This window comes from Triturus cristatus, chromosome 2_1, assembly GCF_964204655.1.
Source record: "Triturus cristatus chromosome 2_1, aTriCri1.1, whole genome shotgun sequence".
Lineage (NCBI taxonomy): Eukaryota > Metazoa > Chordata > Amphibia > Caudata > Salamandridae > Triturus > Triturus cristatus.
Window position 1 is genome coordinate 1,198,732,409 of NC_140581.1, and position 70,058 is coordinate 1,198,802,466.

Sequence of the window (70,058 nt, forward strand, 5' to 3'; positions counted from 1 at the left end):
AAGAGTCTAGGACCTTAAATATTAGGCCAGAGTAAGAGTTCAGACCTTAACCTGTAGGCCAGAGTAAGAGTTAAGACCTTAACCATTATGCCAGAGTACGAGTCTAAGACCTTAGCTATTAGGCCAGAGTAAGAGTTAAGACCTTAACCATTAGGCCAGATTATGAGTCTAAGACCTCAGCAATTAGGCCAGAGTAAGAGTTAAGACCTTAACCAGTAGGCCAGAGTAAGAGTTAAGACCTTAACCTGTAGGCCATAGTACAAGTCTAAGACCTTAGCTATTAGGCCAGAGTAAGAGTTAAGACCTTAACCAGTAGGCCAGAGCAAGAGTTAAGACCTTAACCAGTAGGCCAGAGGACGAGTCTAAGACTTTAGCTATTAGGCCAGAGTAAGAGTTAAGATCTTAGCTATTAGGCCAGAGTAAGAGTTAAGACCTTAATCATTAGGCCAGATTACGAGTCTAAGACCTCAGCAATTAGGCCAGAGTAAGAGTTAAGACCTTAACCTGTAGGCCAGAGTAGGAGTTAAGACCTTAACCATTAGGCCAGAGTATGCGTCTAAGACCTTAGCTATTAGGCCAGAGTAAGAGTTAAGATCTTAGCTATTAGGCCAGACTAAGAGTTAAGACCTTAATCAGTAGGCCAGAGTAAGAGTCTATGACCTTAAATATTAGGCCAGAGTAAGAGTTAAGGCTTTAACCTGTAGGCCAGAGTAAGAGTTAAGACCTTAACCATTAGGCCATAGTACGAGTCTAAGACCTTAGCTATTAGGCCAGAGTAAGAGTTAAGACCTTAACCATTAGGCCAGAGCACGAGTCTAAGACCTTAGCTATTAGGCCAGAGTAAGAGTTAAGACCTTAGCTATTAGGCCAGAGTAAGAGTTAAGACCTTAGCTATTAGGCCAGAGTAAGAGTTAAGACCTTAACCAGTAGGCCAGAGTAAGAGTTAAGACCTTAACCTGTAGGCCAGAGTAAGAGTCTAAGACCTTAGCTATTAGGCCATAGTAAGAGTTAAGATCTTAGCTATTAGGCCAGAGTAAGAGTTAAGACCTTAACCATTAGGCCAGAGTACGAGTCTAAGACCTTAGCAATTAGGCCAGGGTAAGAGTTAAGACCTTAACCAGTAGGCCAGAGCAAGAGTTAAGACCTTAACCAGTAGGCCAGAAGACGAGTCTAAGACCTTAGCTATTAGGCCAGAGTAAGAGTTAAGACCTTAGCTATTAGGCCAGAGAAAGAGTTAAGACCTTAGCTATTAGGCCAGAGTAGGAGTCTAAGACATTAACCAGTAGGCCAGAGTAAGAGTTAAGACCTTAGATATTAGGCCAGAGTAAGAGTTAAATCCTTAACCTGTAGGCCAGAGTAAGAGTCTAAGACCTTAGCTATTAGGCCAGAGTAAGAGTTAAGACCATAGCTATTAGGCCAGAGTAAGAGTTAAGACCTTAACCTGTAGGCCATAGTACAAGTCTAAGACCTTAGCTATTAGGCCAGAGTACGAGTTAAGACCTTAGCTTTTAGGCCAGAGTAAGAGTTAAAACCTTAGCTATTAGGCTAGAGTAAGAGTTAAGACCTTAACCAGTAGGCCAGAGTAAGAGTTAAGACCTTAACCTGTAGGCCAGAGTAAGTGTCTAAGACCTTAACCAGTAGGCCAGAGTAAGAGTTAAGACCTTAACCTGTAGGCCAGAGTAAGAGCCTAAGACCTTTACCAGTAGGCCAGAGTAAGAGTTAAGACCTTAACCATTAGGCCAGAGTAAGAGTTAAGACCTTAACCATTACGCCAGAGTAAGAGTCTAAGACCTTAGCTATTAGGCCAGAGTAAGAGTTAAGACCTTAGCTATTAGGCCAGAGAAAGAGTTAAGACCTTAGCTATTAGGCCAGAGTAGGAGTCTAAGACCTTAACCAGTAGGCCAGAGTAAGAGTTAAGACCTTAGCTATAAGGCTAGAGAAAGAGATAAGACCTTAACCAGTAGGCCAGAGTAAGGGTTAAGATCTTAACCAGTAGGCCAGAGTAAGGGTTAAGACCTTAACCTGTAGGCCATAGTACGAGTCTAAGACCTTAGCTATTAGGCCAGAGTAAGTGTTAAGACCTTAGCTATTAGGCCAGAGTAAGAGTTAAGACCTGAAACATTAGGCCAGAGTATGAGTCTAAGACCTTAGCTATTAGGCCAGAGTAAGAGTTAAGACCATAGCTATTTGGCCAGAGTAAGAGTTATGACCTTAGCTATTAGGCCAGAGTACGAGTCTAAGACCTTAGCTATTAGGCTAGAGTAAAAGTTAAGACCTTAACCAGTAGGCCAGAGTAAGAGTTAAGATCTTAGCTATTAGGCCAGAGTAAGAGTTAAGACCTTAACCATTAGGCCACAGTAAGATTTAAGACCTTAGCTATTAGGCCAGAGTAAGAGTTAAGACCTTAACCAGTAGGCCAGAGTAAGAGTTAAGACCTTAACCTGTAGGCCATAGTAAGAGTCTAAGACCTTAGCTATTAGGCCAGAGTAAGAGTTAAGACCTTAACCAGTAGGCCAGAGCAAGAGTTAAGACCTTAACCAGTAGGCCAGAGGACGAGTCTAAGACTTTAGCTATTAGGCCAGAGTAAGAGTTAAGATCTTAGCTATTAGGCCAGAGTAAGAGTTAAGACCTTAATCATTAGGCCAGATTATGAGTCTAAGACCTCAGCAATTAGGCCAGAGTAAGAGTTAAGACCTTAACCAGTAGGCCAGAGTAAGAGTTAAGACCTTAACCTGTAGGCCATAGTACAAGTCTTAGACCTTAGCTATTAGGCCAGAGTAAGAGTTAAGACCTTAACCAGTAGGCCAGAGCAAGAGTTAAGACCTTAACCAGTAGGCCAGAGGACGAGTCTAAGACTTTAGCTATTAGGCCAGAGTAAGAGTTAAGATCTTAGCTATTAGGCCAGAGTAAGAGTTAAGACCTTAATCATTAGGCCAGATTACGAGTCTAAGACCTCAGCAATTAGGCCAGAGTAAGAGTTAAGACCTTAACCTGTAGGCCAGAGTAGGAGTTAAGACCTTAACCATTAGGCCAGAGTATGAGTCTAAGACCTTAGCTATTAGGCCAGAGTAAGAGTTAAGATCTTAGCTATTAGGCCAGACTAAGAGTTAAGACCTTAATCAGTAGGCCAGAGTAAGAGTCTAGGACCTTAAATATTAGGCCAGAGTAAGAGTTAAGACCTTAACCTGTAGGCCAGAGTAAGAGTTAAGACCTTAACCATTAGGCCAGAGTACGAGTCTAAGACCTTAGCTATTAGGCCAGAGTAAGAGTTAAGACCTTAACCATTAGGCCAGAGCACGAGTCTAAGACCTTAGCTATTAGGCCAGAGTATGAGTCTAAGACCTTAGCTATTAGGCCAGACTAAGAGTTAAGACCTTAGCTATTAGGCCAGAGTAAGAGTTAAGACCTTAACCAGTAGGCCAGAGTAAGAGTTAAGACCTTAACCTGCAGGCCAGAGTAAGAGTCTAAGACCTTAGCTATTAGGCCAGAGTAAGTGTTAAGACCTTTTCCAGTAGGCCAGAGTAAGAGTTAAGACCTTAACCAGTAGGCCAGAGTACGAGTCTAAGACCTTAGCTATTAGGCCATAGTAAGAGTTAAGATCTTAGCTATTAGGCCAGAGTAAGAGTTAAGACCTTAACCATTAGGCCAGAGTACGAGTCTAAGACCTTAGCAATTAGGCCAGGATAAGAGTTAAGACCTTAACCAGTAGGCCAGAGAAAGAGTTAAGACCTTAGCTATTAGGCCAGAGTAGGAGTCTAAGACATTAACCAGTAGGCCAGAGTAAGAGTTAAGACCTTAGATATTAGGCCAGAGTAAGAGTTAAATCCTTAACCTGTAGGCCAGAGTAAGAGTCTAAGACCTTAGCTATTAGGCCAGAGTAAGAGTTAAGAACTTAGCTATTAAGCCAGAGTAAGAGTTAAGACCTTAACCATTAGGCCAGAGTAAGAGTTAAGACCTTAACCAGTAGGCCAGAGTACGAGTCTAAGACCTTAGCTATTAGGCCAGATTAAGAGTTAAGATCTTAGCTATTAGGCCAGAGTAAGAGTTAAGACCTTAATCATTAGGCCAGATTACGAGTCTAAGACCTTAGCTATTAGGCCAGAGTTAGAGTTAGGACCTTAACCAGTAGGCCAGAGCAAGAGTTAAGACCTTAACCAGTAGGCCAGAGTACGAGTCTAAGACTTTAGCTATTAGGCCAGAGTAAGAGCTAAGATCTTAGCTATTAGGCCAGAGTAAGAGTTAAGACCTTAATCATTAGGCCAGATTACGAGTCTAAGACCTCAGCAATTAGGCCAGATTAAGAGTTAAGACCTTAACCTGTAGGCCAGAGTAAGAGTTAAGACCTTAACCATTAGGCCAGAGTACGAGTCTAAGACCTTAGCAATTAGGCCAGAGTTAGAGTTAGGACCTTAACCAGTAGGCCAGAGCAAGAGTTAAGACCTTAACCAGTAGGCCAGAGTACGAGTCTAAGACTTTAGCTATTAGGCCAGAGTAAGAGCTAAGATCTTAGCTATTAGGCCAGAGTAAGAGTTAAGACCTTAATCATTAGGCCAGATTACGAGTCTAAGACCTCAGCAATTAGGCCAGATTAAGAGTTAAGACCTTAACCTGTAGGCCAGAGTAAGAGTTAAGACCTTAACCATTAGGCCAGAGTACGAGTCTAAGACCTTAACTATTAGGCCAGAGTAAGAGTTAAGATCTTAGCTATTAGAACAGACTAAGAGTTAAGACCTTAATCAGTAGGCCAGAGTAAGAGTCTATGACCTTAGCTATTAGGCCAGAGTAAGAGTTAAGACCTTAACCTGTAGGCCAGAGTAAGAGTTAAGACCTTAACCATTAGGCCAGAGTACAAGTCTAAGACCTTAGCTATTAAGGCCAGAGTAAGAGTTAAGACCTTAACCATTAGGCCAGAGCACGAGTCTAAGACCTTAGCTATTAGGCCAGAGTATGAGTCTAAGACCTTAGCTATTAGGCCAGAGTAAGAGTTAAAACCTTAGCTATTAGGCCAGAGTAAGAGTTAAGACCTTAGCTATTAGGCCAGAGTAAGAGTTAAGACCTTAACCAGTAGGCCAGAGTAAGAGTTAAGACCTTAACCTGTAGGCCAGAGTAAGAGTCTAAGACCTTAGCTATTAGGCCAGAGTAAGAGTTAAGACCTTAACCAGTAGGCCAGAGCAAGAGTTAAGACCTTAACCAGTAGGCCAGAGGACGAGTCTAAGACTTTAGCTATTAGGCCAGAGTAAGAGTTAAGATCTTAGCTATTAGGCCAGAGTAAGAGTTAAGACCTTAATCATTAGGCCAGATTATGAGTCTAAGACCTCAGCAATTAGGCCAGAGTAAGAGTTAAGACCTTAACCAGTAGGCCAGAGTAAGAGTTAAGACCTTAACCTGTAGGCCATAGTACAGGTCTAAGACCTTAGCTATTAGGCCAGAGTAAGAGTTAAGACCTTAACCAGTAGGCCAGAGCAAGAGTTAAGACCTTAACCAGTAGGCCAGAGGACGAGTCTAAGACTTTAGCTATTAGGCCAGAGTAAGAGTTAAGATCTTAGCTATTAGGCCAGAGTAAGAGTTAAGACCTTAATCATTAGGCCAGATTACGAGTCTAAGACCTCAGCAATTAGGCCAGAGTAAGAGTTAAGACCTTAACCTGTAGGCCAGAGTAGGAGTTAAGACCTTAACCATTAGGCCAGAGTATGAGTCTAAGACCTTAGCTATTAGGCCAGAGTAAGAGTTAAGATCTGAGCTATTTGGCCAGACTAAGAGTTAAGACCTTAATCAGTAGGCCAGAGTAAGAGTCTAGGACCTTAAATATTAGGCCAGAGTAAGAGTTCAGACCTTAACCTGTAGGCCAGAGTAAGAGTTAAGACCTTAACCATTATGCCAGAGTACGAGTCTAAGACCTTAGCTATTAGGCCAGAGTAAGAGTTAAGACCTTAACCATTAGGCCAGATTATGAGTCTAAGACCTCAGCAATTAGGCCAGAGTAAGAGTTAAGACCTTAACCAGTAGGCCAGAGTAAGAGTTAAGACCTTAACCTGTAGGCCATAGTACAAGTCTAAGACCTTAGCTATTAGGCCAGAGTAAGAGTTAAGACCTTAACCAGTAGGCCAGAGCAAGAGTTAAGACCTTAACCAGTAGGCCAGAGGACGAGTCTAAGACTTTAGCTATTAGGCCAGAGTAAGAGTTAAGATCTTAGCTATTAGGCCAGAGTAAGAGTTAAGACCTTAATCATTAGGCCAGATTACGAGTCTAAGACCTCAGCAATTAGGCCAGAGTAAGAGTTAAGACCTTAACCTGTAGGCCAGAGTAGGAGTTAAGACCTTAACCATTAGGCCAGAGTATGCGTCTAAGACCTTAGCTATTAGGCCAGAGTAAGAGTTAAGATCTTAGCTATTAGGCCAGACTAAGAGTTAAGACCTTAATCAGTAGGCCAGAGTAAGAGTCTATGACCTTAAATATTAGGCCAGAGTAAGAGTTAAGGCTTTAACCTGTAGGCCAGAGTAAGAGTTAAGACCTTAACCATTAGGCCATAGTACGAGTCTAAGACCTTAGCTATTAGGCCAGAGTAAGAGTTAAGACCTTAACCATTAGGCCAGAGCACGAGTCTAAGACCTTAGCTATTAGGCCAGAGTAAGAGTTAAGACCTTAGCTATTAGGCCAGAGTAAGAGTTAAGACCTTAGCTATTAGGCCAGAGTAAGAGTTAAGACCTTAACCAGTAGGCCAGAGTAAGAGTTAAGACCTTAACCTGTAGGCCAGAGTAAGAGTCTAAGACCTTAGCTATTAGGCCATAGTAAGAGTTAAGATCTTAGCTATTAGGCCAGAGTAAGAGTTAAGACCTTAACCATTAGGCCAGAGTACGAGTCTAAGACCTTAGCAATTAGGCCAGGGTAAGAGTTAAGACCTTAACCAGTAGGCCAGAGCAAGAGTTAAGACCTTAACCAGTAGGCCAGAAGACGAGTCTAAGACCTTAGCTATTAGGCCAGAGTAAGAGTTAAGACCTTAGCTATTAGGCCAGAGAAAGAGTTAAGACCTTAGCTATTAGGCCAGAGTAGGAGTCTAAGACATTAACCAGTAGGCCAGAGTAAGAGTTAAGACCTTAGATATTAGGCCAGAGTAAGAGTTAAATCCTTAACCTGTAGGCCAGAGTAAGAGTCTAAGACCTTAGCTATTAGGCCAGAGTAAGAGTTAAGAACTTAGCTATTAGGCCAGAGTAAGAGTTAAGACCTTAACCATTAAGCCAGAGTAAGAGTTAAGACCTTAACCAGTAGGCCAGAGTACGAGTCTAAGACCTTAGCTATTAGGCCAACGTAAGAGTTAAGACCTTAACCTGTAGGCCATAGTACGAGTCTAAGACCTTAGCTATTAGGACAGAGTAAGAGTTAAGACCTTAACCAGTAGGCCAGAGTACGAGTCTAAAACCTTAGCTATTAGGCCAGAGTAAGAGTTAAGACCTTAACCATTAGGCCAGAGTACGAGTCTAAGACCTTAGCTATTAGGCCAGAGTAGGAGTTAAGACCTTAGCTATTAGGCCAGAGTAAGAGTTAAGACCTTAGCTATAATGCCAGAGTAAGAGTTATGAACTTAGCTATTAGGCCAGAGTAAGAGTTAAGACCTTAGCTATTAGGCCAGAGTAAGAGTTAAGACCTTAGCTATTAGGCCAGAGTAAGAGTTAAGACCATAAGCAGTAGGCCAGAGTAAGAGTTAAGACCTTAACCAGTAGGCCAGAGTAAGAGTTAAGACCTTAACCAGTAGGCCAGAGTACGAGTCTAAGACCTTAGCTATTAGGCCAGAGTAAGAGTTAAGACCTTAGCTATTAGGCCAGAGTAAGAGTTAAGACCTTACTTAACCAGTAGGCCAGAGTACGAGTCTAAGACCTTAGCTATTAGGCCAGAGTAAGAGTTAAGACCTTAATCTGTAGGCCAGAGTAAGAGTTAAGACCTTAACAATTAGGCTAGAGTACGAGTCTAAGACCTTATCCATTAGGCCAGAGTACGAGTCTAAGAGCTTAGCTATTAGGCCAGAATAAGAGTTAAGACCATAGCTATTAGGCCAGAGTAAGAGTTAAGACCTTAACCTGTAGGCCATAGTACAAGTCTAAGACCTTAGCTATTAGGCCAGAGTACGAGTTAAGACCTTAGCTTTTAGGCCAGAGTAAGAGTTAAAACCTTAGCTATTAGGCTAGAGTAAGAGTTAAGACCTTAACCAGTAGGCCAGAGTAAGAGTTAAGACCTTAACCTGTAGGCCAGAGTAAGTGTCTAAGACCTTAACCAGTAGGCCAGAGTAAGAGTTAAGACCTTAACCTGTAGGCCAGAGTAAGAGTCTAAGACCTTTACCAGTAGGCCAGAGTAAGAGTTAAGACCTTAACCATTAGGCCAGAGTAAGAGTTAAGACCTTAACCATTAGGCCAGAGTAAGAGTCTAAGACCTTAGCTATTAGGCCAGAGTAAGAGTTAAGACCTTAGCTATTAGGCCAGAGAAAGAGTTAAGACCTTAGCTATTAGGCCAGAGTAGGAGTCTAAGACCTTAACCAGTAGGCCAGAGTAAGAGTTAAGACCTTAGCTATAAGGCTAGAGTAAGAGATAAGACCTTAACCAGTAGGCCAGAGTAAGGGTTAAGATCTTAACCAGTAGGCCAGAGTAAGGGTTAAGACCTTAACCTGTAGGCCATAGTACGAGTCTAAGACCTTAGCTATTAGGCCAGAGTAAGTGTTAAGACCTTAGCTATTAGGCCAGAGTAAGAGTTAAGACCTGAAACATTAGGCCAGAGTACGAGTCTAAGACCTTAGCTATTAGGCCAGAGTAAGAGTTAAGACCATAGCTATTTGGCCAGAGTAAGAGTTAAGACCTTAGCTATTAGGCCAGAGTACGAGTCTAAGACCTTAGCTATTAGGCTAGAGTAAAAGTTAAGACCTTAACCAGTAGGCCAGAGTAAGAGTTAAGATCTTAGCTATTAGGCCAGAGTAAGAGTTAAGACCTTAACCATTAGGCCACAGTAAGATTTAAGACCTTAGCTATTAGGCCAGAGTAAGAGTTAAGACCTTAACCATTAGGCCAGAGTACGAGTCTAAGACCTTAGCTATTAGGCCAGAGTAAGAGTTAAGACCTTAACCAGTAGGCCAGAGTAAGAGTTAAGACCTTAGCTATTAGGCCAGAGTAAGAGTTAAGACCTTAGCTATTAGGCCAGAGTAAGAGTTAAGACCTTAACCAGTAGGCCAGAGTAAGAGTTAAGACCTTAACCTGTAGGCCATAGTAAGAGTCTAAGACCTTAGCTATTAGGCCAGAGTAAGAGTTAAGACCTTAACCAGTAGGCCAGAGCAAGAGTTAAGACCTTAACCAGTAGGCCAGAGGACGAGTCTAAGACTTTAGCTATTAGGCCAGAGTAAGAGTTAAGATCTTAGCTATTAGGCCAGAGTAAGAGTTAAGACCTTAATCATTAGGCCAGATTATGAGTCTAAGACCTCAGCAATTAGGCCAGAGTAAGAGTTAAGACCTTAACCAGTAGGCCAGAGTAGGAGTTAAGACCTTAACCATTAGGCCAGAGTATGAGTCTAAGACCTTAGCTATTAGGCCAGAGTAAGAGTTAAGATCTTAGCTATTAGGCCAGACTAAGAGTTAAGACCTTAATCAGTAGGCCAGAGTAAGAGTCTAGGACCTTAAATATTAGGCCAGAGTAAGAGTTAAGACCTTAACCTGTAGGCCAGAGTAAGAGTTAAGACCTTAACCATTAGGCCAGAGTACGAGTCTAAGACCTTAGCTATTAGGCCAGAGTAAGAGTTAAGACCTTAACCATTAGGCCAGAGCACGAGTCTAAGACCTTAGCTATTAGGCCAGAGTATGAGTCTAAGACCTTAGCTATTAGGCCAGAGTAAGAGTTAAGACCTTAGCTATTAGGCCAGAGTAAGAGTTAAGACCTTACCTATTAGGCCAGAGTAAGAGTTAAGACCTTAACCAGTAGGCCAGAGTAAGAGTTAAGACCTTAACCTGTAGGCCAGAGTAAGAGTCTAAGACCTTAGCTATTAGGCCAGAGTAAGTGTTAAGACCTTTTCCAGTAGGCCAGAGTAAGAGTTAAGACCTTAACCAGTAGGCCAGAGTACGAGTCTAAGACCTTAGCTATTAGGCCATAGTAAGAGTTAAGATCTTAGCTATTAGGCCAGAGTAAGAGTTAAGACCTTAACCATTAGGCCAGAGTACGAGTCTAAGACCTTAGCAATTAGGCCAGGATAAGAGTTAAGACCTTAACCAGTAGGCCAGAGAAAGAGTTAAGACCTTAGCTATTAGGCCAGAGTAGGAGTCTAAGACATTAACCAGTAGGCCAGAGTAAGAGTTAAGACCTTAGATATTAGGCCAGAGTAAGAGTTAAATCCTTAACCTGTAGGCCAGAGTAAGAGTCTAAGACCTTAGCTATTAGGCCAGAGTAAGAGTTAAGAACTTAGCTATTAGGCCAGAGTAAGAGTTAAGACCTTAACCATTAGGCCAGAGTAAGAGTTAAGACCTTAACCAGTAGGCCAGAGTACGAGTCTAAGACCTTAGCTATTAGGCCAGATTAAGAGTTAAGATCTTAGCTATTAGGCCAGAGTAAGAGTTAAGACCTTAATCATTAGGCCAGATTACGAGTCTAAGACCTTAGCTATTAGGCCAGAGTAAGAGTTAAGACCTTAACCTGTAGGCCAGAGTAAGAGTTAAGACCTTAACCATTAGGCCAGAGTACGAGTCTAAGACCTTAGCAATTAGGCCAGAGTTAGAGTTAGGACCTTAACCAGTAGGCCAGAGCAAGAGTTAAGACCTTAACCAGTAGGCCAGAGTACGAGTCTAAGACTTTAGCTATTAGGCCAGAGTAAGAGCTAAGATCTTAGCTATTAGGCCAGAGTAAGAGTTAAGACCTTAATCATTAGGCCAGATTACGAGTCTAAGACCTCAGCAATTAGGCCAGATTAAGAGTTAAGACCTTAACCTGTAGGCCAGAGTAAGAGTTAAGACCTTAACCATTAGGCCAGAGTACGAGTCTAAGACCTTAACTATTAGGCCAGAGTAAGAGTTAAGATCTTAGCTATTAGGCCAGACTAAGAGTTAAGACCTTAATCAGTAGGCCAGAGTAAGAGTCTATGACCTTAGCTATTAGGCCAGAGTAAGAGTTAAGACCTTAACCTGTAGGCCAGAGTAAGAGTTAAGACCTTAACCATTAGGCCAGAGTACAAGTCTAAGACCTTAGCTATTAAGGCCAGAGTAAGAGTTAAGACCTTAACCATTAGGCCAGAGCACGAGTCTAAGACCTTAGCTATTAGGCCAGAGTATGAGTCTAAGACCTTAGCTATTAGGCCAGAGTAAGAGTTAAAACCTTAGCTATTAGGCCAGAGTAAGAGTTAAGACCTTAGCTATTAGGCCAGAGTAAGAGTTAAGACCTTAACCAGTAGGCCAGAGTAAGAGTTAAGACCTTAACCTGTAGGCCAGAGTAAGAGTCTAAGACCTTAGCTATTAGGCCAGAGTAAGAGTTAAGACCTTAACCAGTAGGACAGAGTAAGAGTTAAGACCTTAGCTATTAGGCCAGAGAACGAGTCTAAGACCTTAGCTATTAGGCCAGAGCAAGAGTTAAGACCTTAGCTATTAGGCCAGAGTAAGAGTTAAGACCTTAACCATTAGGCCAGAGTAAGAGTTAAGACCTTAACCAGTAGGCCAGAGTACGAGTCTAAGACCTTAGCTATTAGGCCAGAGTAAGAGTTAAGACCTTAACCTGTAGGCCATAGTACGAGTCTAAGACCTTAGCTATTAGGACAGAGTAAGAGTTAAGACCTTAACCAGTAGGCCAGAGTACGAGTCTAAGACCTTAGCTATTAGGCCAGAGTAAGAGTTAAGATCTTAGCTATTAGGCCAGAGTAAGAGTTAAGACCTTAACTATTAGGCCAGAGTACGAGTCTAAGACCTTAGCAATTAGGCCAGAGTAAGAGTTAAGACCTTAACCAGTAGGCCAGAGTACGAGTCTAAGACCTTAGCTATTAGGCCAGAGTAAGAGTTAAGATCTTAGCTATTAGGCCAGAGTAAGAGTTAAGACCTTAATCATTAGGCCAGATGACGAGTCTAAGACCTTAGCTATTAGGCCAGAGTAAGAGTTTAGACCTTAACCTGTAGGCCAGAGTAAGAGTTAAGACCTTAACCATTAGGCCAGAGTACGAGTTTGAGACCTTAGCTATTAGGCCAGAGTAAGAGTTAAGACCTAAACCATTAGGCTAGAGCACGAGTCTAAGACCTTAGCTATTAGGCCAGAGTATGAGTCTAAGACCTTAGCTATTAGGCCACAGTAAGAGTTAAGACCTTAGCTATTAGGCCAGAGTAAGAGTTAAGACCTTAACCATTAGGCCAGAGTTCGAGTCTAAGACCTTAGCTATTAGGCCAGAGTAAGTGTTAAGACCTTTTCCAGTAGGCCAGAGTAAGAGTTAAGACCTTAACCATTAGGCCAGAGTACGAGTCTAAGACCTTAGCTATTAGGCCAGAGTAAGAGTTAAGACCTTAACCATTAGGCAAGAGCACGAGTCTAAGACCCTAGCTATTAGGCCAGAGTATGAGTCTAAGACCTTAGCTATTAGGCCAGAGTAAGAGTTAAGACCTTAGCTATTAGGCCAGAGTAAGAGTTAAGACCTTAGCTATTAGGCCAGAGTAAGAGTTAAGACCGTAACCAGTAGGCCAGAGTAAGAGTTAAGACCTTAGCTATTAGGCCAGAGTAAGAGTTAAGACCTTAACCAGTAGGACAGAGTAAGAGTTAAGACCTTAGCTATTAGGCCAGAGAACGAGTCTAAGACCTTAGCTATTAGGCCAGAGTAAGTGTTAAGACCTTTTCCAGTAGGCCAGAGTAGGAGTTAAGACCTTAACCAGTAGGCCAGAGTACGGGTCTAAGACCTTAGCTATTAGGCCAGAGTAAGAGTTAAGATCTTAGCTATTAGGCCAGAGTAAGAGTTAAGACCTTAACCATTAGGCCAGAGTACGAGTTTAAGACCTTAGCAATTAGGCCAGAGTTAGAGTTAAGACCTTAACCAGTAGGCCAGAGCAAGAGTTAAGACCTTAACCAGTAGGCCAGAGGACGAGTCTAAGACCTTAGCTATTAGGCCAGAGTAAGAGTTAAGACCTCAACCATTAGGTCAGAGTACGAGTCTAAGACCTTACCTATTAGGCCAGAGTAAGAGTTAAGACCATAGCTATTAGGCCAGAGAAAGAGTTAAGACCTTAGCTATTAGGCCAGAGTAAGAGTTAAGACCTTAAACTTTAGGCCAGAGTTCGAGTCTAAGACCATAGCTATTAGGCCAGAGTAAGAGTTAAGACCTTAGCTATTTGGCAGGAGTAAGAGTTAAGACCTTAGCTATTCGGCCAGATTGTGAGTCTAAGACCTTAGCTATTAGGCCAGAGTAAGAGTTAAGATCTTAGCTATTAGGCTAGAGTAAGAGTTAAGACCTTAACCATTAGGCCAGAGTACGAATATAAGACCTTAGCAATTAGGCCAGTGTAAGAGTTAAGACCTTAACCAGTAGGCCAGAGCAAGAGTTAAGACCTTAACCAGTAGGCCAGAGTACGAGTTTAAGACCTTAGCTATTAGGCCAGAGTAAGAGTTAAGACCTTAACCATTAGGCCAGAGTATGAGTCTAAGACTTTAGCTATTAGGCCAGAGTAAGAGTTAAGACCTTAACCAGTAGGCCAGAGTAAGAGTTAAGACCTTAGCTATTAGGCCAGAGTACGAGTCTAAGACCTTAGCTATTAGGCCAGAGTAAAAGTTAAGACCTTAACCAGTAGGCCAGAGAAAGAGTTAAGACCTTAACCAGTAGGCCAGAGTAAGAGTTCAGACCTTAACCTGTAGGCCATAGTACGAGTCTAAGACCTCAGCTATTAGGCCAGAGTAAGAGTTAAGACCTAGGCCAGAGTAAGAGTTAAGACCTTATCTATAAGGCCAGAGTAAGGGTTAAGACCTTAGCTATTAGGCCAGATTAAGAGTTAAGACCTTAGCTATTAGGCCAGAGTAAGAGTTAAGACCTTAGCTATTAGGCCAGAGTAAGAGTTAAGACCTTAAGCAGTAGGCCAGAGTAAGAGTTAAGACCTTAACCAGTAGGCCAGAGTAAGAGTTAAGACCTTAACCAGTAGGCCAGAGTACAAGTCTAAGACCTTAGCTATTAGGCCTGAGTAAGAGTTAAGACCTTAGCTATTAGGTCAGAGTAAGAGTTAAGACCATTACTAGTAGGCCAGAGTAAGAGTTAAGACCTTAACCTGTAGGCCATAGTACGAGTCTAAGACCTTAGCTATTAGGACAGAGTAAGAGTTAAGACCTTAACCAGTAGGCCAGAGCAATAGTTAAGACCTTAACCAGTAGGCCAGAGGACGAGTCTAAGACTTTAGCTATTAGGCCAGAGTAAGAGTTAAGACCTTAACCAGTAGGCCAGAGTAAGAGTTAAGACCTTAGCTATTAGGCCAGAGTACGAGTCTAAGACCTTAGCTATTAGGCCAGAGTAAAAGTTAAGACCTTAACCAGTAGGCCAGAGAAAGAGTTAAGACCTTAACCAGTAGGCCAGAGTAAGAGTTCAGACCTTAACCTGTAGGCCATAGTACGAGTCTAAGACCTCAGCTATTAGGCCAGAGTAAGAGTTAAGACCTAGGCCAGAGTAAGAGTTAAGACCTTATCTATAAGGCCAGAGTAAGGGTTAAGACCTTAGCTATTAGGCCAGATTAAGAGTTAAGACCTTAGCTATTAGGCCAGAGTAAGAGTTAAGACCTTAGCTATTAGGCCAGAGTAAGAGTTAAGACCTTAAGCAGTAGGCCAGAGTAAGAGTTAAGACCTTAACCAGTAGGCCAGAGTAAGAGTTAAGACCTTAACCAGTAGGCCAGAGTACAAGTCTAAGACCTTAGCTATTAGGCCTGAGTAAGAGTTAAGACCTTAGCTATTAGGTCAGAGTAAGAGTTAAGACCATTACTAGTAGGCCAGAGTAAGAGTTAAGACCTTAACCTGTAGGCCATAGTACGAGTCTAAGACCTTAGCTATTAGGACAGAGTAAGAGTTAAGACCTTAACCAGTAGGCCAGAGCAATAGTTAAGACCTTAACCAGTAGGCCAGAGGACGAGTCTAAGACTTTAGCTATTAGGCCAGAGTAAGAGTTAAGATCTTAGCTATTAGGCCAGAGTAAGAGTTAAGACCTTAATCATTAGGCCAGATTACGAGTCTAAGACCTCAGCAATTAGGCCAGAGTAAGAGTTAAGACCTTAACCTGTAGGCCAGAGTAGGAGTTAAGACCGTAACCAGTAGGCCATAGTATGAGTCTAAGACCTTAGCTATTAGGCCAGAGTAAGAGTTAAGATCTTAGCTATTAGGCCAGACTAAGAGTTAAGACCTTAATCAGTAGGCCAGAGTAAGAGTCTAGGACCTTAAATATTAGGCCAGAGTAAGAGTTAAGACCTTAACCTGTAGGCCAGAGTAAGAGTTAAGACCTTAACCATTATGCCAGAGTACGAGTCTAAGACCTTAGCTATTAGGCCGGAGTAAGAGTTAAGACCTTAACCATTAGGCCAGATTATGAGTCTAAGACCTCAGCAATTAGGCCAGAGTAAGAGTTAAGACCTTAACCAGTAGGCCAGAGTAAGAGTTAAGACCTTAACCTGTAGGCCATAGTACAAGTCTAAGACCTTAGCTATTAGGCCAGAGTAAGAGTTAAGACCTTAACCAGTAGGCCAGAGCAAGAGTTAAGACCTTAACCAGTACGCCAGAGGACGAGTCTAAGACTTTAGCTATTAGGCCAGAGTAAGAGTTAAGATCTTAGCTATTAGGCCAGAGTAAGAGTTAAGACCTTAATCATTAGGCCAGATTACGAGTCTAAGACCTCAGCAATTAGGCCAGAGTAAGAGTTAAGACCTTAACCTGTAGGCCAGAGTAGGAGTTAAGACCTTAACCATTAGGCCAGAGTATGCGACCAAGACCTTAGCTATTAGGCCAGAGTAAGAGTTAAGATCTTAGCTATTAGGCCAGACTAAGAGTTAAGACCTTAATCAGTAGGCCAGATTAAGAGTCTATGACCTTAAATATTAGGCCAGAGTAAGAGTTAAGGCTTTAACCTGTAGGCCAGAGTAAGAGTTAAGACCTTAACCATTAGGCCAGAGTACGAGTCTAAGACCTTAGCTATTAGGCCAGAGTAAGAGTGAAGACCTTAACCATTAGGCCAGAGCACGAGTCTAAGACCTTAGCTATTAGGCCAGAGTATGAGTCTAAGACCTTAGCTATTAGGCCAGAGTAAGAGTTAAGACCTTAGCTATTAGGCCAGAGTAAGAGTTAAGACCTTAGCTATTAGGCCAGAGTAAGAGTTAAGACCTTAACCAGTAGGCCAGAGTAAGAGTTAAGACCTTAACCTGTAGGCCAGAGTAAGAGTCTAAGACCTTAGCTATTAGGCCATAGTAAGAGTTAAGATCTTAGCTATTAGGCCAGAGTAAGAGTTAAGACCTTAACCATTAGGCCAGAGTACGAGTCTAAGACCTTAGCAATTAGGCCAGGGTAAGAGTTAAGACCTTAACCAGTAGGCCAGAGCAAGAGTTAAGACCTTAACCAGTAGGCCAGAAGACGAGTCTAAGACCTTAGCTATTAGGCCAGAGTAAGAGTTAAGACATTAGCTATTAGGCCAGAGAAAGAGTTAAGACCTTAGCTATTAGGCCAGAGTAGGAGTCTAAGACATTAACCAGTAGGCCAGAGTAAGAGTTAAGACCTTAGATATTAGGCCAGAGTAAGAGTGAAATCCTTAACCTGTAGGCCAGAGTAAGAGTCTAAGACCTTAGCTATTAGGCCAGAGTAAGAGTTAAGAACTTAGCTATTAGGCCAGAGTAAGAGTTAAGACCTTAACCATTAGGCCAGAGTAAGAGTTAAGACCTTAACCAGTAGGCCAGAGTACGAGTCTAAGACCTTAGCTATTAGGCCAACGTAAGAGTTAAGACCTTAACCTGTAGGCCATAGTACGAGTCTAAGACCTTAGCTATTAGGACAGAGTAAGAGTTAAGACCTTAACCAGTAGGCCAGAGTACGAGTCTAAAACCTTAGCTATTAGGCCAGAGTAAGAGTTAAGACCTTAACCATTAGGCCAGAGTACGAGTCTAAGACCTTAGCTATTAGGCCAGAGTAGGAGTTAAGACCTTAGCTATTAGGCCAGAGTAAGAGTTAAGACCTTAGCTATTAGGCCAGAGTAAGAGTTAAGACCTTAAGCAGTAGGCCAGAGTAAGAGTTAAGACCTTAGCTATAATGCCAGAGTAAGAGTTATGAACTTAGCTATTAGGCCAGAGTAAGAGTTAAGACCTTAGCTATTAGGCCAGAGTAAGAGTTAAGACCTTAGCTATTAGGCCAGAGTAAGAGTTAAGACCGTAAGCAGTAGGCCAGAGTAAGAGTTAAGACCTTAACCAGTAGGCCAGAGTAAGAGTTAAGACCTTAACCAGTAGGCCAGAGTACGAGTCTAAGACCTTAGCTATTAGGCCAGAGTAAGAGTTAAGACCTTAGCTATTAGGCCAGAGTAAGAGTTAAGACCTTACTTAACCAGTAGGCCAGAGTACGAGTCTAAGACCTTAGCTATTAGGCCAGAGTAAGAGTTAAGACCTTAATCTGTAGGCCAGAGTAAGAGTTAAGACCTTAACAATTAGGCTAGAGTACGAGTCTAAGACCTTATCCATTAGGCCAGAGTACGAGTCTAAGACCTTAGCTATTAGGCCAGAGTAAGAGTTAAGACCTTACTTAACCAGTAGGCCAGAGTACGAGTCTAAGACCTTAGCTATTAGGCCAGAGTAAGAGTTAAGACCTTAACCTGTAGGCCATAGTACAAGTCTAAGACCTTAGCTATTAGGCCAGAGTACGAGTTAAGACCTTAGCTTTTAGGCCAGAGTAAGAGTTAAGACCTTAGCTATGAGGCTAGAGTAAGAGTTAAGACCTTAACCAGTAGGCCAGAGTAAGAGTTAAGACCTTAACCTGTAGGCCAGAGTAAGAGTTAAGACCTTAACCTGTAGGCCAGAGTAAGAGTCTAAGACCTTTACCAGTAGGCCAGAGTAAGAGTTAAGACCTTAACCATTAGGCCAGAGTAAGAGTTAAGACCTTAACCATTAGGCCAGAGTAAGAGTCTAAGACCTTAGCTATTAGGCCAGAGTAAGAGTTAAGACCTTAGCTATTAGGCCAGATAAAGAGTTAAGACCTTAGCTATTAGGCCAGAGTAGGAGTCTAAGACCTTAACCAGTAGGCCAGAGTAAGAGTTAAGACCTTAGCTATAAGGCTAGAGTAAGAGATAAGACCTTAACCAGTAGGCCAGAGTAAGGGTTAAGATCTTAACCAGTAGGCCAGAGTAAGGGTTAAGACCTTAACCTGTAGGCCATAGTACGAGTCTAAGACCTTAGCTATTAGGCCAGAGTAAGAGTTAAGACCTTAGCTATTAGGCCAGAGTAAGAGTTAAGACCTCAACCATTAGGTCAGAGTACGAGTCTAAGACCTTACCTATTAGGCCAGAGTAAGAGTTAAGACCATAGCTATTAGGCCAGAGTAAGAGTTAAGACCTTAATCATTAGGCCAGATTATGAGTCTAAGACCTCAGCAATTAGGCCAGAGTAAGAGTTAAGACCTTAACCAGTAGGCCAGAGTAAGAGTTAAGACCTTAACCTGTAGGCCATAGTACAAGTCTAAGACCTTAGCTATTAGGCCAGAGTAAGAGTTAAGACCTTAACCAGTAGGCCAGAGCAAGAGTTAAGACCTTAACCAGTAGGCCAGAGGACGAGTCTAAGACTTTAGCTATTAGGCCAGAGTAAGAGTTAAGATCTTAGCTATTAGGCCAGAGTAAGAGTTAAGACCTTAATCATTAGGCCAGATTATGAGTCTAAGACCTCAGCAATTAGGCCAGAGTAAGAGTTAAGACCTTAACCAGTAGGCCAGAGTAAGAGTTAAGACCTTAACCTGTAGGCCATAGTACAAGTCTAAGACCTCAGCAATTAGGCCAGAGTAAGAGTTAAGACCTTAACCTGTAGGCCAGAGTAGGAGTTAAGACCTTAACCATTAGGCCAGAGTATGAGTCTAAGACCTTAGCTATTAGGCCAGAGTAAGAGTTAAGATCTTAGCTATTAGGCCAGACTAAGAGTTAAGACCTTAATCAGTAGGCCAGAGTAAGAGTCTAGGACCTTAAATATTAGGCCAGAGTAAGAGTTAAGACCTTAACCTGTAGGCCAGAGTAAGAGTTAAGACCTTAACCATTAGGCCAGAGTACGAGTCTAAGACCTTAGCTATTAGGCCTGAGTAAGAGTTAAGACCTTAACCATTAGGCCAGAGCACGAGTCTAAGACCTTAGCTATTAGGCCAGAGTATGAGTCTAAGACCTTAGCTATTAGGCCAGAGTAAGAGTTAAGACCTTAGCTATTAGGCCAGAGTAAGAGTTAAGACCTTAGCTATTAGGCCAGAGTAAGAGTTAAGACCTTAACCAGTAGGCCAGAGTAAGAGTTAAGACCTTAACCTGTAGGCCAGAAGAGACTAAGACCTTAGCTATTAGGCCAGAGTAAGTGTTAAGACCTTTTCCAGTAGGCCAGAGTAAGAGTTAGGACCTTAACCAGTAGGCCAGAGTACGAGTCTAAGACCTTAGCTATTAGGCCATAGTAAGAGTTAAGATCTTAGCTATTAGGCCAGAGTAAGAGTTGAGACCTTAACCATTAGGCCAGAGTACGAGTCTAAGACCTTAGCAATTAGGCCAGGATAAGAGTTAAGACCTTAACCAGTAGGCCAGAGTACGAGTCTAAGACCTTAGCTATTAGGCCAGATTAAGAGTTAAGATCTTAGCTATTAGGCCAGAGTAAGAGTTAAGACCTTAATCATTAGGCCAGATTACGAGTCTAAGACCTTAGCTATTAGGCCAGAGTAAGAGTTAAGACCTTAACCTGTAGGCCAGAGTAAGAGTTAAGACCTTAACCATTAGGCCAGAGTACGAGTCTAAGACCTTAGCAATTAGGCCAGAGTTAGAGTTAGGACCTTAACCAGTAGGCCAGAGCAAGAGTTAAGACCTTAACCAGTAGGCCAGCGTACGAGTCTAAGACTTTAGCTATTAGGCCAGAGTAAGAGCTAAGATCTTAGCTATTAGGCCAGAGTAAGAGTTAAGACCTTAATCATTAGGCCAGATTACGAGTCTAAGACCTCAGCAATTAGGCCAGATTAAGAGTTAAGACCTTAACCTGTAGGCCAGAGTAAGAGTTAAGACCTTAACCATTAGGCCAGAGTACGAGTCTAAGACCTTAACTATTAGGCCAGAGTAAGAGTTAAGATCTTAGCTATTAGGCCAGACTAAGAGTTAAGACCTTAATCAGTAGGCCAGAGTAAGAGTCTATGACCTTAGCTATTAGGCCAGAGTAAGAGTTAAGACCTTAACCTGTAGGCCAGAGTAAGAGTTAAGACCTTAACCATTAGGCCAGAGTACAAGTCTAAGACCTTAGCTATTAAGGCCAGAGTAAGAGTTAAGACCTTAACCATTAGGCCAGAGCACGAGTCTAAGACCTTAGCTATTAGGCCAGAGTATGAGTCTAAGACCTTAGCTATTAGGCCAGAGTAAGAGTTAAAACCTTAGCTATTAGGCCAGAGTAAGAGTTAAGACCTTAGCTATTAGGCCAGAGTAAGAGTTAAGACCTTAACCAGTAGGCCAGAGTAAGAGTTAAGACCTTAACCTGTAGGCCAGAGTAAGAGTCTAAGACCTTAGCTATTAGGCCAGAGTAAGAGTTAAGACCTTAACCAGTAGGACAGAGTAAGAGTTAAGACCTTAGCTATTAGGCCAGAGAACGAGTCTAAGACCTTAGCTATTAGGCCAGAGCAAGAGTTAAGACCTTAGCTATTAGGCCAGAGTAAGAGTTAAGACCTTAACCATTAGGCCAGAGTAAGAGTTAAGACCTTAACCAGTAGGCCAGAGTACGAGTCTAAGACCTTAGCTATTAGGCCAGAGTAAGAGTTAAGACCTTAACCTGTAGGCCATAGTACGAGTCTAAGACCTTAGCTATTAGGACAGAGTAAGAGTTAAGACCTTAACCAGTAGGCCAGAGTACGAGTCTAAGACCTTAGCTATTAGGCCAGAGTAAGAGTTAAGATCTTAGCTATTAGGCCAGAGTAAGAGTTAAGACCTTAACTATTAGGCCAGAGTACGAGTCTAAGACCTTAGCAATTAGGCCAGAGTAAGAGTTAAGACCTTAACCAGTAGGCCAGAGTACGAGTCTAAGACCTTAGCTATTAGGCCAGAGTAAGAGTTAAGATCTTAGCTATTAGGCCAGAGTAAGAGTTAAGACCTTAATCATTAGGCCAGATGACGAGTCTAAGACCTTAGCTATTAGGCCAGAGTAAGAGTTTAGACCTTAACCTGTAGGCCAGAGTAAGAGTTAAGACCTTAACCATTAGGCCAGAGTACGAGTTTGAGACCTTAGCTATTAGGCCAGAGTAAGAGTTAAGACCTAAACCATTAGGCTAGAGCACGAGTCTAAGACCTTAGCTATTAGGCCAGAGTATGAGTCTAAGACCTTAGCTATTAGGCCACAGTAAGAGTTAAGACCTTAGCTATTAGGCCAGAGTAAGAGTTAAGACCTTAACCATTAGGCCAGAGTTCGAGTCTAAGACCTTAGCTATTAGGCCAGAGTAAGTGTTAAGACCTTTTCCAGTAGGCCAGAGTAAGAGTTAAGACCTTAACCATTAGGCCAGAGTACGAGTCTAAGACCTTAGCTATTAGGCCAGAGTAAGAGTTAAGACCTTAACCATTAGGCAAGAGCACGAGTCTAAGACCCTAGCTATTAGGCCAGAGTATGAGTCTAAGACCTTAGCTATTAGGCCAGAGTAAGAGTTAAGACCTTAGCTATTAGGCCAGAGTAAGAGTTAAGACCTTAGCTATTAGGCCAGAGTAAGAGTTAAGACCTTAACCAGTAGGCCAGAGTAAGAGTTAAGACCTTAACCTGTAGGCCAGAGTAAGAGTCTAAGACCTTAGCTATTAGGCCATAGTAAGAGTTAAGATCTTAGCTATTAGGCCAGAGTAAGAGTTAAGACCTTAACCATTAGGCCAGAGTACGAGTCTAAGACCTTAGCAATTAGGCCAGGGTAAGAGTTAAGACCTTAACCAGTAGGCCAGAGCAAGAGTTAAGACCTTAACCAGTAGGCCAGAAGACGAGTCTAAGACCTTAGCTATTAGGCCAGAGTAAGAGTTAAGACATTAGCTATTAGGCCAGAGAAAGAGTTAAGACCTTAGCTATTAGGCCAGAGTAGGAGTCTAAGACATTAACCAGTAGGCCAGAGTAAGAGTTAAGACCTTAGATATTAGGCCAGAGTAAGAGTGAAATCCTTAACCTGTAGGCCAGAGTAAGAGTCTAAGACCTTAGCTATTAGGCCAGAGTAAGAGTTAAGAACTTAGCTATTAGGCCAGAGTAAGAGTTAAGACCTTAACCATTAGGCCAGAGTAAGAGTTAAGACCTTAACCAGTAGGCCAGAGTACGAGTCTAAGACCTTAGCTATTAGGCCAACGTAAGAGTTAAGACCTTAACCTGTAGGCCATAGTACGAGTCTAAGACCTTAGCTATTAGGACAGAGTAAGAGTTAAGACCTTAACCAGTAGGCCAGAGTACGAGTCTAAAACCTTAGCTATTAGGCCAGAGTAAGAGTTAAGACCTTAACCATTAGGCCAGAGTACGAGTCTAAGACCTTAGCTATTAGGCCAGAGTAGGAGTTAAGACCTTAGCTATTAGGCCAGAGTAAGAGTTAAGACCTTAGCTATTAGGCCAGAGTAAGAGTTAAGACCTTAAGCAGTAGGCCAGAGTAAGAGTTAAGACCTTAGCTATAATGCCAGAGTAAGAGTTATGAACTTAGCTATTAGGCCAGAGTAAGAGTTAAGACCTTAGCTATTAGGCCAGAGTAAGAGTTAAGACCTTAGCTATTAGGCCAGAGTAAGAGTTAAGACCGTAAGCAGTAGGCCAGAGTAAGAGTTAAGACCTTAACCAGTAGGCCAGAGTAAGAGTTAAGACCTTAACCAGTAGGCCAGAGTACGAGTCTAAGACCTTAGCTATTAGGCCAGAGTAAGAGTTAAGACCTTAGCTATTAGGCCAGAGTAAGAGTTAAGACCTTACTTAACCAGTAGGCCAGAGTACGAGTCTAAGACCTTAGCTATTAGGCCAGAGTAAGAGTTAAGACCTTAATCTGTAGGCCAGAGTAAGAGTTAAGACCTTAACAATTAGGCTAGAGTACGAGTCTAAGACCTTATCCATTAGGCCAGAGTACGAGTCTAAGACCTTAGCTATTAGGCCAGAGTAAGAGTTAAGACCTTACTTAACCAGTAGGCCAGAGTACGAGTCTAAGACCTTAGCTATTAGGCCAGAGTAAGAGTTAAGACCTTAACCTGTAGGCCATAGTACAAGTCTAAGACCTTAGCTATTAGGCCAGAGTACGAGTTAAGACCTTAGCTTTTAGGCCAGAGTAAGAGTTAAGACCTTAGCTATGAGGCTAGAGTAAGAGTTAAGACCTTAACCAGTAGGCCAGAGTAAGAGTTAAGACCTTAACCTGTAGGCCAGAGTAAGAGTTAAGACCTTAACCTGTAGGCCAGAGTAAGAGTCTAAGACCTTTACCAGTAGGCCAGAGTAAGAGTTAAGACCTTAACCATTAGGCCAGAGTAAGAGTTAAGACCTTAACCATTAGGCCAGAGTAAGAGTCTAAGACCTTAGCTATTAGGCCAGAGTAAGAGTTAAGACCTTAGCTATTAGGCCAGATAAAGAGTTAAGACCTTAGCTATTAGGCCAGAGTAGGAGTCTAAGACCTTAACCAGTAGGCCAGAGTAAGAGTTAAGACCTTAGCTATAAGGCTAGAGTAAGAGATAAGACCTTAACCAGTAGGCCAGAGTAAGGGTTAAGATCTTAACCAGTAGGCCAGAGTAAGGGTTAAGACCTTAACCTGTAGGCCATAGTACGAGTCTAAGACCTTAGCTATTAGGCCAGAGTAAGAGTTAAGACCTTAGCTATTAGGCCAGAGTAAGAGTTAAGACCTCAACCATTAGGTCAGAGTACGAGTCTAAGACCTTACCTATTAGGCCAGAGTAAGAGTTAAGACCATAGCTATTAGGCCAGAGTAAGAGTTAAGACCTTAATCATTAGGCCAGATTATGAGTCTAAGACCTCAGCAATTAGGCCAGAGTAAGAGTTAAGACCTTAACCAGTAGGCCAGAGTAAGAGTTAAGACCTTAACCTGTAGGCCATAGTACAAGTCTAAGACCTTAGCTATTAGGCCAGAGTAAGAGTTAAGACCTTAACCAGTAGGCCAGAGCAAGAGTTAAGACCTTAACCAGTAGGCCAGAGGACGAGTCTAAGACTTTAGCTATTAGGCCAGAGTAAGAGTTAAGATCTTAGCTATTAGGCCAGAGTAAGAGTTAAGACCTTAATCATTAGGCCAGATTATGAGTCTAAGACCTCAGCAATTAGGCCAGAGTAAGAGTTAAGACCTTAACCAGTAGGCCAGAGTAAGAGTTAAGACCTTAACCTGTAGGCCATAGTACAAGTCTAAGACCTCAGCAATTAGGCCAGAGTAAGAGTTAAGACCTTAACCTGTAGGCCAGAGTAGGAGTTAAGACCTTAACCATTAGGCCAGAGTATGAGTCTAAGACCTTAGCTATTAGGCCAGAGTAAGAGTTAAGATCTTAGCTATTAGGCCAGACTAAGAGTTAAGACCTTAATCAGTAGGCCAGAGTAAGAGTCTAGGACCTTAAATATTAGGCCAGAGTAAGAGTTAAGACCTTAACCTGTAGGCCAGAGTAAGAGTTAAGACCTTAACCATTAGGCCAGAGTACGAGTCTAAGACCTTAGCTATTAGGCCTGAGTAAGAGTTAAGACCTTAACCATTAGGCCAGAGCACGAGTCTAAGACCTTAGCTATTAGGCCAGAGTATGAGTCTAAGACCTTAGCTATTAGGCCAGAGTAAGAGTTAAGACCTTAGCTATTAGGCCAGAGTAAGAGTTAAGACCTTAGCTATTAGGCCAGAGTAAGAGTTAAGACCTTAACCAGTAGGCCAGAGTAAGAGTTAAGACCTTAACCTGTAGGCCAGAAGAGACTAAGACCTTAGCTATTAGGCCAGAGTAAGTGTTAAGACCTTTTCCAGTAGGCCAGAGTAAGAGTTAGGACCTTAACCAGTAGGCCAGAGTACGAGTCTAAGACCTTAGCTATTAGGCCATAGTAAGAGTTAAGATCTTAGCTATTAGGCCAGAGTAAGAGTTGAGACCTTAACCATTAGGCCAGAGTACGAGTCTAAGACCTTAGCAATTAGGCCAGGATAAGAGTTAAGACCTTAACCAGTAGGCCAGAGAAAGAGTTAAGACCTTAGCTATTAGGCCAGAGTAGGAGTCTAAGACATTAACCAGTAGGCCAGAGTAAGAGTTAAGACCTTAGATATTAGGCCAGAGTAAGAGTTAAATCCTTAACCTGAAGGCCAGAGTAAGAGTCTAAGACCTTAGCTATTAGGCCAGAGTAAGAGTTAAGAACTTAGCTATTAGGCCAGAGTAAGAGTTAAGACCTTAATCATTAGGCCAGATTACGAGTCTAAGACCTCAGCAATTAGGCCAGAGTAAGAGTTAAGACCTTAACCTGTAGGCCAGAGTAGGAGTTAAGACCTTAACCATTAGGCCAGAGTATGCGTCTAAGACCTTAGCTATTAGGCCAGAGTAAGAGTTAAGATCTTAGCTATTAGGCCAGACTAAGAGTTAAGACCTTAATCAGTAGGCCAGAGTAAGAGTCTATGACCTTAAATATTAGGCCAGAGTAAGAGTTAAGGCTTTAACCTGTAGGCCAGAGTAAGAGTTAAGACCTTAACCATTAGGCCAGAGTACGAGTCTAAGACCTTAGCTATTAGGCCAGAGTAAGAGTTAAGACCTTAACCATTAGGCCAGAGCACGAGTCTAAGACCTTAGCTATTAGGCCAGAGTAAGAGTTAAGACCTTAGCTATTAGGCCAGAGTAAGAGTTAAGACCTTAGCTATTAGGCCAGAGTAAGAGTTAAGACCTTAACCAGTAGGCCAGAGTAAGAGTTAAGACCTTAACCTGTAGGCCAGAGTAAGAGTCTAAGACCTTAGCTATTAGGCCATAGTAAGAGTTAAGATCTTAGCTATTAGGCCAGAGTAAGAGTTAAGACCTTAACCATTAGGCCAGAGTACGAGTCTAAGACCTTAGCAATTAGGCCAGGGTAAGAGTTAAGACCTTAACCAGTAGGCCAGAGCAAGAGTTAAGACCTTAACCAGTAGGCCAGAAGACGAGTCTAAGACCTTAGCTATTAGGCCAGAGTAAGAGTTAAGACCTTAGCTATTAGGCCAGAGAAAGAGTTAAGACCTTAGCTATTAGGCCAGAGTAGGAGTCTAAGACATTAACCAGTAGGCCAGAGTAAGAGTTAAAACCTTAGATATTAGGCCAGAGTAAGAGTTAAATCCTTAACCTGTAGGCCAGAGTAAGAGTCTAAGACCTTAGCTATTAGGCCAGAGTAAGAGTTAAGAACTTAGCTATTAGGCCAGAGTAAGAGTTAAGACCTTAACCATTAGGCCAGAGTAAGAGTTAAGACCTTAACCAGTAGGCCAGAGTACGAGTCTAAGACCTTAGCTATTAGGCCAACGTAAGAGTTAAGACCTTAACCATTAGGCCATAGTACGAGTCTAAGACCTTAGCTATTAGGACAGAGTAAGAGTTAAGACCTTAACCAGTAGGCCAGAGTACGAGTCTAAAACCTTAGCTATTAGGCCAGAGTAAGAGTTAAGACCTTAACCATTAGGCCAGAGTACGAGTCTAAGACCTTAGCTATTAGGCCAGAGTAGGAGTTAAGACCTTAGCTATTAGGCCAGAGTAAGAGTTAAGACCTTAGCTATAATGCCAGAGTAAGAGTTATGAACTTAGCTATTAGGCCAGAGTAAGAGTTAATACCTTAGCTATTAGGCCAGAGTAAGAGTTAAGACCTTAGCTATTAGGCCAGAGTAAGAGTTAAGACCGTAAGCAGTAGGCCAGAGTAAGAGTTAAGACCTTAACCAGTAGGCCAGAGTACGAGTCTAAGACCTTAGCTATTAGGCCAGAGTAAGAGTTAAGACCTTAGCTATTAGGCCAGAGTAAGAGTTAAGACCTTACTTAACCAGTAGGCCAGAGTACGAGTCTAAGACCTTAGCTATTAGGCCAGAGTAAGAGTTAAGACCTTAATCTGTAGGCCAGAGTAAGAGTTAAGACCTTAATAATTAGGCTAGAGTACGAGTCTAAGACCTTATCCATTAGGCCAGAGTACGAGTCTAAGAGCTTAGCTATTAGGCCAGAATAAGAGTTAAGACCATAGCTATTAGGCCAGAGTAAGAGTTAAGACCTTAACCTGTAGGCCATAGTACAAGTCTAAGACCTTAGCTATTAGGCCAGAGTACGAGTTAAGACCTTAGCTTTTAGGCCAGAGTAAGAGTTAAAACCTTAGCTATTAGGCTAGAGTAAGAGTTAAGACCTTAACCAGTAGGCCAGAGTAAGAGTTAAGACCTTAACCTGTAGGCCAGAGTAAGTGTCTAAGACCTTAACCAGTAGGCCAGAGTAAGAGTTAAGACCTTAACCTGTAGGCCAGAGTAAGAGTCTAAGACCTTTACCAGTAGGCCAGAGTAAGAGTTAAGACCTTAACCATTAGGCCAGAGTAAGAGTTAAGACCTTAACCATTAGGCCAGAGTAAGAGTCTAAGACCTTAGCTATTAGGCCAGAGTAAGAGTTAAGACCTTAGCTATTAGGCCAGAGAAAGAGTTAAGACCTTAGCTATTAGGCCAGAGTAGGAGTCTAAGACCTTAACCAGTAGGCCAGAGTAAGAGTTAAGACCTTAGCTATAAGGCTAGAGTAAGAGATAAGACCTTAACCAGTAGGCCAGAGTAAGGGTTAAGATCTTAACCAGTAGGCCAGAGTAAGGGTTAAGACCTTAACCTGTAGGCCATAGTACGAGTCTAAGACCTTAGCTATTAGGCCAGAGTAAGTGTTAAGACCTTAGCTATTAGGCCAGAGTAAGAGTTAAGACCTGAAACATTAGGCCAGAGTACGAGTCTAAGACCTTAGCTATTAGGCCAGAGTAAGAGTTAAGACCATAGCTATTTGGCCAGAGTAAGAGTTAAGACCTTAGCTATTAGGCCAGAGTACGAGTCTAAGACCTTAGCTATTAGGCTAGAGTAAAAGTTAAGACCTTAACCAGTAGGCCAGAGTAAGAGTTAAGATCTTAGCTATTAGGCCAGAGTAAGAGTTAAGACCTTAACCATTAGGCCACAGTAAGATTTAAGACCTTAGCTATTAGGCCAGAGTAAGAGTTAAGACCTTAACCATTAGGCCAGAGTACGAGTCTAAGACCTTAGCTATTAGGCCAGAGTAAGAGTTAAGACCTTAACCAGTAGGCCAGAGTAAGAGTTAAGACCTTAGCTATTAGGCCAGAGTAAGAGTTAAGACCTTAGCTATTAGGCCAGAGTAAGAGTTAAGACCTTAACCAGTAGGCCAGAGTAAGAGTTAAGACCTTAACCTGTAGGCCATAGTAAGAGTCTAAGACCTTAGCTATTAGGCCAGAGTAAGAGTTAAGACCTTAACCAGTAGGCCAGAGCAAGAGTTAAGACCTTAACCAGTAGGCCAGAGGACGAGTCTAAGACTTTAGCTATTAGGCCAGAGTAAGAGTTAAGATCTTAGCTATTAGGCCAGAGTAAGAGTTAAGACCTTAATCATTAGGCCAGATTATGAGTCTAAGACCTCAGCAATTAGGCCAGAGTAAGAGTTAAGACCTTAACCAGTAGGCCAGAGTAAGAGTTAAGACCTTAACCTGTAGGCCATAGTACAAGTCTAAGACCTTAGCTATTAGGCCAGAGTAAGAGTTAAGACCTTAACCAGTAGGCCAGAGCAAGAGTTAAGACCTTAACCAGTAGGCCAGAGGACGAGTCTAAGACTTTAGCTATTAGGCCAGAGTAAGAGTTAAGATCTTAGCTATTAGGCCAGAGTAAGAGTTAAGACCTTAATCATTAGGCCAGATTACGAGTCTAAGACCTCAGCAATTAGGCCAGAGTAAGAGTTAAGACCTTAACCTGTAGGCCAGAGTAGGAGTTAAGACCTTAACCATTAGGCCAGAGTATGAGTCTAAGACCTTAGCTATTATGCCAGAGTAAGAGTTAAGATCTTAGCTATTAGGCCAGACTAAGAGTTAAGACCTTAATCAGTAGGCCAGAGTAAGAGTCTAGGACCTTAAATATTAGGCCAGAGTAAGAGTTAAGACCTTAACCTGTAGGCCAGAGTAAGAGTTAAGACCTTAACCATTAGGCCAGAGTACGAGTCTAAGACCTTAGCTATTAGGCCAGAGTAAGAGTTAAGACCTTAACCATTAGGCCAGAGCACGAGTCTAAGACCTTAGCTATTAGGCCAGAGTATGAGTCTAAGACCTTAGCTATTAGGCCAGAGTAAGAGTTAAGACCTTAGCTATTAGGCCAGAGTAAGAGTTAAGACCTTAACCAGTAGGCCAGAGTAAGAGTTAAGACCTTAACCTGTAGGCCAGAGTAAGAGTCTAAGACCTTAGCTATTAGGCCAGAGTAAGTGTTAAGACCTTTTCCAGTAGGCCAGAGTAAGAGTTAAGACCTTAACCAGTAGGCCAGAGTACGAGTCTAAGACCTTAGCTATTAGGCCATAGTAAGTGTTAAGATCTTAGCTATTAGGCCAGAGTAAGAGTTAAGACCTTAACCATTAGGCCAGAGTACGAGTCTAAGACCTTAGCAATTAGGCCAGGATAAGAGTTAAGACCTTAACCAGTAGGCCAGAGAAAGAGTTAAGACCTTAGCTATTAGGCCAGAGTAGGAGTCTAAGACATTAACCAGTAGGCCAGAGTAAGAGTTAAGACCTTAGATATTAGGCCAGAGTAAAAGTTAAATCCTTAACCTGTAGGCCAGAGTAAGAGTCTAAGACCTTAGCTATTAGGCCAGAGTAAGAGTTAAGAACTTAGCTATTAGGCCAGAGTAAGAGTTAAGACCTTAACCATTAGGCCAGAGTAAGAGTTAAGACCTTAACCAGTAGGCCAGAGTACGAGTCTAAGACCTTAGCTATTAGGCCAGATTAAGAGTTAAGATCTTAGCTATTAGGCCAGAGTAAGAGTTAAGACCTTAATCATTAGGCCAGATTACGAGTCTAAGACCTTAGCTATTAGGCCAGAGTAAGAGTTAAGACCTTAACCTGTAGGCCAGAGTAAGAGTTAAGACCTTAACCATTAGGCCAGAGTACGAGTCTAAGACCTTAGCAATTAGGCCAGAGTTAGAGTTAGGACCTTAACCAGTAGGCCAGAGCAAGAGTTAAGACCTTAACCAGTAGGCCAGAGTACGAGTCTAAGACTTTAGCTATTAGGCCAGAGTAAGAGCTAAGATCTTAGCTATTAGGCCAGAGTAAGAGTTAAGACCTTAATCATTAGGCCAGATTACGAGTCTAAGACCTCAGCAATTAGGCCAGATTAAGAGTTAAGACCTTAACCTGTAGGCCAGAGTAAGAGTTAAGACCTTAACCATTAGGCCAGAGTACGAGTCTAAGACCTTAACTATTAGGCCAGAGTAAGAGTTAAGATCTTAGCTATTAGGCCAGACTAAGAGTTAAGACCTTAATCAGTAGGCCAGAGTAAGAGTCTATGACCTTAGCTATTAGGCCAGAGTAAGAGTTAAGACCTTAACCTGTAGGCCAGAGTAAGAGTTAAGACCTTAACCATTAGGCCAGAGTACAAGTCTAAGACCTTAGCTATTAAGGCCAGAGTAAGAGTTAAGACCTTAACCATTAGGCCAGAGCACGAGTCTAAGACCTTAGCTATTAGGCCAGAGTATGAGTCTAAGACCTTAGCTATTAGGCCCGAGTAAGAGTTAAAACCTTAGCTATTAGGCCAGAGTAAGAGTTAAGACCTTAGCTATTAGGCCAGAGTAAGAGTTAAGACCTTAACCAGTAGGCCAGAGTAAGAGTTAAGACCTTAACCTGTAGGCCAGAGTAAGAGTCTAAGACCTTAGCTATTAGGCCAGAGTAAGAGTTAAGACCTTAACCAGTAGGACAGAGTAAGAGTTAAGACCTTAGCTATTAGGCCAGAGAACGAGTCTAAGACCTTAGCTATTAGGCCAGAGTAAGAGTTAAGACCTTAGCTATTAGGCCAGAGTAAGAGTTAAGACCTTAACCATTAGGCCAGAGTAAGAGTTAAGACCTTAACCAGTAGGCCAGAGTACGAGTCTAAGACCTTAGCTATTAGGCCAGAGTAAGAGTTAAGACCTTAACCTGTAGGCCATAGTACGAGTCTAAGACCTTAGCTATTAGGACAGAGTAAGAGTTAAGACCTTAACCAGTAGGCCAGAGTACGAGTCTAAGACCTTAGCTATTAGGCCAGAGTAAGAGTTAAGATCTTAGCTATTAGGCCAGAGTAAGAGTTAAGACCTTAACCATTAGGCCAGAGTACGAGTCTAAGACCTTAGCAATTAGGCCAGAGTAAGAGTTAAGACCTTAACCAGTAGGCCAGAGTACGAGTCTAAGACCTTAGCTATTAGGCCAGAGTAAGAGTTAAGATCTTAGCTATTAGGCCAGAGTAAGAGTTAAGACCTTAATCATTAGGCCAGATGACGAGTCTAAGACCTTAGCTATTAGGCCAGAGTAAGAGTTTAGACCTTAACCTGTAGGCCAGAGTAAGAGTTAAGACCTTAACCATTAGGCCAGAGTACGAGTTTGAGACCTTAGCTATTAGGCCAGAGTAAGAGTTAAGACCTAAACCATTAGGCTAGAGCACGAGTCTAAGACCTTAGCTATTAGGCCAGAGTATGAGTCTAAGACCTTAGCTATTAGGCCAGAGTAAGAGTTAAGACCTTAGCTATTAGGCCAGAGTAAGAGTTAAGACCTTAAACATTAGGCCAGAGTTCGAGTCTAAGACCTTAGCTATTAGGCCAGAGTAAGTGTTAAGACCTTTTCCAGTAGGCCAGAGTAAGAGTTAAGACCTTAACCATTAGGCCAGAGTACGAGTCTAAGACCTTAGCTATTAGGCCAGAGTAAGAGTTAAGACCTTAACCATTAGGCAAGAGCACGAGTCTAAGACCCTAGCTATTAGGCCAGAGTATGAGTCTAAGACCTTAGCTATTAGGCCAGAGTAAGAGTTAAGACCTTAGCTATTAGGCCAGAGTAAGAGTTAAGACCTTAGCTATTAGGCCAGAGTAAGAGTTAAGACCGTAACCAGTAGGCCAGAGTAAGAGTTAAGACCTTAGCTATTAGGCCAGAGTAAGAGTTAAGACCTTAACCAGTAGGACAGAGTAAGAGTTAAGACCTTAGCTATTAGGCCAGAGAACGAGTCTAAGACCTTAGCTATTGGGCCAGAGTAAGTGTTAAGACCTTTTCCAGTAGGCCAGAGTAAGAGTTAAGACCTTAACCAGTAGGCCAGAGTACGGGTCTAAGACCTTAGCTATTAGGCCAGAGTAAGAGTTAAGATCTTAGCTATTAGGCCAGAGTAAGAGTTAAGACCTTAACCATTAGGCCAGAGTACGAGTTTAAGACCTTAGCAATTAGGCCAGAGTTAGAGTTAAGACCTTAACCAGTAGGCCAGAGCAAGAGTTAAGACCTTAACCAGTAGGCCAGAGGACGAGTCTAAGACCTTAGCTATTAGGCCAGAGTAAGAGTTAAGACCTCAACCATTAGGTCAGAGTACAAGTCTAAGACCTTACCTATTAGGCCAGAGTAAGAGTTAAGACCATAGCTATTAGGCCAGAGAAAGAGTTAAGACCTTAGCTATTAGGCCAGAGTAAGAGTTAAGACCTTAAACTTTAGGCCAGAGTTCGAGTCTAAGACCTTAGCTATTAGGCCAGAGTAAGAGTTAAGACCTTAGCTATTTGGCAGGAGTAAGAGTTAAGACCTTAGCTATTCGGCCAGATTGCGAGTCTAAGACCTTAGCTATTAGGCCAGAGTAAGAGTTAAGATCTTAGCTATTAGGCCAGAGTAAGAGTTAAGACCTTAACCATTAGGCCAGAGTACAAATATAAGACCTTAGCAATTAGGCCAGTGTAAGAGTTAAGACCTTAACCAGTAGGCCAGAGCAAGAGTTAAGACCTTAACCAGTAGGCCAGAGTACGAGTTTAAGACCTTAGCTATTAGGCCAGAGTAAGAGTTAAGACCTTAACCATTAGGCCAGAGTATGAGTCTAAGACTTTAGCTATTAGGCCAGAGTAAGAGTTAAGACCTTAACCAGTAGGCCAGAGTAAGAGTTAAGACCTTAGCTATTAGGCCAGAGTACGAGTCTAAGACCTTAGCTATTAGGCCAGAGTAAAAGTTAAGACCTTAACCAGTAGGCCAGAGAAAGAGTTAAGACCTTAACCAGTAGGCCAGAGTAAGAGTTAAGACCTTAACCTGTAGGCCATAGTACGAGTCTAAGACCTCAGCTATTAGGCCAGAGTAAGAGTTAAGACCTAGGCCAGAGTAAGAGTTAAGACCTTATCTATAAGGCCAGAGTAAGGGTTAAGACCTTAGCTATTAGGCCAGATTAAGAGTTAAGACCTTATCTATTAGGCCAGAGTAAGAGTTAAGACCTTAGCTATTAGGCCAGAGTAAGAGTTAAGACCTTAAGCAGTAGGCCAGAGTAAGAGTTAAGACCTTAACCAGTAGGCCAGAGTAAGAGTTAAGACCTTAACCAGTAGGCCAGAGTACAAGTCTAAGACCTTAGCTATTAGGCCTGAGTAAGAGTTAAGACCTTAGCTATTAGGTCAGAGTAAGAGTTAAGACCATTACTAGTAGGCCAGAGTAAGAGTTAAGACCTTAACCTGTAGGCCATAGTACGAGTCTAAGACCTTAGCTATTAGGACAGAGTAAGAGTTAAGACCTTAACCAGTAGGCCAGAGCAATAGTTAAGACCTTAACCAGTAGGCCAGAGGACGAGTCTAAGACTTTAGCTATTAGGCCAGAGTAAGAGTTAAGATCTTAGCTATTAGGCCAGAGTAAGAGTTAAGACCTTAATCATTAGGCCAGATTACGAGTCTAAGACCTCAGCAATTAGGCCAGAGTAAGAGTTAAGACCTTAACCTGTAGGCCAGAGTAGGAGTTAAGACCTTAACCAGTAGGCCATAGTATGAGTCTAAGACCTTAGCTATTAGGCCAGAGTAAGAGTTAAGATCTTAGCTATTAGGCCAGACTAAGAGTTAAGACCTTAATCAGTAGGCCAGAGTAAGAGTCTAGGACCTTAAATATTAGGCCAGAGTAAGAGTTAAGACCTTAATCTGTAGGCCAGAGTAAGAGTTAAGACCTTTACCAGTAGGCCAGAGTAAGAGTTAAGACCTTAACCATTAGGCCAGAGTAAGAGTTAAGACCTTAACCATTAGGCCAGAGTAAGAGTCTAAGACCTTAGCTATTAGGCCAGAGTAAGAGTTAAGACCTTAGCTATTAGGCCAGAGAAAGAGTTAAGACCTTAGCTATTAGGCCAGAGTAAGAGTTAAGACCTTAAACTTTAGGCCAGAGTTCGAGTCTAAGACCTTAGCTATTAGGCCAGAGTAAGAGTTAAGACCTTAGCTATTTGGCAGGAGTAAGAGTTAAGACCTTAGCTATTCGGCCAGATTGCGAGTCTAAGACCTTAGCTATTAGGCCAGAGTAAGAGTTAAGATCTTAGCTATTAGGCCAGAGTAAGAGTTAAGACCTTAACCATTAGGCCAGAGTACAAATATAAGACCTTAGCAATTAGGCCAGTGTAAGAGTTAAGACCTTAACCAGTAGGCCAGAGCAAGAGTTAAGACCTTAACCAGTAGGCCAGAGTACGAGTTTAAGACCTTAGCTATTAGGCCAGAGTAAGAGTTAAGACCTTAACCATTAGGCCAGAGTATGAGTCTAAGACTTTAGCTATTAGGCCAGAGTAAGAGTTAAGACCTTAACCAGTAGGCCAGAGTAAGAGTTAAGACCTTAGCTATTAGGCCAGAGTACGAGTCTAAGACCTTAGCTATTAGGCCAGAGTAAAAGTTAAGACCTTAACCAGTAGGCCAGAGAAAGAGTTAAGACCTTAACCAGTAGGCCAGAGTAAGAGTTAAGACCTTAACCTGTAGGCCATAGTACGAGTCTAAGACCTCAGCTATTAGGCCAGAGTAAGAGTTAAGACCTAGGCCAGAGTAAGAGTTAAGACCTTATCTATAAGGCCAGAGTAAGGGTTAAGACCTTAGCTATTAGGCCAGATTAAGAGTTAAGACCTTAGCTATTAGGCCAGAGTAAGAGTTAAGACCTTAGCTATTAGGCCAGAGTAAGAGTTAAGACCTTAAGCAGTAGGCCAGAGTAAGAGTTAAGACCTTAACCAGTAGGCCAGAGTAAGAGTTAAGACCTTAACCAGTAGGCCAGAGTACAAGTCTAAGACCTTAGCTATTAGGCCTGAGTAAGAGTTAAGACCTTAGCTATTAGGTCAGAGTAAGAGTTAAGACCATTACTAGTAGGCCAGAGTAAGAGTTAAGACCTTAACCTGTAGGCCATAGTACGAGTCTAAGACCTTAGCTATTAGGACAGAGTAAGAGTTAAGACCTTAACCAGTAGGCCAGAGCAATAGTTAAGACCTTAACCAGTAGGCCAGAGGACGAGTCTAAGACTTTAGCTATTAGGCCAGAGTAAGAGTTAAGATCTTAGCTATTAGGCCAGAGTAAGAGTTAAGACCTTAATCATTAGGCCAGATTACGAGTCTAAGACCTCAGCAATTAGGCCAGAGTAAGAGTTAAGACCTTAACCTGTAGGCCAGAGTAGGAGTTAAGACCTTAACCAGTAGGCCATAGTATGAGTCTAAGACCTTAGCTATTAGGCCAGAGTAAGAGTTAAGATCTTAGCTATTAGGCCAGACTAAGAGTTAAGACCTTAATCAGTAGGCCAGAGTAAGAGTCTAGGACCTTAAATATTAGGCCAGAGTAAGAGTTAAGACCTTAATCTGTAGGCCAGAGTAAGAGTTAAGACCTTTACCAGTAGGCCAGAGTAAGAGTTAAGACCTTAACCATTAGGCCAGAGTAAGAGTTAAGACCTTAACCATTAGGCCAGAGTAAGAGTCTAAGACCTTAGCTATTAGGCCAGAGTAAGAGTTAAGACCTTAGCTATTAGGCCAGAGAAAGAGTTAAGACCTTAGCTATTAGGCCAGAGTAGGAGTCTAAGACCTTAACCAGTAGGCCAGAGTAAGAGTTAAGACCTTAGCTATAAGGCTAGAGTAAGAGATAAGACCTTAACCAGTAGGCCAGAGTAAGGGTTAAGATCTTAACCAGTAGGCCAGAGTAAGGGTTAAGACCTTAACCTGTAGGCCATAGTACGAGTCTAAGACCTTAGCTATTAGGCCAGAGTAAGTGTTAAGACCTTAGCTATTAGGCCAGAGTAAGAGTTAAGACCTGAAACATTAGGCCAGAGTACGAGTCTAAGACCTTAGCTATTAGGCCAGAGTAAGAGTTAAGACCATAGCTATTTGGCCAGAGTAAGAGTTAAGACCTTAGCTATTAGGCCGGAGTACGAGTCTAAGACCTTAGCTATTAGGCTAGAGTAAAAGTTAAGACCTTAACCAGTAGGCCAGAGTAAGAGTTAAGATCTTAGCTATTAGGCCAGAGTAAGAGTTAAGACCTTAACCATTAGGCCACAGTAAGATTTAAGACCTTAGCTATTAGGCCAGAGTAAGAGTTAAGACCTTAACCATTAGGCCAGAGTACGAGTCTAAGACCTTAGCTATTAGGCCAGAGTAAGAGTTAAGACCTTAACCAGTAGGCCAGAGTAAGAGTTAAGACCTTAGCTATTAGGCCAGAGTAAGAGTTAAGACCTTAGCTATTAGGCCAGAGTAAGAGTTAAGACCTTAACCAGTAGGCCAGAGTAAGAGTTAAGACCTTAACCTGTAGGCCATAGTAAGATTCTAAGACCTTAGCTATTAGGCCAGAGTAAGAGTTAAGACCTTAACCAGTAGGCCAGAGCAAGAGTTAAGACCTTAACCAGTAGGCCAGAGGACGAGTCTAAGACTTTAGCTATTAGGCCAGAGTAAGAGTTAAGATCTTAGCTATTAGGCCAGAGTAAGAGTTAAGACCTTAATCATTAGGACAGATTATGAGTCTAAGACCTCAGCAATTAGGCCAGAGTAAGAGTTAAGACCTTAACCAGTAGGCCAGAGTAAGAGTTAAGACCTTAACCTGTAGGCCATAGTACAAGTCTAAGACCTTAGCTATTAGGCCAGAGTAAGAGTTAAGACCTTAACCAGTAGGCCAGAGCAAGAGTTAAGACCTTAACCAGTAGGCCAGAGGACGAGTCTAAGACTTTAGCTATTAGGCCAGAGTAAGAGTTAAGATCTTAGCTATTAGGCCAGAGTAAGAGTTAAGACCTTAATCATTAGGCCAGATTACGAGTCTAAGACCTCAGCAATTAGGCCAGAGTAAGAGTTAAGACCTTAACCTGTAGGCCAGAGTAGGAGTTAAGACCTTAACCATTAGGCCAGAGTATGAGTCTAAGACCTTAGCTATTATGCCAGAGTAAGAGTTAAGATCTTAGCTATTAGGCCAGACTAAGAGTTAAGACCTTAATCAGTAGGCCAGAGTAAGAGTCTAGGACCTTAAATATTAGGCCAGAGTAAGAGTTAAGACCTTAACCTGTAGGCCAGAGTAAGAGTTAAGACCTTAACCATTAGGCCAGAGTACGAGTCTAAGACCTTAGCTATTAGGCCAGAGTAAGAGTTAAGACCTTAACCATTAGGCCAGAGCACGAGTCTAAGACCTTAGCTATTAGGCCAGAGTATGAGTCTAAGACCTTAGCTATTAGGCCAGAGGAAGAGTTAAGACCTTAGCTATTAGGTCAGAGTAAGAGTTAAGACCTTAGCTATTAGGCCAGAGTAAGAGTTAAGACCTTAACCAGTAGGCCAGAGTAAGAGTTAAGACCTTAACCTGTAGGCCAGAGTAAGAGTCTAAGACCTTAGCTATTAGGCCAGAGTAAGTGTTAAGACCTTTTCCAGTAGGCCAGAGTAAGAGTTAAGACCTTAACCAGTAGGCCAGAGTACGAGTCTAAGACCTTAGCTATTAGGCCATAGTAAGTGTTAAGATCTTAGCTATTAGGCCAGAGTAAGAGTTAAGACCTTAACCATTAGGCCAGAGTACGAGTCTAAGACCTTAGCAATTAGGCCAGGATAAGAGTTAAGACCTTAACCAGTAGGCCAGAGAAAGAGTTAAGACCTTAGCTATTAGGCCAGAGTAGGAGTCTAAGACATTAACCAGTAGGCCAGAGTAAGAGTTAAGACCTTAGATATTAGGCCAGAGTAAGAGTTAAATCCTTAACCTGTAGGCCAGAGTAAGAGTCTAAGACCTTAGCTATTAGGCCAGAGTAAGAGTTAAGAACTTAGCTATTAGGCCAGAGTAAGAGTTAAGACCTTAACCATTAGGCCAGAGTAAGAGTTAAGACCTTAACCAGTAGGCCAGAGTACGAGTCTAAGACCTTAGCTATTAGGCCAGATTAAGAGTTAAGATCTTAGCTATTAGGCCAGAGTAAGAGTTAAGACCTTAATCATTAGGCCAGATTACGAGTCTAAGACCTTAGCTATTAGGCCAGAGTAAGAGTTAAGACCTTAACCTGTAGGCCAGAGTAAGAGTTAAGACCTTAACCATTAGGCCAGAGTACGAGTCTAAGACCTTAGCAATTAGGCCAGAGTTAGAGTTAGGACCTTAACCAGTAGGCCAGAGCAAGAGTTAAGACCTTAACCAGTAGGCCAGAGTACGAGTCTAAGACTTTAGCTATTAGGCCAGAGTAAGAGCTAAGATCTTAGCTATTAGGCCAGAGTAAGAGTTAAGACCTTAATCATTAGGCCAGATTACGAGTCTAAGACCTCAGCAATTAGGCCAGATTAAGAGTTAAGACCTTAACCTGTAGGCCAGAGTAAGAGTTAAGACCTTAACCATTAGGCCAGAGTAAGAGTCTAAGACCTTAGCTATTAGGCCAGAGTAAGAGTTAAGACCTTAGCTATTAGGCCAGAGAAAGAGTTAAGACCTTAGCTATTAGGCCAGAGTAGGAGTCTAAGACCTTAACCAGTAGGCCAGAGTAAGAGTTAAGACCTTAGCTATAAGGCTAGAGTAAGAGATAAGACCTTAACCAGTAGGCCAGAGTAAGGGTTAAGATCTTAACCAGTAGGCCAGAGTAAGGGTTAAGACCTTAACCTGTAGGCCATAGTACGAGTCTAAGACCTTAGCTATTAGGCCAGAGTAAGTGTTAAGACCTTAGCTATTAGGCCAGAGTAAGAGTTAAGACCTGAAACATTAGGCCAGAGTACGAGTCTAAGACCTTAGCTATTAGGCCAGAGTAAGAGTTAAGACCATAGCTATTTGGCCAGAGTAAGAGTTAAGACCTTAGCTATTAGGCCAGAGTACGAGTCTAAGACCTTAGCTATTAGGCTAGAGTAAAAGTTAAGACCTTAACCAGTAGGCCAGAGTAAGAGTTAAGATCTTAGCTATTAGGCCAGAGTAAGAGTTAAGACCTTAACCATTAGGCCACAGTAAGATTTAAGACCTTAGCTATTAGGCCAGAGTAAGAGTTAAGACCTTAACCATTAGGCCAGAGTACGAGTCTAAGACCTTAGCTATTAGGCCAGAGTAAGAGTTAAGACCTTAACCAGTAGGCCAGAGTAAGAGTTAAGACCTTAGCTATTAGGCCAGAGTAAGAGTTAAGACCTTAGCTATTAGGCCAGAGTAAGAGTTAAGACCTTAACCAGTAGGCCAGAGTAAGAGTTAAGACCTTAACCTGTAGGCCATAGTAAGAGTCTAAGACCTTAGCTATTAGGCCAGAGTAAGAGTTAAGACCTTAACCAGTAGGCCAGAGCAAGAGTTAAGACCTTAACCAGTAGGCCAGAGGACGAGTCTAAGACTTTAGCTATTAGGCCAGAGTAAGAGTTAAGATCTTAGCTATTAGGCCAGAGTAAGAGTTAAGACCTTAATCATTAGGCCAGATTATGAGTCTAAGACCTCAGCAATTAGGCCAGAGTAAGAGTTAAGACCTTAACCAGTAGGCCAGAGTAAGAGTTAAGACCTTAACCTGTAGGCCATAGTACAAGTCTAAGACCTTAGCTATTAGGCCAGAGTAAGAGTTAAGACCTTAACCAGTAGGCCAGAGCAAGAGTTAAGACCTTAACCAGTAGGCCAGAGGACGAGTCTAAGACTTTAGCTATTAGGCCAGAGTAAGAGTTAAGATCTTAGCTATTAGGCCAGAGTAAGAGTTAAGACCTTAATCATTAGGCCAGATTACAAGTCTAAGACCTCAGCAATTAGGCCAGAGTAAGAGTTAAGACCTTAACCTGTAGGCCAGAGTAGGAGTTAAGACCTTAACCATTAGGCCAGAGTATGAGTCTAAGACCTTAGCTATTATGCCAGAGTAAGAGTTAAGATCTTAGCTATTAGGCCAGACTAAGAGTTAAGACCTTAATCAGTAGGCCAGAGTAAGAGTCTAGGACCTTAAATATTAGGCCAGAGTAAGAGTTAAGACCTTAACCTGTAGGCCAGAGTAAGAGTTAAGACCTTAACCATTAGGCCAGAGTACGAGTCTAAGACCTTAGCTATTAGGCCAGAGTAAGAGTTAAGACCTTAACCATTAGGCCAGAGCACGAGTCTAAGACCTTAGCTATTAGGCCAGAGTATGAGTCTAAGACCTTAGCTATTAGGCCAGAGTAAGAGTTAAGACCTTAGCTATTAGGCCAGAGTAAGAGTTAAGACCTTAGCTATTAGGCCAGAGTAAGAGTTAAGACCTTAACCAGTAGGCCAGAGTAAGAGTTAAGACCTTAACCTGTAGGCCAGAGTAAGAGTCTAAGACCTTAGCTATTAGGCCAGAGTAAGTGTTAAGACCTTTTCCAGTAGGCCAGAGTAAGAGTTAAGACCTTAACCAGTAGGCCAGAGTACGAGTCTAAGACCTTAGCTATTAGGCCATAGTAAGTGTTAAGATCTTAGCTATTAGGCCAGAGTAAGAGTTAAGACCTTAACCATTAGGCCAGAGTACGAGTCTAAGACCTTAGCAATTAGGCCAGGATAAGAGTTAAGACCCTAACCAGTAGGCCAGAGAAAGAGTTAAGACCTTAGCTATTAGGCCAGAGTAGGAGTCTAAGACATTAACCAGTAGGCCAGAGTAAGAGTTAAGACCTTAGATATTAGGCCAGAGTAAGAGTTAAATCCTTAACCTGTAGGCCAGAGTAAGAGTCTAAGACCTTAGCTATTAGGCCAGAGTAAGAGTTAAGAACTTAGCTATTAGGCCAGAGTAAGAGTTAAGACCTTAACCATTAGGCCAGAGTAAGAGTTAAGACCTTAACCAGTAGGCCAGAGTACGAGTCTAAGACCTTAGCTATTAGGCCAGATTAAGAGTTAAGATCTTAGCTATTAGGCCAGAGTAAGAGTTAAGACCTTAATCATTAGGCCAGATTACGAGTCTAAGACCTTAGCTATTAGGCCAGAGTAAGAGTTAAGACCTTAACCTGTAGGCCAGAGTAAGAGTTAAGACCTTAACCATTAGGCCAGAGTACGAGTCTAAGACCTTAGCAATTAGGCCAGAGTTAGAGTTAGGACCTTAACCAGTAGGCCAGAGCAAGAGTTAAGACCTTAACCAGTAGGCCAGAGTACGAGTCTAAGACTTTAGCTATTAGGCCAGAGTAAGAGCTAAGATCTTAGCTATTAGGCCAGAGTAAGAGTTAAGACCTTAATCATTAGGCCAGATTACGAGTCTAAGACCTCAGCAATTAGGCCAGATTAAGAGTTAAGACCTTAACCTGTAGGCCAGAGTAAGAGTTAAGACCTTAACCATTAGGCCAGAGTACGAGTCTAAGACCTTAACTATTAGGCCAGAGTAAGAGTTAAGATCTTAGCTATTAGGCCAGACTAAGAGTTAAGACCTTAATCAGTAGGCCAGAGTAAGAGTCTATGACCTTAGCTATTAGGCCAGAGTAAGAGTTAAGACCTTAACCTGTAGGCCAGAGTAAGAGTTAAGACCTTAACCATTAGGCCAGAGTACAAGTCTAAGACCTTAGCTATTAAGGCCAGAGTAAGAGTTAAGACCTTAACCATTAGGCCAGAGCACGAGTCTAAGACCTTAGCTATTAGGCCAGAGTATGAGTCTAAGACCTTAGCTATTAGGCCCGAGTAAGAGTTAAAACCTTAGCTATTAGGCCAGAGTAAGAGTTAAGACCTTAGCTATTAGGCCAGAGTAAGAGTTAAGACCTTAACCAGTAGGCCAGAGTAAGAGTTAAGACCTTAACCTGTAGGCCAGAGTAAGAGTCTAAGACCTTAGCTATTAGGCCAGAGTAAGAGTTAAGACCTTAACCAGTAGGACAGAGTAAGAGTTAAGACCTTAGCTATTAGGCCAGAGAACGAGTCTAAGACCTTAGCTATTAGGCCAGAGTAAGAGTTAAGACCTTAGCTATTAGGCCAGAGTAAGAGTTAAGACCTTAACCATTAGGCCAGAGTAAGAGTTAAGACCTTAACCAGTAGGCCAGAGTACGAGTCTAAGACCTTAGCTATTAGGCCAGAGTAAGAGTTAAGACCTTAACCTGTAGGCCATAGTACGAGTCTAAGACCTTAGCTATTAGGACAGAGTAAGAGTTAAGACCTTAACCAGTAGGCCAGAGTACGAGTCTAAGACCTTAGCTATTAGGCCAGAGTAAGAGTTAAGATCTTAGCTATTAGGCCAGAGTAAGAGTTAAGACCTTAACCATTAGGCCAGAGTACGAGTCTAAGACCTTAGCAATTAGGCCAGAGTAAGAGTTAAGACCTTAACCAGTAGGCCAGAGTACGAGTCTAAGACCTTAGCTATTAGGCCAGAGTAAGAGTTAAGATCTTAGCTATTAGGCCTGAGTAAGAGTTAAGACCTTAATCATTAGGCCAGATGACGAGTCTAAGACCTTAGCTATTAGGCCAGAGTAAGAGTTTAGACCTTAACCTGTAGGCCAGAGTAAGAGTTAAGACCTTAACCATTAGGCCAGAGTACGAGTTTGAGACCTTAGCTATTAGGCCAGAGTAAGAGTTAAGACCTAAACCATTAGGCTAGAGCACGAGTCTAAGACCTTAGCTATTAGGCCAGAGTATGAGTCTAAGACCTTAGCTATTAGGCCAGAGTAAGAGTTAAGACCTTAGCTATTAGGCCAGAGTAAGAGTTAAGACCTTAAACATTAGGCCAGAGTTCGAGTCTAAGACCTTAGCTATTAGGCCAGAGTAAGTGTTAAGACCTTTTCCAGTAGGCCAGAGTAAGAGTTAAGACCTTAACCATTAGGCCAGAGTACGAGTCTAAGACCTTAGCTATTAGGCCAGAGTAAGAGTTAAGACCTTAACCATTAGGCAAGAGCACAAGTCTAAGACCCTAGCTATTAGGCCAGAGTATGAGTCTAAGACCTTAGCTATTAGGCCAGAGTAAGAGTTAAGACCTTAGCTATTAGGCCAGAGTAAGAGTTAAGACCTTAGCTATTAGGCCAGAGTAAGAGTTAAGACCGTAACCAGTAGGCCAGAGTAAGAGTTAAGACCTTAGCTATTAGGCCAGAGTAAGAGTTAAGACCGTAACCAGTAGGACAGAGTAAGAGTTAAGACCTTAGCTATTAGGCCAGAGAACGAGTCTAAGACCTTAGCTATTAGGCCAGAGTAAGTGTTAAGACCTTTTCCAGTAGGCCAGAGTAAGAGTTAAGACCTTAACCAGTAGGCCAGAGTACGGGTCTAAGACCTTAGCTATTAGGCCAGAGTAAGAGTTAAGATCTTAGCTATTAGGCCAGAGTAAGAGTTAAGACCTTAACCATTAGGCCAGAGTACGAGTTTAAGACCTTAGCAATTAGGCCAGAGTTAGAGTTAAGACCTTAACCAGTAGGCCAGAGCAAGAGTTAAGACCTTAACCAGTAGGCCAGAGGACGAGTCTAAGACCTTAGCTATTAGGCCAGAGTAAGAGTTAAGACCTCAACCATTAGGTCAGAGTACGAGTCTAAGACCTTACCTATTAGGCCAGAGTAAGAGTTAAGACCATAGCTATTAGGCCAGAGAAAGAGTTAAGACCTTAGCTATTAGGCCAGAGTAAGAGTTAAGACCTTAAACTTTAGGCCAGAGTTCGAGTCTAAGACCTTAGCTATTAGGCCAGAGTAAGAGTTAAGACCTTAGCTATTTGGCAGGAGTAAGAGTTAAGACCTTAGCTATTCGGCCAGATTGCGAGTCTAAGACCTTAGCTATTAGGCCAGAGTAAGAGTTAAGATCTTAGCTATTAGGCCAGAGTAAGAGTTAAGACCTTAACCATTAGGCCAGAGTACAAATATAAGACCTTAGCAATTAGGCCAGTGTAAGAGTTAAGACCTTAACCAGTAGGCCAGAGCAAGAGTTAAGACCTTAACCAGAAGGCCAGAGTACGAGTTTAAGACCTTAGCTATTAGGCCAGAGTAAGAGTTAAGACCTTAACCATTAGGCCAGAGTATGAGTCTAAGACTTTAGCTATTAGGCCAGAGTAAGAGTTAAGACCTTAACCAGTAGGCCAGAGTAAGAGTTAAGACCTTAGCTATTAGGCCAGAGTACGAGTCTAAGACCTTAGCTATTAGGCCAGAGTAAAAGTTAAGACCTTAACCAGTAGGCCAGAGAAAGAGTTAAGACCTTAACCAGTAGGCCAGAGTAAGAGTTAAGACCTTAACCTGTAGGCCATAGTACGAGTCTAAGACCTCAGCTATTAGGCCAGAGTAAGAGTTAAGACCTAGGCCAGAGTAAGAGTTAAGACCTTATCTATAAGGCCAGAGTAAGGGTTAAGACCTTAGCTATTAGGCCAGATTAAGAGTTAAGACCTTAGCTATTAGGCCAGAGTAAGAGTTAAGACCTTAGCTATTAGGCCAGAGTAAGAGTTAAGACCTTAAGCAGTAGGCCAGAGTAAGAGTTAAGACCTTAACCAGTAGGCCAGAGTAAGAGTTAAGACCTTAACCAGTAGGCCAGAGTACAAGTCTAAGACCTTAGCTATTAGGCCTGAGTAAGAGTTAAGACCTTAGCTATTAGGTCAGAGTAAGAGTTAAGACCATTACTAGTAGGCCAGAGTAAGAGTTAAGACCTTAACCTATAGGCCATAGTACGAGTCTAAGACCTTAGCTATTAGGACAGAGTAAGAGTTAAGACCTTAACCAGTAGGCCAGAGCAATAGTTAAGACCTTAACCAGTAGGCCAGAGGACGAGTCTAAGACTTTAGCTATTAGGCCAGAGTAAGAGTTAAGATCTTAGCTATTAGGCCAGAGGAAGAGTTAAGACCTTAATCATTAGGCCAGATTACGAGTCTAAGACCTCAGCAATTAGGCCAGAGTAAGAGTTAAGACCTTAACCTGTAGGCCAGAGTAGGAGTTAAGACCTTAACCAGTAGGCCATAGTATGAGTCTAAGACCTTAGCTATTAGGCCAGAGTAAGAGTTAAGATCTTAGCTATTAGGCCAGACTAAGAGTTAAGACCTTAATCAGTAGGCCAGAGTAAGAGTCTAGGACCTTAAATATTAGGCCAGAGTAAGAGTTAAGACCTTAATCTGTAGGCCAGAGTAAGAGTTAAGACCTTAACCATTATGCCAGAGTACGAGTCTAAGACCTTAGCTATTAGGCCAGAGTAAGAGTTAAGACCTTAACCATTAGGCCAGATTATGAGTCTAAGACCTCAGCAATTAGGCCAGAGTAAGAGTTAAGACCTTAACCAGTAGGCCAGAGTAAGAGTTAAGACCTTAACCTGTAGGCCATAGTACAAGTCTAAGACCTTAGCTATTAGGCCAGAGTAAGAGTTAAGACCTTAACCAGTAGGCCAGAGCAAGAGTTAAGACCTTAACCAGTACGCCAGAGGACGAGTCTAAGACTTTAGCTATTAGGCCAGAGTAAGAGTTAAGATCTTAGCTATTAGGCCAGAGTAAGAGTTAAGACCTTAATCATTAGGCCAGATTACGAGTCTAAGACCTCAGCAATTATCCCAGAGTAAGAGTTAAGACCTTAACCTGTAGGCCAGAGTAGGAGTTAAGACCTTAACCATTAGGCCAGAGTATGAGTCTAAGACCTTAGCTATTATGCCAGAGTAAGAGTTAAGATCTTAGCTATTAGGCCAGACTAAGAGTTAAGACCTTAATCAGTAGGCCAGAGTAAGAGTCTATGACCTTAAATATTAGGCCAGAGTAAGAGTTAAGGCTTTAACCTGTAGGCCAGAGTAAGAGTTAAGACCTTAACCATTAGGCCAGAGCACGAGTCTAAGACCTTAGCTATTAGGCCAGAGTATGAGTCTAAGACCTTAGCTATTAGGCCAGAGTAAGAGTTAAGACCTTAGCTATTAGGCCAGAGTAAGAGTTAAGACCTTAGCTATTAGGCCAGAGTAAGAGTTAAGACCTTAACCAGTAGGCCAGAGTAAGAGTTAAGACCTTAACCTGTAGGCCAGAGTAAGAGTCTAAGACCTTAGCTATTAGGCCATAGTAAGAGTTAAGATCTTAGCTATTAGGCCAGAGTAAGAGTTAAGACCTTAACCATTAGGCCAGAGTACGAGTCTAAGACCTTAGCAATTAGGCCAGGGTAAGAGTTAAGACATTAACCAGTAGGCCAGAGCAAGAGTTAAGACCTTAACCAGTAGGCCAGAAGACGAGTCTAAGACCTTAGCTATTAGGCCAGAGTAAGAGTTAAGACATTAGCTATTAGGCCAGAGAAAGAGTTAAGACCTTAGCTATTAGGCCAGAGTAGGAGTCTAAGACATTAACCAGTAGGCCAGAGTAAGAATTAAGACCTTAGATATTAGGCCAGAGTAAGAGTGAAATCCTTAACCTGTAGGCCAGAGTAAGAGTCTAAGACCTTAGCTATTAGGCCAGAGTAAGAGTTAAGAACTTAGCTATTAGGCCAGAGTAAGAGTTAAGACCTTAACCATTAGGCCAGAGTAAGAGTTAAGACCTTAACCAGTAGGCCAGAGTACGAGTCTAAGACCTTAGCTATTAGGCCAACGTAAGAGTTAAGACCTTAACCAGTAGGCCAGAGTATGAGTCTAAAACCTTAGCTATTAGGCCAGAGTAAGAGTTAAGACCTTAACCATTAGGCCAGAGTACGAGTCTAAGACCTTAGCTATTAGGCCAGAGTAGGAGTTAAGACCTTAGCTATTAGGCCAGAGTAAGAGTTAAGACCTTAGCTATTAGGCCAGAGTAAGAGTTAAGACCTTAAGCAGTAGGCCAGAGTAAGAGTTAAGACCTTAGCTATAATGCCAGAGTAAGAGTTATGAACTTAGCTATTAGGCCAGAGTAAGAGTTAAGACCTTAGCTATTAGGCCAGAGTAAGAGTTAAGACCTTAGCTATTAGGCCAGAGTAAGAGTTAAGACCGTAAGCAGTAGGCCAGAGTAAGAGTTAAGACCTTAACCAGTAGGCCAGAGTAAGAGTTAAGACCTTAACCAGTAGGCCAGAGTACGAGTCTAAGACCTTAGCTATTAGGCCAGAGTAAGAGTTAAGACCTTAGCTATTAGGCCAGAGTAAGAGTTAAGACCTTACTTAACCAGTAGGCCAGAGTACGAGTCTAAGACCTTAGCTATTAGGCCAGAGTAAGAGTTAAGACCTTAATCTGTAGGCCAGAGTAAGTGTTAAGACCTTAACAATTAGGCTAGAGTACGAGTCTAAGACCTTATCCATTAGGCCAGAGTACGAGTCTAAGACCTTAGCTATTAGGCCAGAGTAAGAGTTAAGACCTTACTTAACCAGTAGGCCAGAGTACGAGTCTAAGACCTTAGCTATTAGGCCAGAGTAAGAGTTAAGACCTTAACCTGTAGGCCATAGTACAAGTCTAAGACCTTAGCTATTAGGCCAGAGTACGAGTTAAGACCTTAGCTTTTAGGCCAGAGTAAGAGTTAAGACCTTAGCTATTAGGCTAGAGTAAGAGTTAAGACCTTAACCAGTAGGCCAGAGTAAGAGTTAAGACCTTAACCTGTAGGCCAGAGTAAGTGTCTAAGACCTTAACCAGTAGGCCAGAGTAAGAGTTAAGACCTTAACCTGTAGGCCAGAGTAAGAGTCTAAGACCTTTACCAGTAGGCCAGAGTAAGAGTTAAGACCTTAACCATTAGGCCAGAGTAAGAGTTAAGACCTTAACCATTAGGCCAGAGTAAGAGTCTAAGACCTTAGCTATTAGGCCAGAGTAAGAGTTAAGACCTTAGCTATTAGGCCAGAGAAAGAGTTAAGACCTTAGCTATTAGGCCAGAGTAGGAGTCTAAGACCTTAACCAGTAGGCCAGAGTAAGAGTTAAGACCTTAGCTATAAGGCTAGAGTAAAAGATAAGACCTTAACCAGTAGGCCAGAGTAAGGGTTAAGATCTTAACCAGTAGGCCAGAGTAAGGGTTAAGACCTTAACCTGTAGGCCATAGTACGAGTCTAAGACCTTAGCTATTAGGCCAGAGTAAGAGTTAAGACCTTAGCTATTAGGCCAGAGTAAGAGTTAAGACCTCAACCATTAGGTCAGAGTACGAGTCTAAGACCTTACCTATTAGGCCAGAGTAAGAGTTAAGACCATAGCTATTAGGCCAGAGAAAGAGTTAAGACCTTAGCTATTAGGCCAGAGTAAGAGTTAAGACCTTAAACTTTAGGCCAGAGTTCGAGTCTAAGACCTTAGCTATTAGGCCAGAGTAAGAGTTAAGACCTTAGCTATTTGGCAGGAGTAAGAGTTAAGACCTTAGCTATTCGGCCAGATTGCGAGTCTAAGACCTTAGCTATTAGGCCAGAGTAAGAGTTAAGACCTTAACCTGTAGGCCATAGTACGAGTCTAAGACCTTAGCTATTAGGCCAGAGTAAGAGTTAAGATCTTAGCTATTAGGCCAGAGTAAGAGTTAAGACCTTAACCATTAGGCCAGAGTACAAATCTAAGACCTTAGCAATTAGGCCAGTGTAAGAGTTAAGACCTTAACCAGTAGGCCAGAGCAAGAGTTAAGACCTTAACCAGTAGGCCAGAGTACGAGTTTAAGACCTTAGCTATTAGGCCAGAGTAAGAGTTAAGACCTTACTTAACCAGTAGGCCAGAGTACGAGTCTAAGACCTTAGCTATTAGGCCAGAGTAAGAGTTAAGACCTTAACCTGTAGGCCATAGTACAAGTCTAAGACCTTAGCTATTAGGCCAGAGTACGAGTTAAGACCTTAGCTTTTAGGCCAGAGTAAGAGTTAAGACCTTAGCTATTAGGCTAGAGTAAGAGTTAAGACCTTAACCAGTAGGCCAGAGTAAGAGTTAAGACCTTAACCTGTAGGCCAGAGTAAGTGTCTAAGACCTTAACCAGTAGGCCAGAGTAAGAGTTAAGACCTTAACCTGTAGGCCAGAGTACGAGTCTAAGACCTTAGCTATTAGGCCAGAGTAAGAGTTAAGATCTTAGCTATTAGGCCAGAGTAAGAGTTAAGACCTTAACCATTAGGCCAGAGTACGAGTCTAAGACCTTAGCAATTAGGCCAGAGTAAGAGTTAAGACCTTAACCAGTAGGCCAGAGTACGAGTCTAAGACCTTAGCTATTAGGCCAGAGTAAGAGTTAAGATCTTAGCTATTAGGCCTGAGTAAGAGTTAAGACCTTAATCATTAGGCCAGATGACGAGTCTAAGACCTTAGCTATTAGGCCAGAGTAAGAGTTTAGACCTTAACCTGTAGGCCAGAGTAAGAGTTAAGACCTTAACCATTAGGCCAGAGTACGAGTTTGAGACCTTAGCTATTAGGCCAGAGTAAGAGTTAAGACCTAAACCATTAGGCTAGAGCACGAGTCTAAGACCTTAGCTATTAGGCCAGAGTATGAGTCTAAGACCTTAGCTATTAGGCCAGAGTAAGAGTTAAGACCTTAGCTATTAGGCCAGAGTAAGAGTTAAGACCTTAAACATTAGGCCAGAGTTCGAGTCTAAGACCTTAGCTATTAGGCCAGAGTAAGTGTTAAGACCTTTTCCAGTAGGCCAGAGTAAGAGTTAAGACCTTAACCATTAGGCCAGAGTACGAGTCTAAGACCTTAGCTATTAGGCCAGAGTAAGAGTTAAGACCTTAACCATTAGGCAAGAGCACAAGTCTAAGACCCTAGCTATTAGGCCAGAGTATGAGTCTAAGACCTTAGCTATTAGGCCAGAGTAAGAGTTAAGACCTTAGCTATTAGGCCAGAGTAAGAGTTAAGACCTTAGCTATTAGGCCAGAGTAAGAGTTAAGACCGTAACCAGTAGGCCAGAGTAAGAGTTAAGACCTTAGCTATTAGGCCAGAGTAAGAGTTAAGACCTTAACCAGTAGGACAGAGTAAGAGTTAAGACCTTAGCTATTAGGCCAGAGAACGAGTCTAAGACCTTAGCTATTAGGCCAGAGTAAGTGTTAAGACCTTTTCCAGTAGGCCAGAGTAAGAGTTAAGACCTTAACCAGTAGGCCAGAGTACGGGTCTAAGACCTTAGCTATTAGGCCAGAGTAAGAGTTAAGATCTTAGCTATTAGGCCAGAGTAAGAGTTAAGACCTTAACCATTAGGCCAGAGTACGAGTTTAAGACCTTAGCAATTAGGCCAGAGTTAGAGTTAAGACCTTAACCAGTAGGCCAGAGCAAGAGTTAAGACCTTAACCAGTAGGCCAGAGGACGAGTCTAAGACCTTAGCTATTAGGCCAGAGTAAGAGTTAAGACCTCAACCATTAGGTCAGAGTACGAGTCTAAGACCTTACCTATTAGGCCAGAGTAAGAGTTAAGACCATAGCTATTAGGCCAGAGAAAGAGTTAAGACCTTAGCTATTAGGCCAGAGTAAGAGTTAAGACCTTAAACTTTAGGCCAGAGTTCGAGTCTAAGACCTTAGCTATTAGGCCAGAGTAAGAGTTAAGACCTTAGCTATTTGGCAGGAGTAAGAGTTAAGACCTTAGCTATTCGGCCAGATTGCGAGTCTAAGACCTTAGCTATTAGGCCAGAGTAAGAGTTAAGATCTTAGCTATTAGGCCAGAGTAAGAGTTAAGACCTTAACCATTAGGCCAGAGTACAAATATAAGACCTTAGCAATTAGGCCAGTGTAAGAGTTAAGACCTTAACCAGTAGGCCAGAGCAAGAGTTAAGACCTTAACCAGAAGGCCAGAGTACGAGTTTAAGACCTTAGCTATTAGGCCAGAGTAAGAGTTAAGACCTTAACCATTAGGCCAGAGTATGAGTCTAAGACTTTAGCTATTAGGCCAGAGTAAGAGTTAAGACCTTAACCAGTAGGCCAGAGTAAGAGTTAAGACCTTAGCTATTAGGCCAGAGTACGAGTCTAAGACCTTAGCTATTAGGCCAGAGTAAAAGTTAAGACCTTAACCAGTAGGCCAGAGAAAGAGTTAAGACCTTAACCAGTAGGCCAGAGTAAGAGTTAAGACCTTAACCTGTAGGCCATAGTACGAGTCTAAGACCTCAGCTATTAGGCCAGAGTAAGAGTTAAGACCTAGGCCAGAGTAAGAGTTAAGACCTTATCTATAAGGCCAGAGTAAGGGTTAAGACCTTAGCTATTAGGCCAGATTAAGAGTTAAGACCTTAGCTATTAGGCCAGAGTAAGAGTTAAGACCTTAGCTATTAGGCCAGAGTAAGAGTTAAGACCTTAAGCAGTAGGCCAGAGTAAGAGTTAAGACCTTAACCAGTAGGCCAGAGTAAGAGTTAAGACCTTAACCAGTAGGCCAGAGTACAAGTCTAAGACCTTAGCTATTAGGCCTGAGTAAGAGTTAAGACCTTAGCTATTAGGTCAGAGTAAGAGTTAAGACCATTACTAGTAGGCCAGAGTAAGAGTTAAGACCTTAACCTATAGGCCATAGTACGAGTCTAAGACCTTAGCTATTAGGACAGAGTAAGAGTTAAGACCTTAACCAGTAGGCCAGAGCAATAGTTAAGACCTTAACCAGTAGGCCAGAGGACGAGTCTAAGACTTTAGCTATTAGGCCAGAGTAAGAGTTAAGATCTTAGCTATTAGGCCAGAGTAAGAGTTAAGACCTTAATCATTAGGCCAGATTACGAGTCTAAGACCTCAGCAATTAGGCCAGAGTAAGAGTTAAGACCTTAACCTGTAGGCCAGAGTAGGAGTTAAGACCTTAACCAGTAGGCCATAGTATGAGTCTAAGACCTTAGCTATTAGGCCAGAGTAAGAGTTAAGATCTTAGCTATTAGGCCAGACTAAGAGTTAAGACCTTAATCAGTAGGCCAGAGTAAGAGTCTAGGACCTTAAATATTAGGCCAGAGTAAGAGTTAAGACCTTAATCTGTAGGCCAGAGTAAGAGTTAAGACCTTAACCATTATGCCAGAGTACGAGTCTAAGACCTTAGCTATTAGGCCAGAGTAAGAGTTAAGACCTTAACCATTAGGCCAGATTATGAGTCTAAGACCTCAGCAATTAGGCCAGAGTAAGAGTTAAGACCTTAACCAGTAGGCCAGAGTAAGAGTTAAGACCTTAACCTGTAGGCCATAGTACAAGTCTAAGACCTTAGCTATTAGGCCAGAGTAAGAGTTAAGACCTTAACCAGTAGGCCAGAGCAAGAGTTAAGACCTTAACCAGTACGCCAGAGGACGAGTCTAAGACTTTAGCTATTAGGCCAGAGTAAGAGTTAAGATCTTAGCTATTAGGCCAGAGTAAGAGTTAAGACCTTAATCATTAGGCCAGATTACGAGTCTAAGACCTCAGCAATTATCCCAGAGTAAGAGTTAAGACCTTAACCTGTAGGCCAGAGTAGGAGTTAAGACCTTAACCATTAGGCCAGAGTATGAGTCTAAGACCTTAGCTATTATGCCAGAGTAAGAGTTAAGATCTTAGCTATTAGGCCAGACTAAGAGTTAAGACCTTAATCAGTAGGCCAGAGTAAGAGTCTATGACCTTAAATATTAGGCCAGAGTAAGAGTTAAGGCTTTAACCTGTAGGCCAGAGTAAGAGTTAAGACCTTAACCATTAGGCCAGAGCACGAGTCTAAGACCTTAGCTATTAGGCCAGAGTATGAGTCTAAGACCTTAGCTATTAGGCCAGAGTAAGAGTTAAGACCTTAGCTATTAGGCCAGAGTAAGAGTTAAGACCTTAGCTATTAGGCCAGAGTAAGAGTTAAGACCTTAACCAGTAGGCCAGAGTAAGAGTTAAGACCTTAACCTGTAGGCCAGAGTAAGAGTCTAAGACCTTAGCTATTAGGCCATAGTAAGAGTTAAGATCTTAGCTATTAGGCCAGAGTAAGAGTTAAGACCTTAACCATTAGGCCAGAGTACGAGTCTAAGACCTTAGCAATTAGGCCAGGGTAAGAGTTAAGACATTAACCAGTAGGCCAGAGCAAGAGTTAAGACCTTAACCAGTAGGCCAGAAGACGAGTCTAAGACCTTAGCTATTAGGCCAGAGTAAGAGTTAAGACATTAGCTATTAGGCCAGAGAAAGAGTTAAGACCTTAGCTATTAGGCCAGAGTAGGAGTCTAAGACATTAACCAGTAGGCCAGAGTAAGAATTAAGACCTTAGATATTAGGCCAGAGTAAGAGTGAAATCCTTAACCTGTAGGCCAGAGTAAGAGTCTAAGACCTTAGCTATTAGGCCAGAGTAAGAGTTAAGAACTTAGCTATTAGGCCAGAGTAAGAGTTAAGACCTTAACCATTAGGCCAGAGTAAGAGTTAAGACCTTAACCAGTAGGCCAGAGTACGAGTCTAAGACCTTAGCTATTAGGCCAACGTAAGAGTTAAGACCTTAACCAGTAGGCCAGAGTATGAGTCTAAAACCTTAGCTATTAGGCCAGAGTAAGAGTTAAGACCTTAACCATTAGGCCAGAGTACGAGTCTAAGACCTTAGCTATTAGGCCAGAGTAGGAGTTAAGACCTTAGCTATTAGGCCAGAGTAAGAGTTAAGACCTTAGCTATTAGGCCAGAGTAAGAGTTAAGACCTTAAGCAGTAGGCCAGAGTAAGAGTTAAGACCTTAGCTATAATGCCAGAGTAAGAGTTATGAACTTAGCTATTAGGCCAGAGTAAGAGTTAAGACCTTAGCTATTAGGCCAGAGTAAGAGTTAAGACCTTAGCTATTAGGCCAGAGTAAGAGTTAAGACCGTAAGCAGTAGGCCAGAGTAAGAGTTAAGACCTTAACCAGTAGGCCAGAGTAAGAGTTAAGACCTTAACCAGTAGGCCAGAGTACGAGTCTAAGACCTTAGCTATTAGGCCAGAGTAAGAGTTAAGACCTTAGCTATTAGGCCAGAGTAAGAGTTAAGACCTTACTTAACCAGTAGGCCAGAGTACGAGTCTAAGACCTTAGCTATTAGGCCAGAGTAAGAGTTAAGACCTTAATCTGTAGGCCAGAGTAAGAGTTAAGACCTTAACAATTAGGCTAGAGTACGAGTCTAAGACCTTATCCATTAGGCCAGAGTACGAGTCTAAGACCTTAGCTATTAGGCCAGAGTAAGAGTTAAGACCTTACTTAACCAGTAGGCCAGAGTACGAGTCTAAGACCTTAGCTATTAGGCCAGAGTAAGAGTTAAGACCTTAACCTGTAGGCCATAGTACAAGTCTAAGACCTTAGCTATTAGGCCAGAGTACGAGTTAAGACCTTAGCTTTTAGGCCAGAGTAAGAGTTAAGACCTTAGCTATTAGGCTAGAGTAAGAGTTAAGACCTTAACCAGTAGGCCAGAGTAAGAGTTAAGACCTTAACCTGTAGGCCAGAGTAAGTGTCTAAGACCTTAACCAGTAGGCCAGAGTAAGAGTTAAGACCTTAACCTGTAGGCCAGAGTAAGAGTCTAAGACCTTTACCAGTAGGCCAGAGTAAGAGTTAAGACCTTAACCATTAGGCCAGAGTAAGAGTTAAGACCTTAACCATTAGGCCAGAGTAAGAGTCTAAGACCTTAGCTATTAGGCCAGAGTAAGAGTTAAGACCTTAGCTATTAGGCCAGAGAAAGAGTTAAGACCTTAGCTATTAGGCCAGAGTAGGAGTCTAAGACCTTAACCAGTAGGCCAGAGTAAGAGTTAAGACCTTAGCTATAAGGCTAGAGTAAAAGATAAGACCTTAACCAGTAGGCCAGAGTAAGGGTTAAGATCTTAACCAGTAGGCCAGAGTAAGGGTTAAGACCTTAACCTGTAGGCCATAGTACGAGTCTAAGACCTTAGCTATTAGGCCAGAGTAAGAGTTAAGACCTTAGCTATTAGGCCAGAGTAAGAGTTAAGACCTCAACCATTAGGTCAGAGTACGAGTCTAAGACCTTACCTATTAGGCCAGAGTAAGAGTTAAGACCATAGCTATTAGGCCAGAGAAAGAGTTAAGACCTTAGCTATTAGGCCAGAGTAAGAGTTAAGACCTTAAACTTTAGGCCAGAGTTCGAGTCTAAGACCTTAGCTATTAGGCCAGAGTAAGAGTTAAGACCTTAGCTATTTGGCAGGAGTAAGAGTTAAGACCTTAGCTATTCGGCCAGATTGCGAGTCTAAGACCTTAGCTATTAGGCCAGAGTAAGAGTTAAGACCTTAACCTGTAGGCCATAGTACGAGTCTAAGACCTTAGCTATTAGGCCAGAGTAAGAGTTAAGATCTTAGCTATTAGGCCAGAGTAAGAGTTAAGACCTTAACCATTAGGCCAGAGTACAAATCTAAGACCTTAGCAATTAGGCCAGTGTAAGAGTTAAGACCTTAACCAGTAGGCCAGAGCAAGAGTTAAGACCTTAACCAGTAGGCCAGAGTACGAGTTTAAGACCTTAGCTATTAGGCCAGAGTAAGAGTTAAGACCTTACTTAACCAGTAGGCCAGAGTACGAGTCTAAGACCTTAGCTATTAGGCCAGAGTAAGAGTTAAGACCTTAACCTGTAGGCCATAGTACAAGTCTAAGACCTTAGCTATTAGGCCAGAGTACGAGTTAAGACCTTAGCTTTTAGGCCAGAGTAAGAGTTAAGACCTTAGCTATTAGGCTAGAGTAAGAGTTAAGACCTTAACCAGTAGGCCAGAGTAAGAGTTAAGACCTTAACCTGTAGGCCAGAGTAAGTGTCTAAGACCTTAACCAGTAGGCCAGAGTAAGAGTTAAGACCTTAACCTGTAGGCCAGAGTAAGAGTCTAAGACCTTTACCAGTAGGCCAGAGTAAGAGTTAAGACCTTAACCATTAGGCCAGAGTAAGAGTTAAGACCTTAACCATTAGGCCAGAGTAAGAGTCTAAGACCTTAGCTATTAGGCCAGAGTAAGAGTTAAGACCTTAGCTATTAGGCCAGAGAAAGAGTTAAGACCTTAGCTATTAGGCCAGAGTAGGAGTCTAAGACCTTAACCAGTAGGCCAGAGTAAGAGTTAAGACCTTAGCTATAAGGCTAGAGTAAAAGATAAGACCTTAACCAGTAGGCCAGAGTAAGGGTTAAGATCTTAACCAGTAGGCCAGAGTAAGGGTTAAGACCTTAACCTGTAGGCCATAGTACGAGTCTAAGACCTTAGCTATTAGGCCAGAGTAAGAGTTAAGACCTTAGCTATTAGGCCAGAGTAAGAGTTAAGACCTCAACCATTAGGTCAGAGTACGAGTCTAAGACCTTACCTATTAGGCCAGAGTAAGAGTTAAGACCATAGCTATTAGGCCAGAGAAAGAGTTAAGACCTTAGCTATTAGGCCAGAGTAAGAGTTAAGACCTTAAACTTTAGGCCAGAGTTCGAGTCTAAGACCTTAGCTATTAGGCCAGAGTAAGAGTTAAGACCTTAGCTATTTGGCAGGAGTAAGAGTTAAGACCTTAGCTATTCGGCCAGATTGCGAGTCTAAGACCTTAGCTATTAGGCCAGAGTAAGAGTTAAGACCTTAACCTGTAGGCCATAGTACGAGTCTAAGACCTTAGCTATTAGGCCAGAGTAAGAGTTAAGATCTTAGCTATTAGGCCAGAGTAAGAGTTAAGACCTTAACCATTAGGCCAGAGTACAAATCTAAGACCTTAGCAATTAGGCCAGTGTAAGAGTTAAGACCTTAACCAGTAGGCCAGAGCAAGAGTTAAGACCTTAACCAGTAGGCCAGAGTACGAGTTTAAGACCTTAGCTATTAGGCCAGAGTAAGAGTTAAGACCTTAACCATTAGGCCAGAGTATGAGTCTAAGACTTTAGCTATTAGGCCAGAGTAAGAGTTAAGACCTTAACCAGTAGGCCAGAGTAAGAGTTAAGACCTTAGCTATTAGGCCAGAGTACGAGTCTAAGACCTTAGCTATTAGGCCAGAGTAAAAGTTAAGACCTTAACCAGTAGGCCAGAGAAAGAGTTAAGACCTTAACCAGTAGGCCAGAGTACGAGTCTAAGACCTTAGCTATTAGGCCAGAGTAAAAGTTAAGACCTTAACCAGTAGGCCAGAGAAAGAGTTAAGACCTTAACCAGTAGGCCAGAGTAAGAGTTAAGACCTTAACCTGTAGGCCATAGTACGAGTCTAAGACCTCAGCTATTAGGCCAGAGTAAGAGTTAAGACCTAGGCCAGAGTAAGAGTTAAGACCTTATCTATAAGGCCAGAGTAAGGGTTAAGACCTTAGCTATTAGGCCAGATTAAGAGTTAAGACCTTAGCTATTAGGCCAGAGTAAGAGTTAAGACCTTAAGCAGTAGGCCAGAGTAAGAGTTAAGACCTTAACCAGTAGGCCAGAGTAAGAGTTAAGACCTTAACCAGTAGGCCAGAGTACAAGTCTAAGACCTTAGCTATTAGGCCTGAGTAAGAGTTAAGACCTTAGCTATTAGGCCAGAGTAAGAGTTAAGACCATTACTAGTAGGCCAGAGTAAGAGTTAAGACCTTAACCTGTAGGCCATAGTACGAGTCTAAGACCTTAGCTATTAGGACAGAGTAAGAGTTAAGACCTTAACCAGTAGGCCAGAGCAATAGTTAAGACCTTAACCAGTAGGCCAGAGGACGAGTCTAAGACTTTAGCTATTAGGCCAGAGTAAGAGTTAAGATCTTAGCTATTAGGCCAGAGTAAGAGTTAAGACCTTAATCATTAGGCCAGATTACGAGTCTAAGACCTCAGCAATTAGGCCAGAGTAAGAGTTAAGACCTTAACCTGTAGGCCAGAGTAGGAGTTAAGACATTAACCATTAGGCCAGAGTATGAGTCTAAGACCTTAGCTATTAGGCCAGAGTTAGAGTTAAGATCTTAGCTATTAGGCCAGACTAAGAGTTAAGACCTTAATCAGTAGGCCAGAGTAAGAGTCTAGGACCTTAAATATTAGGCCAGAGTAAGAGTTAAGACCTTAACCTGTAGGCCAGAGTAAGAGTTAAGACCTTAACCATTATGCCAGAGTACGAGTCTAAGACCTTAGCTATTAGGCCAGAGTAAGAGTTAAGACCTTAACCATTAGGCCAGATTATGAGTCTAAGACCTCAGCAATTAGGCCAGAGTAAGAGTTAAGACCTTAACCAGTAGGCCAGAGTAAGAGTTAAGACCTTAACCTGTAGGCCATAGTACAAGTCTAAGACCTTAGCTATTAGGCCAGAGTAAGAGTTAAGACCTTAACCAGTAGGCCAGAGCAAGAGTTAAGACCTTAACCAGTAGGCCAGAGGACGAGTCTAAGACTTTAGCTATTAGGCCAGAGTAAGAGTTAAGATCTTAGCTATTAGGCCAGAGTAAGAGTTAAGACCTTAATCATTAGGCCAGATTACGAGTCTAAGACCTCAGCAATTAGGCCAGAGTAAGAGTTAAGACCTTAACCTGTAGGCCAGAGTAGGAGTTAAGACCTTAACCATTAGGCCAGAGTATGCGTCTAAGACCTTAGCTATTAGGCCAGAGTAAGAGTTAAGATCTTAGCTATTAGGCCAGACTAAGAGTTAAGACCTTAATCAGTAGGCCAGAGTAAGAGTCTATGACCTTCAATATTAGGCCAGAGTAAGAGTTAAGGCTTTAACCTGTAGGCCAGAGTAAGAGTTAAGACCTTAACCATTAGGCCAGAGTACGAGTCTAAGACCTTAGCTATTAGGCCAGAGTAAGAGTTAAGACCTTAACCACTAGGCCAGAGCACGAGTCCAAGACCTTAGCTATTAGGCCAGAGTATGAGTCTAAGACCTTAGCTATTAGGCCAGAGTAAGAGTTAAGACCTTAGCTATTAGGCCAGAGTAAGAGTTAAGACCTTAGCTATTAGGCCAGAGTAAGAGTTAAGACCTTAACCTGTAGGCCAGAGTAAGAGTCTAAGACCTTAGCTATTAGGCCATAGTAAGAGTTAAGATCTTAGCTATTAGGCCAGAGTAAGAGTTAAGACCTTAACCATTAGGCCAGAGTACGAGTCTAAGACCTTAGCAATTAGGCCAGGGTAAGAGTTAAGACCTTAACCAGTAGGCCAGAGCAAGAGTTAAGACCTTAACCAGTAGGCCAGAAGACGAGTCTAAGACCTTAGCTATTAGGCCAGAGTAAGAGTTAAGACCTTAGCTATTAGGCCAGAGAAAGAGTTAAGACCTTAGCTATTAGGCCAGAGTAGGAGTCTAAGACATTAACCAGTAGGCCAGAGTAAGAGTTAAGACCTTAGATATTAGGCCAGAGTAAGAGTGAAATCCTTAACCTGTAGGCCAGAGTAAGAGTCTAAGACCTTAACTATTAGGCCAGAGTAAGAGTTAAGAACTTAGCTATTAGGCCAGAGTAAGAGTTAAGACCTTAACCATTAGGCCAGAGTAAGAGTTAAGACCTTAACCAGTAGGCCAGAGTACGAGTCTAAGACCTTAGCTATTAGGCCAACGTAAGAGTTAAGACCTTAACCTGTAGGCCATAGTACGAGTCTAAGACCTTAGCTATTAGGACAGAGTAAGAGTTAAGACCTTAACCAGTAGGCCAGAGTACGAGTCTAAAACCTTAGCTATTAGGCCAGAGTAAGAGTTAAGACCTTAACCATTAGGCCAGAGTACGAGTCTAAGACCTTAGCTATTAGGCCAGAGTAGGAGTTAAGACCTTAGCTATTAGGCCAGAGTAAGAGTTAAGACCTTAGCTATTAGGACAGAGTAAGAGTTAAGACCTTAAGCAGTAGGCCAGAGTAAGAGTTAAGACCTTAGCTATAATGCCAGAGTAAGAGTTATGAACTTAGCTATTAGGCCAGAGTAAGAGTTAAGACCTTAGCTATTAGGCCAGAGTAAGAGTTAAGACCTTAGCTATTAGGCCAGAGTAAGAGTTAAGACCTTAGCTATTAGGCCAGAGTAAGAGTTAAGACCGTAAGCAGTAGGCCAGAGTAAGAGTTAAGACCTTAACCAGTAGGCCAGAGTAAGAGTTAAGACCTTAACCAGTAGGCCAGAGTACGAGTCTAAGACCTTAGCTATTAGGCCAGAGTAAGAGTTAAGACCTTAGCTATTAGGCCAGAGTAAGAGTTAAGACCTTACTTAACCAGTAGGCCAGAGTACGAGTCTAAGACCTTAGCTATTAGGCCAGAGTAAGAGTTAAGACCTTAATCTGTAGGCCAGAGTAAGAGTTAAGACCTTAACAATTAGGCTAGAGTACGAGTCTAAGACCTTATCCATTAGGCCAGAGTACGAGTCTAAGAGCTTAGCTATTAGGCCAGAATAAGAGTTAAGACCATAGCTATTAGGCCAGAGTAAGAGTTAAGACCTTAACCTGTAGGCCATAGTACAAGTCTAAGACCTTAGCTATTAGGCCAGAGTACGAGTTAAGACCTTAGCTTTTAGGCCAGAGTAAGAGTTAAGACCTTAGCTATTAGGCTAGAGTAAGAGTTAAGACCTTAACCAGTAGGCCAGAGTAAGAGTTAAGACCTTAACCTGTAGGCCAGAGTAAGTGTCTAAGACCTTAACCAGTAGGCCAGAGTAAGAGTTAAGACCTTAACCTGTAGGCCAGAGTAAGAGTCTAAGACCTTTACCAGTAGGCCAGAGTAAGAGTTAAGACCTTAACCATTAGGCCAGAGTAAGAGTTAAGACCTTAACCATTAGGCCAGAGTAAGAGTCTAAGAGCTTAGCTATTAGGCCAGAGTAAGAGTTAAGACCTTAGCTATTAGGCCAGAGAAAGAGTTAAGACCTTAGCTATTAGGCCAGAGTAGGAGTCTAAGACCTTAACCAGTAGGCCAGAGTAAGAGTTAAGACCTTAGCTATAAGGCTAGAGTAAGAGATAAGACCTTAACCAGTAGGCCAGAGTAAGGGTTAAGATCTTAACCAGTAGGCCAGAGTAAGGGTTAAGACCTTAACCTGTAGGCCATAGTACGAATCTAAGACCTTAGCTATTAGGCCAGAGTAAGAGTTAAGACCTTAACCAGTAGGCCAGAGTAAGAGTTAAGACCTTAACCTGTAGGCCAGAGTAAGAGTCTAAGACCTTAGCTATTAGGCCATAGTAAGAGTTAAGATCTTAGCTATTAGGCCAGAGTAAGAGTTAAGACCTTAACCATTAGGCCAGAGTACGAGTCTAAGACCTTAGCAATTAGGCCAGGGTAAGAGTTAAGACCTTAACCAGTAGGCCAGAGCAAGAGTTAAGACCTTAACCAGTAGGCCAGAAGACGAGTCTAAGACCTTAGCTATTAGGCCAGAGTAAGAGTTAAGACCTTATCTATTAGGCCAGAGAAAGAGTTAAGACCTTAGCTATTAGGCCAGAGTAGGAGTCTAAGACATTAACCAGTAGGCCAGAGTAAGAGTTAAGACCTTAGATATTAGGCCAGAGTAAGAGTGAAATCCTTAACCTGTAGGCCAGAGTAAGAGTCTAAGACCTTAGCTATTAGGCCAGAGTAAGAGTTAAGAACTTAGCTATTAGGCCAGAGTAAGAGTTAAGACCTTAACCATTAGGCCAACGTAAGAGTTAAGACCTTAACCTGTAGGCCATAGTACGAGTCTAAGACCTTAGCTATTAGGACAGAGTAAGAGTTAAGACCTTAACCTGTAGGCCATAGTACGAGTCTAAGACCTCAGCTATTAGGCCAGAGTAAGAGTTAAGACCTAGGCCAGAGTAAGAGTTAAGACCTTATCTATAAGGCCAGAGTAAGGGTTAAGACCTTAGCTATTAGGCCAGATTAAGAGTTAAGACCTTAGCTATTAGGCCAGAGTAAGAGTTAAGACCTTAGCTATTAGGCCAGAGTAAGAGTTAAGACCTTAAGCAGTAGGCCAGAGTAAGAGTTAAGACCTTAACCAGTAGGCCAGAGTAAGAGTTAAGACCTTAACCAGTAGGCCAGAGTACAAGTCTAAGACCTTAGCTATTAGGCCTGAGTAAGAGTTAAGACCTTAGCTATTAGGTCAGAGTAAGAGTTAAGACCATTACTAGTAGGCCAGAGTAAGAGTTAAGACCTTAACCTATAGGCCATAGTACGAGTCTAAGACCTTAGCTATTAGGACAGAGTAAGAGTTAAGACCTTAACCAGTAGGCCAGAGCAATAGTTAAGACCTTAACCAGTAGGCCAGAGGACGAGTCTAAGACTTTAGCTATTAGGCCAGAGTAAGAGTTAAGATCTTAGCTATTAGGCCAGAGTAAGAGTTAAGACCTTAATCATTAGGCCAGATTACGAGTCTAAGACCTCAGCAATTAGGCCAGAGTAAGAGTTAAGACCTTAACCTGTAGGCCAGAGTAGGAGTTAAGACCTTAACCAGTAGGCCATAGTATGAGTCTAAGACCTTAGCTATTAGGCCAGAGTAAGAGTTAAGATCTTAGCTATTAGGCCAGACTAAGAGTTAAGACCTTAATCAGTAGGCCAGAGTAAGAGTCTAGGACCTTAAATATTAGGCCAGAGTAAGAGTTAAGACCTTAATCTGTAGGCCAGAGTAAGAGTTAAGACCTTAACCATTATGCCAGAGTACGAGTCTAAGACCTTAGCTATTAGGCCAGAGTAAGAGTTAAGACCTTAACCATTAGGCCAGATTATGAGTCTAAGACCTCAGCAATTAGGCCAGAGTAAGAGTTAAGACCTTAACCAGTAGGCCAGAGTAAGAGTTAAGACCTTAACCTGTAGGCCATAGTACAAGTCTAAGACCTTAGCTATTAGGCCAGAGTAAGAGTTAAGACCTTAACCAGTAGGCCAGAGCAAGAGTTAAGACCTTAACCAGTACGCCAGAGGACGAGTCTAAGACTTTAGCTATTAGGCCAGAGTAAGAGTTAAGATCTTAGCTATTAGGCCAGAGTAAGAGTTAAGACCTTAATCATTAGGCCAGATTACGAGTCTAAGACCTCAGCAATTATCCCAGAGTAAGAGTTAAGACCTTAACCTGTAGGCCAGAGTAGGAGTTAAGACCTTAACCATTAGGCCAGAGTATGAGTCTAAGACCTTAGCTATTATGCCAGAGTAAGAGTTAAGATCTTAGCTATTAGGCCAGACTAAGAGTTAAGACCTTAATCAGTAGGCCAGAGTAAGAGTCTATGACCTTAAATATTAGGCCAGAGTAAGAGTTAAGGCTTTAACCTGTAGGCCAGAGTAAGAGTTAAGACCTTAACCATTAGGCCAGAGCACGAGTCTAAGACCTTAGCTATTAGGCCAGAGTATGAGTCTAAGACCTTAGCTATTAGGCCAGAGTAAGAGTTAAGACCTTAGCTATTAGGCCAGAGTAAGAGTTAAGACCTTAGCTATTAGGCCAGAGTAAGAGTTAAGACCTTAACCAGTAGGCCAGAGTAAGAGTTAAGACCTTAACCTGTAGGCCAGAGTAAGAGTCTAAGACCTTAGCTATTAGGCCATAGTAAGAGTTAAGATCTTAGCTATTAGGCCAGAGTAAGAGTTAAGACCTTAACCATTAGGCCAGAGTACGAGTCTAAGACCTTAGCAATTAGGCCAGGGTAAGAGTTAAGACATTAACCAGTAGGCCAGAGCAAGAGTTAAGACCTTAACCAGTAGGCCAGAAGACGAGTCTAAGACCTTAGCTATTAGGCCAGAGTAAGAGTTAAGACATTAGCTATTAGGCCAGAGAAAGAGTTAAGACCTTAGCTATTAGGCCAGAGTAGGAGTCTAAGACATTAACCAGTAGGCCAGAGTAAGAGTTAAGACCTTAGATATTAGGCCAGAGTAAGAGTGAAATCCTTAACCTGTAGGCCAGAGTAAGAGTCTAAGACCTTAGCTATTAGGCCAGAGTAAGAGTTAAGAACTTAGCTATTAGGCCAGAGTAAGAGTTAAGACCTTAACCATTAGGCCAGAGTAAGAGTTAAGACCTTAACCAGTAGGCCAGAGTACGAGTCTAAGACCTTAGCTATTAGGCCAACGTAAGAGTTAAGACCTTAACCAGTAGGCCAGAGTATGAGTCTAAAACCTTAGCTATTAGGCCAGAGTAAGAGTTAAGACCTTAACCATTAGGCCAGAGTACGAGTCTAAGACCTTAGCTATTAGGCCAGAGTAGGAGTTAAGACCTTAGCTATTAGGCCAGAGTAAGAGTTAAGACCTTAGCTATTAGGCCAGAGTAAGAGTTAAGACCTTAAGCAGTAGGCCAGAGTAAGAGTTAAGACCTTAGCTATAATGCCAGAGTAAGAGTTATGAACTTAGCTATTAGGCCAGAGTAAGAGTTAAGACCTTAGCTATTAGGCCAGAGTAAGAGTTAAGACCTTAGCTATTAGGCCAGAGTAAGAGTTAAGACCGTAAGCAGTAGGCCAGAGTAAGAGTTAAGACCTTAACCAGTAGGCCAGAGTAAGAGTTAAGACCTTAACCAGTAGGCCAGAGTACGAGTCTAAGACCTTAGCTATTAGGCCAGAGTAAGAGTTAAGACCTTAGCTATTAGGCCAGAGTAAGAGTTAAGACCTTACTTAACCAGTAGGCCAGAGTACGAGTCTAAGACCTTAGCTATTAGGCCAGAGTAAGAGTTAAGACCTTAATCTGTAGGCCAGAGTAAGAGTTAAGACCTTAACAATTAGGCTAGAGTACGAGTCTAAGACCTTATCCATTAGGCCAGAGTACGAGTCTAAGACCTTAGCTATTAGGCCAGAGTAAGAGTTAAGACCTTACTTAACCAGTAGGCCAGAGTACGAGTCTAAGACCTTAGCTATTAGGCCAGAGTAAGAGTTAAGACCTTAACCTGTAGGCCATAGTACAAGTCTAAGACCTTAGCTATTAGGCCAGAGTACGAGTTAAGACCTTAGCTTTTAGGCCAGAGTAAGAGTTAAGACCTTAGCTATTAGGCTAGAGTAAGAGTTAAGACCTTAACCAGTAGGCCAGAGTAAGAGTTAAGACCTTAACCTGTAGGCCAGAGTAAGTGTCTAAGACCTTAACCAGTAGGCCAGAGTAAGAGTTAAGACCTTAACCTGTAGGCCAGAGTAAGAGTCTAAGACCTTTACCAGTAGGCCAGAGTAAGAGTTAAGACCTTAACCATTAGGCCAGAGTAAGAGTTAAGACCTTAACCATTAGGCCAGAGTAAGAGTCTAAGACCTTAGCTATTAGGCCAGAGTAAGAGTTAAGACCTTAGCTATTAGGCCAGAGAAAGAGTTAAGACCTTAGCTATTAGGCCAGAGTAGGAGTCTAAGACCTTAACCAGTAGGCCAGAGTAAGAGTTAAGACCTTAGCTATAAGGCTAGAGTAAAAGATAAGACCTTAACCAGTAGGCCAGAGTAAGGGTTAAGATCTTAACCAGTAGGCCAGAGTAAGGGTTAAGACCTTAACCTGTAGGCCATAGTACGAGTCTAAGACCTTAGCTATTAGGCCAGAGTAAGAGTTAAGACCTTAGCTATTAGGCCAGAGTAAGAGTTAAGACCTCAACCATTAGGTCAGAGTACGAGTCTAAGACCTTACCTATTAGGCCAGAGTAAGAGTTAAGACCATAGCTATTAGGCCAGAGAAAGAGTTAAGACCTTAGCTATTAGGCCAGAGTAAGAGTTAAGACCTTAAACTTTAGGCCAGAGTTCGAGTCTAAGACCTTAGCTATTAGGCCAGAGTAAGAGTTAAGACCTTAGCTATTTGGCAGGAGTAAGAGTTAAGACCTTAGCTATTCGGCCAGATTGCGAGTCTAAGACCTTAGCTATTAGGCCAGAGTAAGAGTTAAGACCTTAACCTGTAGGCCATAGTACGAGTCTAAGACCTTAGCTATTAGGCCAGAGTAAGAGTTAAGATCTTAGCTATTAGGCCAGAGTAAGAGTTAAGACCTTAACCATTAGGCCAGAGTACAAATCTAAGACCTTAGCAATTAGGCCAGTGTAAGAGTTAAGACCTTAACCAGTAGGCCAGAGCAAGAGTTAAGACCTTAACCAGTAGGCCAGAGTACGAGTTTAAGACCTTAGCTATTAGGCCAGAGTAAGAGTTAAGACCTTACTTAACCAGTAGGCCAGAGTACGAGTCTAAGACCTTAGCTATTAGGCCAGAGTAAGAGTTAAGACCTTAACCTGTAGGCCATAGTACAAGTCTAAGACCTTAGCTATTAGGCCAGAGTACGAGTTAAGACCTTAGCTTTTAGGCCAGAGTAAGAGTTAAGACCTTAGCTATTAGGCTAGAGTAAGAGTTAAGACCTTAACCAGTAGGCCAGAGTAAGAGTTAAGACCTTAACCTGTAGGCCAGAGTAAGTGTCTAAGACCTTAACCAGTAGGCCAGAGTAAGAGTTAAGACCTTAACCTGTAGGCCAGAGTAAGAGTCTAAGACCTTTACCAGTAGGCCAGAGTAAGAGTTAAGACCTTAACCATTAGGCCAGAGTAAGAGTTAAGACCTTAACCATTAGGCCAGAGTAAGAGTCTAAGACCTTAGCTATTAGGCCAGAGTAAGAGTTAAGACCTTAGCTATTAGGCCAGAGAAAGAGTTAAGACCTTAGCTATTAGGCCAGAGTAGGAGTCTAAGACCTTAACCAGTAGGCCAGAGTAAGAGTTAAGACCTTAGCTATAAGGCTAGAGTAAAAGATAAGACCTTAACCAGTAGGCCAGAGTAAGGGTTAAGATCTTAACCAGTAGGCCAGAGTAAGGGTTAAGACCTTAACCTGTAGGCCATAGTACGAGTCTAAGACCTTAGCTATTAGGCCAGAGTAAGAGTTAAGACCTTAGCTATTAGGCCAGAGTAAGAGTTAAGACCTCAACCATTAGGTCAGAGTACGAGTCTAAGACCTTACCTATTAGGCCAGAGTAAGAGTTAAGACCATAGCTATTAGGCCAGAGAAAGAGTTAAGACCTTAGCTATTAGGCCAGAGTAAGAGTTAAGACCTTAAACTTTAGGCCAGAGTTCGAGTCTAAGACCTTAGCTATTAGGCCAGAGTAAGAGTTAAGACCTTAGCTATTTGGCAGGAGTAAGAGTTAAGACCTTAGCTATTCGGCCAGATTGCGAGTCTAAGACCTTAGCTATTAGGCCAGAGTAAGAGTTAAGACCTTAACCTGTAGGCCATAGTACGAGTCTAAGACCTTAGCTATTAGGCCAGAGTAAGAGTTAAGATCTTAGCTATTAGGCCAGAGTAAGAGTTAAGACCTTAACCATTAGGCCAGAGTACAAATCTAAGACCTTAGCAATTAGGCCAGTGTAAGAGTTAAGACCTTAACCAGTAGGCCAGAGCAAGAGTTAAGACCTTAACCAGTAGGCCAGAGTACGAGTTTAAGACCTTAGCTATTAGGCCAGAGTAAGAGTTAAGACCTTAACCATTAGGCCAGAGTATGAGTCTAAGACTTTAGCTATTAGGCCAGAGTAAGAGTTAAGACCTTAACCAGTAGGCCAGAGTAAGAGTTAAGACCTTAGCTATTAGGCCAGAGTACGAGTCTAAGACCTTAGCTATTAGGCCAGAGTAAAAGTTAAGACCTTAACCAGTAGGCCAGAGAAAGAGTTAAGACCTTAACCAGTAGGCCAGAGTACGAGTCTAAGACCTTAGCTATTAGGCCAGAGTAAAAGTTAAGACCTTAACCAGTAGGCCAGAGAAAGAGTTAAGACCTTAACCAGTAGGCCAGAGTAAGAGTTAAGACCTTAACCTGTAGGCCATAGTACGAGTCTAAGACCTCAGCTATTAGGCCAGAGTAAGAGTTAAGACCTAGGCCAGAGTAAGAGTTAAGACCTTATCTATAAGGCCAGAGTAAGGGTTAAGACCTTAGCTATTAGGCCAGATTAAGAGTTAAGACCTTAGCTATTAGGCCAGAGTAAGAGTTAAGACCTTAAGCAGTAGGCCAGAGTAAGAGTTAAGACCTTAACCAGTAGGCCAGAGTAAGAGTTAAGACCTTAACCAGTAGGCCAGAGTACAAGTCTAAGACCTTAGCTATTAGGCCTGAGTAAGAGTTAAGACCTTAGCTATTAGGCCAGAGTAAGAGTTAAGACCATTACTAGTAGGCCAGAGTAAGAGTTAAGACCTTAACCTGTAGGCCATAGTACGAGTCTAAGACCTTAGCTATTAGGACAGAGTAAGAGTTAAGACCTTAACCAGTAGGCCAGAGCAATAGTTAAGACCTTAACCAGTAGGCCAGAGGACGAGTCTAAGACTTTAGCTATTAGGCCAGAGTAAGAGTTAAGATCTTAGCTATTAGGCCAGAGTAAGAGTTAAGACCTTAATCATTAGGCCAGATTACGAGTCTAAGACCTCAGCAATTAGGCCAGAGTAAGAGTTAAGACCTTAACCTGTAGGCCAGAGTAGGAGTTAAGACCTTAACCATTAGGCCAGAGTATGAGTCTAAGACCTTAGCTATTAGGCCAGAGTAAGAGTTAAGATCTTAACTATTAGGCCAGACTAAGAGTTAAGACCTTAATCAGTAGGCCAGAGTAAGAGTCTAGGACCTTAAATATTAGGCCAGAGTAAGAGTTAAGACCTTAACCTGTAGGCCAGAGTAAGAGTTAAGACCTTAACCATTATGCCAGAGTACGAGTCTAAGACCTTAGCTATTAGGCCAGAGTAAGAGTTAAGACCTTAACCATTAGGCCAGATTATGAGTCTAAGACCTCAGCAATTAGGCCAGAGTAAGAGTTAAGACCTTAACCAGTAGGCCAGAGTAAGAGTTAAGACCTTAACCTGTAGGCCATAGTACAAGTCTAAGACCTTAGCTATTAGGCCAGAGTAAGAGTTAAGACCTTAACCAGTAGGCCAGAGCAAGAGTTAAGACCTTAACCAGTAGGCCAGAGGACGAGTCTAAGACTTTAGCTATTAGGCCAGAGTAAGAGTTAAGATCTTAGCTATTAGGCCAGAGTAAGAGTTAAGACCTTAATCATTAGGCCAGATTACGAGTCTAAGACCTCAGCAATTAGGCCAGAGTAAGAGTTAAGACCTTAACCTGTAGGCCAGAGTAGGAGTTAAGACCTTAACCATTAGGCCAGAGTATGCGTCTAAGACCTTAGCTATTAGGCCAGAGTAAGAGTTAAGATCTTAGCTATTAGGCCAGACTAAGAGTTAAGACCTTAATCAGTAGGCCAGAGTAAGAGTCTATGACCTTCAATATTAGGCCAGAGTAAGAGTTAAGGCTTTAACCTGTAGGCCAGAGTAAGAGTTAAGACCTTAACCATTAGGCCAGAGTACGAGTCTAAGACCTTAGCTATTAGGCCAGAGTAAGAGTTAAGACCTTAACCACTAGGCCAGAGCACGAGTCCAAGACCTTAGCTATTAGGCCAGAGTATGAGTCTAAGACCTTAGCTATTAGGCCAGAGTAAGAGTTAAGACCTTAGCTATTAGGCCAGAGTAAGAGTTAAGACCTTAGCTATTAGGCCAGAGTAAGAGTTAAGACCTTAACCAGTAGGCCAGAGTAAGAGTTAAGACCTTAACCTGTAGGCCAGAGTAAGAGTCTAAGACCTTAGCTATTAGGCCATAGTAAGAGTTAAGATCTTAGCTATTAGGCCAGAGTAAGAGTTAAGACCTTAACCATTAGGCCAGAGTACGAGTCTAAGACCTTAGCAATTAGGCCAGGGTAAGAGTTAAGACCTTAACCAGTAGGCCAGAGCAAGAGTTAAGACCTTAACCAGTAGGCCAGAAGACGAGTCTAAGACCTTAGCTATTAGGCCAGAGTAAGAGTTAAGACCTTAGCTATTAGGCCAGAGAAAGAGTTAAGACCTTAGCTATTAGGCCAGAGTAGGAGTCTAAGACATTAACCAGTAGGCCAGAGTAAGAGTTAAGACCTTAGATATTAGGCCAGAGTAAGAGTGAAATCCTTAACCTGTAGGCCAGAGTAAGAGTCTAAGACCTTAACTATTAGGCCAGAGTAAGAGTTAAGAACTTAGCTATTAGGCCAGAGTAAGAGTTAAGACCTTAACCATTAGGCCAGAGTAAGAGTTAAGACCTTAACCAGTAGGCCAGAGTACGAGTCTAAGACCTTAGCTATTAGGCCAACGTAAGAGTTAAGACCTTAACCTGTAGGCCATAGTACGAGTCTAAGACCTTAGCTATTAGGACAGAGTAAGAGTTAAGACCTTAACCAGTAGGCCAGAGTACGAGTCTAAAACCTTAGCTATTAGGCCAGAGTAAGAGTTAAGACCTTAACCATTAGGCCAGAGTACGAG